Source organism: Bidens hawaiensis, unplaced genomic scaffold, assembly GCF_021521415.1.
Source record: "Bidens hawaiensis isolate Kalapana, Puna unplaced genomic scaffold, B.hawaiensis_p1.1 tig00002442_1, whole genome shotgun sequence".
Lineage (NCBI taxonomy): Eukaryota > Viridiplantae > Streptophyta > Magnoliopsida > Asterales > Asteraceae > Bidens > Bidens hawaiensis.
Window position 1 is genome coordinate 40,810 of NW_027491135.1, and position 72,089 is coordinate 112,898.

The 72,089-nt window shown below is 38.2% G+C and overlaps 2 pseudogenes across 2 annotated transcripts; both read left to right on the top strand.

The window, feature by feature from the left end:
- Positions 1-16,514: 16,514 nt before the first annotated feature.
- Positions 16,515-19,753, top strand: LOC143619467 (uncharacterized; annotated as a pseudogene). Its single transcript, XR_013151186.1, has 4 exons — positions 16,515-16,769; positions 18,608-18,816; positions 18,898-19,005; positions 19,074-19,753. The product of XR_013151186.1 is annotated as an uncharacterized LOC143619467 (transcript).
- A 97-nt stretch (positions 19,754-19,850) lies between these two features.
- On the top strand, positions 19,851-22,874 carry LOC143619468 (G-type lectin S-receptor-like serine/threonine-protein kinase At2g19130 pseudogene; annotated as a pseudogene). The gene is made up of 2 exons (XR_013151187.1): positions 19,851-20,035; positions 20,134-22,874. The product of XR_013151187.1 is annotated as a G-type lectin S-receptor-like serine/threonine-protein kinase At2g19130 pseudogene (transcript).
- Positions 22,875-72,089: the final 49,215 nt, after the last annotated feature.

The window sequence follows — 72,089 nt, forward strand, 5'->3', positions numbered from 1 at the left end:
AATTAATGAGAAAAAGCTTTTTGACTTTTGTGGACATTCAACTGTTTGAAGAAAATATCTCTAAAAGATATTTTTGAAATTTACAACTTTTTGAAATGTTTAAACGTTTGGATAACTATGATGACGTGGCGGAGAGAGGAACTCTTTGAAGACAACTGACAAGACGTGGAGAACGCCGGTGACAGCCTGTTTGCATTATCTTGAAATTCCCGCCTGACATGTCAGCCATCTGGCGGTCCGTGGTTTCTCTCTCCTCTGTCACTTTATGGATCGCATTAATTGCGATAGGTATAAATATAACCCTTGCGATTTCCATTTAATCTTTATCGCTTTCAGATTTCTCCCAAACACTCTAGACTTTTCAACCTTCTCTGAGATTTCTTCTACTTTTCCTAGATTTTTTCATCTTTCTGTTATTCAAATGGCTAAAGAAAAGAAGAGTACCCCTACTATCAACGAGGTTGAAGTCTGCCTTAAAGAAGAAGATTATAATGACGTTGTTAACGTATATGGATTGAAGACGGAGTGGGAACTGGAACGCCTTGCTAGTGGTTCTATTGCTACGAGTCAGCCTCCAAAGAAAATGGTTGTATACATAGACCACTTTACAACAGGGAACTTCCGGATTCCGGTGACCAAGTTTGTCTAATCGATCCTGATGACTTATGAGATCCATCTTTCCCAGATCCATCCTTTTGGGATGTTGAGGATTCGGCATTTCGAGTTCTGTTGCCAATCTCGCAACCCTGAACCGATTGTTGGCATGTTTTCCGTCTTTTATAAGATGACTTTTCGCGATGGATGGTACAATTTTGCATCCATCGAGAAGAGGACCATAGGTACGGAGTGGCTCCGTAGTCTCCATGGCTGGAAGCCAAAATTTTTCTGGATCCAAGAAGACGTCATTCCCTTCAAGATGACAAAACGCAAGGCGGACGCTCCCATGCATGTGGTTCCCACCAGCGCTCATGAGGGCCAGGCGTGGTATAAAACGCTAATATCCATGCCCACTCCCCTGCGCCCAATTCATGAAGGGGCAATGTTGAGCGCCAAGATGAGTCGTTTGTGGCCATTCCCCAAGTTAGAACCATATTACGAAATGACCAACAAGAGTAAGCTTCGTGTTATATTTGTCTTCTCTTTTTGTTGTTGTTTTTTTTTTATTATAAACGCCCAATTTCTGAATTGTTTTATTGTTTGTATAGGTGAAGGTTCCGCCTTCAGCACTTTGTTGGATCATGAGGGGGGAATGATGGTGCGCCGCCCCATCGATAAGAGGGATGCATCTTTCTTGAGCGCACTCGTTCTAACTTCGTATTTCCCACAGCTTTCCGCCTGGAACCCAAAGTTTCCGAGGCGATGTATGCCAAAGGTGAGGCATATGTTAAAGATTGAATCCAGAAAGGTGAGGGTATTTTGAAACCCCGACCTGTGACTGCTATTACTTCTAGCGGAGTGATTGTACTCTTTTCGTCTAGCGAGGAGTCATCACTTTGCAAATAAGGTTGTTCAACTTATGTTAATAGAGCTGTGGGTTCAACTGCAGGTCTTACCCGTCAACGAGCCGCTGCTAGCCAGGCGGCGGGTCAAGATGACGTTGATACTGCTGCGAACGTTAAGGGTCCAGAAATTTATGATGTTACTGCTAAGGGTACACGTCCGGTCGTTGATGCGGGCATTTCTAAAGTGGCGGGCAAGCGTAAGGTTGACCCGGTAAAGATTGTCTTAAAGAAGAAAAAATCCAAAAAGACAAATCCTGCCGCCTTGGAAGCGCGTTTGGAGCAACTTGATGCTGAAGACCCTTCGTTAGGTATGCAAAACCTTTCTTTACTATGTTATCTTATTTGAATTGGAGTATTCCTAACCCTCCATTAATGGTTTTCAGTGAACCTGGATAACCTTTCCGAAGGTATTTCTGGTTTGAAAGACTCACCTCTTCGTCCGCCACCACCGCCTCCTAACACTGCCGAGGACCCGGTCATTGTGGCAGATGATTCTCCCTTGAAGAACAAGGGGTCGACACAGCTGATCATGCCAAGGTGTCGCCCTCTTATAATGTTTACCAATTCAGGGATCAAGGGGGTGTAAGCACGTTCCCTTATGCTTCCCAAACTTCTCCTACTCCTGAAGAGGAAGACCCTACCCCGCATCAACCTAATTGGACCTTACGTCGGGATTCGACATTCCGTGACGTGGACGTATGTTATGAATTTCTGTGGGAGAGTCTTCCGCACGGTGAAAAGGAGAGACGTCGCCTCAGTATCCGCCAGGAATTGCTGAACTCCCACTCTTACTATGTGGCAAATTCTATTTCCACTACCCATGAAATAACCAAAGACTGGCTGGCGATGAATGAGGAATGGGACGAACTGGCGGCCTCTACTTCCGATGCCAAAGAAGAAGCCCTTAGGGCTATCAACGAAGCTAGGGAAGCCAACCAGGCCCTGGAGGCGGAGAGGGTTGCTCGATCCGTTACTGAGAAAGCGAGGGGTGTTCTCCAGAAACAATTGGACGAACAAGCCAAATTAATGAATGAACAAGCCAAGTTAATGGAGACTCTTCAAGCCGAATCATCTTCTAAGGACAAGCGTCTACTTGACCTTAATGCCAAGAACCATGACCAAGCTTTGGAGTGCGCTGGTCACAAGATGGAGCTTGTCCGGGCCAAAGCGGATCAAAAGTGTCTATTAGCATAAGCTATTCCCAAGGTATGTCTTTTGTTTTTCACCATAAATAATCTAAGTATTGAAGATCAATTAAACATAGTTGTTTTAATAGGTCATCGCCAATGTTCGGGCTAGCGATGAGCTTGGGAATTGTGTTGCTATCCTTCTGAAAGCTTCTAAACAAGCTCATCGCCAACTGGGCTTCCAAGAAGGTTACCAATTTGGCTCAACTTCGAAGCATCCTGAAGAGTACATCCTAGCTAGGCAAGACACTGTTGCCATCCTCAAGCAGAAATCGAAGGATTTTGATTCGTTGAAGATTTCTTTGACGAATCAGATATCCGATCTCGCTGATAAGGAAGACAACATCCAGCAGCTAAAAGCTCTTTTTGAACTTGATGAGGAAGAAGAAGATGCGGAAGATGCGGGAGGCAAGGATGCTGAGCATGATGATGCTGCCACATAATTTTTTTTTTGTTCTTGTAATTGATCCTCTTTTTATCTATGTTGTAATCCCTTTTGAGTAAATAAAGAAAGTTTTAATTCTGCATCCGGTACACTTTGTTTATTTTTCATAATATAAGTGTTCATAGGATCTTCGTTGTGTGTCAATAAAGGATTACAAGTCATAAGTGACTGAAAATAAAATTTCCATTAGAAAGGCATAAGCCGAATTACAAGAAGCAAAAATACATAAGTTGTAAACATTCAATTGAACACGCAGGCCAGAAGAACAAACTATATATAACATTTCTTTAGTTGGCCCCATTCCAAGTCCTATGGATCTCAGTCCCATCCAACTTTTCCAACTTGTAGGCCCCTTTAGATAAAACTTTCTGAATTTTATAAGTTCCTTCCCAAGTTGGGGCCAACTTTCCCAGTGGCTCTTGCCCGGAGGCCTCATTATTGCGGTAGACAAAGTCTCCCACATCGAATTCACATCTTTGAACCCGCGAGTTATAATATTTTTGCAACTGTCGTTTGTAATTATGCTCGCTGATTGATGCTAGTTCTCTCCTTTCCTCGAGGAGGTCAAGGTTCATCCGGAGTTCATGATCATTATCCTCAATCATAAGAACTCTGGCGGATGGGATACCAATCTCAGCGGGAATCATGGCTTATGTGCCATATGTTAAACTGAAGGGGGTTTCGGAATTACTGGAATTCCTTTGAGTGCGGAAGGCCCATAGTACGTGGGGCAATTCGTCCACCCATCCCGTTTGTTTCGTCCCTAATCTCGTCTTGATTCCCTCTTTGATCTTCCGATTGGTTCTTTCGACTTGACCATTCGCTTGCGGGTGGGCTATAGAGGTGAAGATTTGAGAAATGTGTAATTCTTTTAGCCATTCTTGTAACCTACTGTCCGCGAATTGTGTTCCGTTGTCACTAACGAGCTCTAGGGGGGAGGCTGAAACGACATATGATGAATTCCCACAAGAATTTTTTAACACTCCCTGCTGTTATAGAAGCAACTGGTTTGGCTTCCACCCATTTTGTAAAGTAGTCGATGGCTACTATTAAGAATTTGACCCGTACAGGGGCTTCAAGGAAAGGGCCCATGATATCAATAACCCATTTTTGGAACGGCCAAGCTGAAGTGACTGGAACTAACTCGTTCTTTGGTCGTAGCGTGTTAGGGGCATGCCTTTGGCAAGAATCGCACTTTCTGATTTCATTAACCGCATCCAAGTGCATCCCCGGCCAATAGTATCCGGCATTCATTAATTTCACCACGACCATGCGTGGGCCAGCGTGAAGACCACAAATGCCTTCGTGAACTTCTCTGATTAGGTAGTTCGCGTCCTCGGCATCCACACATCGTAGTAATGGTCCGAGGAAGGAACGTCGGTACAAAACACCGTTAAGTATCAGATAGTTCAAGGCTTTGTGCTTTATCTTCCGAGCCACTGCCCTTTCTTCCGGAAGTGCTCAGGATGACAAGTATGCTGTTATGGGTGTCATCCAGGATTCTACTCCCGTTTGGATCACTAAAACTTGATGCTGCGGAACAGACGGGCGATCTAATATTTCGATGCAGATGTTTTTAGCAAAATGTTCAAAGTTTGTTGAAGCCAATTTGCTGAGAGCATCCGCTGATTTGTTCTCGCTTCTCTTTATATGAATAACTTTGCAAGAAGAGAATTGGAGCATCAGATCTTTCGCCTGTGACACATATGAAGCCATGATATCATTTTTTGCTTCGTATGTGCATTTGATCTATCCCGCAATTAACATGGAATCCACTCGGGCTTCCAAATGCTTAACCCCAAGCTTTTTAGCTATCCGTAAGCCCGCCAAGAAAGCTTCATATTCTGCCTCGTTGTTGGTACTTTTGAAGTCCAACTTTATGGCATATGTAAACTCATGGCCTTCGGGATTGACTAGCCTGAGGCTTGCGCCACATCCCTCACTGCTTGAAGCTCCATTCGTAAATAAGGACCAAATATGTCCTGATTCCGGAGGTGCTTGGGGTTGTTGCTCGATCAAACATTCTTTTTCTTTGTGATGCTGCTGTCACAAAGTCCGCCAACACTTGCCCTTTGATTGCTGGCCTAGGTTTGTATTCTATTGCGTGTTCACCTAGCTCGATGGCCCATTTGGCCAATCGCCCAGACAATTCTGGCTTGCTGAGAACGTTTTTGAGCTTGTATCCAGTTAAGACATTGATGGGGTGCCCTTGAAAATACCTGCAGAGGCGTCGTGCAGCATAGACCAGTGCCAAAACCAGTTTTTCTAGCATGGAATATCTTGTTTCTGGATCCGATGTGTTCTGCTGACATAGTAGATCGGTGTTTGGACGTTCTTTCGATCTGTCAGAAGGACAACCCCGACGGAAATGTCTGAAGCCGATAGGTATAACGTTAAAGGTTCTCCCGCTTGGGGTGCTGTTAACGTGGGTAATTCCATCAAATATCTTTTAACCTCCACAAAAGCTTGTTCTGCTTCCGCAGTCCATTTAAAATGTGCTTTCTTGAGGCAATTCCTTAGAGTTGAGATGAAAGGATGAGACTTGGCTACATGATTTGCCAAAAAACGATTCAAAGCAACCAGTCGGCCATTGAGTGTCTGAACTTCCTTGTGGGAAGATGGAGAAGGCATGCGGGCTATAGCTTGAACTTTATCTGGGTTAGCTTTGAAGCCCGCACCAGTGACAATCACTCCCAGAAACTTTCCTTCTTCCATTCCAAATGAGCACTTGGCCGGATTCAGCTTCATGTTGATACCTTTCAAGGTTTCGAAGGTCTCTTCAATATCTCTCAACATCTGGTCTTCCTCAACACTTTTTATTACGAGATCATCCATATACACTTCTAAATTCCGACCAATTTGATCTTTGAACGCTATGTCCATTAATCGTTGATATGTGGCTCCCGCATTCTTTAGTCCAAAAGGCATCATTTTGTAGCAAAAGGTTCCATGATCGGTGTGAAATTTTGTTTTGTCCTCATCGACCGCTGCCATGCGGATCTGATGGTAGCCCTTGTAGGCATCCAGGAAGCATTTGAATTTGAATGGTGCCACAACATCAACTTTGAGATCTATTTCGGGTAAGGGATAACAATCTTTGGGACATGCTTTATTTAGATCTTTGAAATCGATACACATCCGCCATGACCCATTGCTTTTGGGGACAATAACTGGATTAGCAACCCAGGTCTGATAACGAATTGGGCGGATGATTCCAGCTTGTAAGAGGTCCTGGACTTGCTCATTCATTGCTTTTGTTTGTTCCGGACCCATCTTACGTTGTTTCTGAACAATTGGCGTAAACAACGGGTTTACCCTTAATTTGTGTTCCGCAATGTTCCTCGGGACACCGGTCATATCCGCGGGTTGTCATGCGAAAACATCAATATTCTTTGATAATAACTGTTTCAAGAAGGTCCGTACTATCTCGGAAATAGCAGGTCCTATTGTTACAGTTTGATCAGGAAATTTTTTGTTCAAAACCCATTTCTCTGGTTCAGTCTTCACAGTTTGTTTTGGAATCTTGCTCGGTTTTAAGCTCTCGGTTGCAAAGCAGTGCCGATTAACATGAATTATTGCTATGCCAGTGCAAGTTGGAACTCCTACTGCACCGTGTGCTGTGGATGGATGAGCATTAAAGTCACCAATCACTTCACGTTCGAGAATATTGTCATGCTTTGATGTTGCTGGCAGAACCAAAAATTCGACCTCTTCGGTCCTAGAATGAATTCCTTCACTTAAGGTGACTGGGAATGAGATTACACCTCGCGGATGCATTATTTTCCCTCCAAACCCCGATACTGGAGCGTGGATGGGTTTTAATCTTTCCTTATCTTCCTCGTCAAGTTGTTCAAAACATTCTTCATACATAATGTCCGAAGTACTACCGGTGTCGAAGAAGACGTATTGGGAACGGTAGTGTTCGAATTGGGCAGTGATGATCAAGGGGTTTTTGTTATTCGGGACCCCTTGATACGAGGAAAGATCACTGGCTCATTCTTCCATTCCTCATCATCAGACTCCTTCCTCTTTTTCCTTGTATCGTACCCGCCCTGTATCATATGGACGTTTAAATCTCTGACTTGCTTCTTACTCGGACCCTGGATATCCCGTGCGAGAGCTTTACCATTGTCAGGTTTCCCACCTTTTACCAAGTGTCCAAGTTTTCCAGACTTTACAACTTCTTCAATTTCATTTTTTAATGTTCTGCACTCATTCGTATTATGACCGATGTCATCATGATACGAACAACGCCTTTTCGGGTCAAGGAATGACCTTCTTGTTAATGGCTGAGGTTTTCTAAAATTCACATTCTCCGTGGTGAGAATTTCGGCTGGAGTCTTTGAAAGAGGAGTCCAATTATTGGGACCTCGGTTCGAGGGTCCCGCTTTGTTTTTGTTGTCTATGAGGGATCGTGCATCAAATGGTTTTGATGCTTCCGTACTTGGCTGAAGTCTCGACCAGATAGGACCTTTCGCCTGTCTATTTGGTCTCGAAGTTTGAAACTCGACTTTAAATTTTTGCTTTGAGTTACCACTTCTCAATGTTTTCTCATTGTTCGCATACACCTTTGCTGCAGTCATGATATCGTCCCACACTTTTGGCATTCCATCTCTGCCAGTAAGTGTGCGGACTAAATCATCACATCTGACATTTTTTGTGGAAGGCACCGCGAAGCATGTCTTTACTAATTCCACCGATGTTCAGGCTGTCATCATTGAACCTGGTGATAAAATCTTCTATAGACTCGTTATCGCGACGAACGACATCTAAATTTCTGATTGGTCTCGAGTATGTTTCTTCTGTTGACTGAACTGTTGAGAAAATTTCTTCACCAAATCGTCCTAGCTAGAAATTTCACCATCGGGTAACTTTTCGAACCACTCTCTTGCTGCCCCTGTTAGTGTCAACGCGAACATGTGACACCAATTGGGAAGCGTCCAACCACTAACACCGCCTACTGCCACAAATTTCTGGAGATGATCACTTGGATCAGTCATACCATTGTATTTACCTACCGATGTAGGTATTTTAGCATTAACAGGAAAGGGTGATGTGGCAATGCTCGCTATGAAATTTGATTTTTCGACGAAAGCTGCGGGGCGGTATGGTTTGGTAAAGTCTCGTTCAACATTGCTATGGTACTCGGTGTGGCGGACTATGTCATGCGTACGACTGCTTCTCGCCTGTGAGCTCATCTTACTATCCCCGGTATACATACTGTAATCTCCCTGGTGGTAAGATGAATCGTAACTATCAAACTCATCCAAATAAGATGGTATCCGCATGTCTATGCGAGGACGAGGGCGTAGCCTCGGTAATTCGCCAAACTCCAGCTCTGCCTGTTGGCTGTAACGAATCTGACTTCCTCTCACTATTGGTGGAGGGGAAGGAAATTCCTCATAATCCAAAGTGCAAGCGTGAAGTCGTTCGTTACGTTTTCTGCGCTCGTATTCAGCCACCAAACTCTGTTGTTGCACGTGAAGCCACTCCTCAGGAGTTAATGCTCCTCTGGGTCTAGAATTACGTTGATGAGATCTCGCGATATCAGAATCGCCTGAATCATTTTCCAGATCCAATTCTGGCCGTTTTCGGCGAGTCTCTTCCGTAATTCGTTTTTGACCCAAATTGGAACCTTCCGGTGCCAAGGCACGTCCCATGTTTGTGGGAGTGGGATCGGGTGGTTCTGTAACATTTTCTAGGGAAAAACCCCCAGGTGTTACCTCAGTGATTCGTGACCCCGGAGCAGTGACACGTTCAAGAGCACAGCCACCCGGAGTCGTGATACGTGCAAAAACACTAAGACCCGGAGGTGCTTCTGTGTTAGTTACACGTGAATCGGGTGCAGGAGTTCCCGTCGGCCCTTCATGAGTTTACTCATATCAAACGAACCAAAAAACCAACGAAGACAAAATTATGCAGTTCTAACACCAACACGGATGGCGCCAATGAAGAAACATGGATCCGATCCCCGGGTATGGGTCCTGGATCCAATGAGTCCACTGGGTAAAGTATGATAATTACAACTAGGATATGAGTATGACTTCCCAAAGTCCAATGACCGAAACCTGCAAAACAGACATCGTGAGTCTCGTTACAGGAAGGACAAGAGGGGGGTCTTCCTGTAACCACCCTCCGGCGTGAGAATCAGTAACGTTCGTAGATGGAGAAAGTACTGAAGTAAACAGACTAAGTGTAGTCAGAATGTAAGTGAGTGAATGAATACCTCATACCGTTTGACAAGGTATTTATAGCCAAAGGATGTAGGAAGGTGATTGGGCCAGCTGTCCTCTTCAAGAAGATCTTCAATAACCGCCTGGACGCGTGTCCTTTTATGATAGGTTGAGCTATACGTACCATGTGCATGGGTATAACAACCCGGACACGTGTTGCCCAATGATAAGACGGATCGCACCCTGGCCATGTGTACGGTTATAACAACCTGGCCAGGTGTCCTTTGTTCATTGGCTGGTAGGTCACGTATTCCTCACGTAACAATCGTGGATATTCTTCTAGAAGGTAATTGGTTGGTGACAGCTGTTCCGCTGGCACTTCCTCTCGATCGTTTGGGCGGACTAATGTCCTATCCTGCGGACGACTTTCGAGGGTGCAAGGATGCTTCCGCACGTGTCATGAGGACATTCTTCCTCTATCGTGATATGCGGGTGATCCGTATGCCCCGCGGGTGGCTTATTAGAGGTTCCTTTGTAACCCACGGGTGGTACTTAAGGGTATTTGGGTCTTTTTTGCACCCTACTTCTATAGATACATATAGCTATGAACAGAAAAGGGCCGGTATTTTATAGATTCTCCTTACAAAGCAATAAAAACAACTAACTGACCAAGTGTTATATAAAATTGGCATAGACAATTTCATCGAAATTCTGTGGTAGTATCACATAAATATTGTTTATTCAAGATTATAAATTCCTTTTAAGACCTTGAAAACAACAACATTATTCTCTATTCCTGGTAACAAACATAGTTGTAGTTGATTTCATAAAATGTTTACAATTATTTTTGCTGATTGTTGGAACCATTTAGATGAAACATCGGTATTTTTCCAAAGATACATACACTCTGGAAATAAATAAGAAAATATACATTTATATGTTATATAAATTAGTTATAATGTTTTATGCTTTTATTATATCGTCCTAACGACAAACGAGCTAAAAACCAAATATTAGTGTTACATGACCTTTGATGTTTATAGATTGAAAGTGTTGGTTTTAAAATATATCACATATGTCAACGGGCCCTTCGATGATTTAAACTCATTGATACAAGATTTCCTTGGCTGGCTAGACATGTGATTCGAAAACAAAAGAGATGTTGATGTTGATGTTGATGTTGACGGTAGAAGCTGCTATATAAGTTTTGGATGATGTAAAAGAACTAGCAATTTTGTGGCTGGTTAATCGTTGATCAAGATTCTCGATCGGGGAGTGGAGGTCTTGGTCCGAGTTCTTCTTAGATAATAGTAATTGTGTAGATTAATTCTGTTTTCTTGTTTGGGTGGTGTTGTTATTTGTTGTACTGTTTTCTGTTTTTTTTTAGTGGAATGAAAGTTGTGCTTGCTTTTTTTTTAAAAAAAAAAAAAAGAAAATAAGGAAAAAGGAAAAATTAATGTTGGGAACAACAAAAAGGAGGTAAACAAATCTCAAACAAAAGACAAGTAGAACTGGTCATCGGGAAAGGAGGGCATCTCCTATGTTTGGCATTACCTTTTACAACATGTTTTCTGTAGGTTGTATATGAGTTTTCACTATCCCCTCGTCACGACGCCATCAACTTTCATTTTCCCTTTTTTTTTTTAATTAACTGCATCAAATTATATTGATGGTGACACAAATAGTAAACAAAATGTTTCAACCAAAAAGTTTAATTATTGTGCTCAATTTTTAACAGGTCATCCAAACTTATATCCCCGAATCAATTCTATGTAACCAGCAACAATAGTTCCATACAACTACTTACGATTATTATGTAAAAAAAAATGATATCACACGATTTATCAGAAAAAGGAAATAAAATAGAAACCCCAAATTGTTGTTTTAGAGAAAAGAGAATCTACCTTTGCCTACATTCATTAGGCAAACCTCTTCGAGCAATTTCCATGATTACATGTGGGCTCTAGAACCCATCACATAATACAAGTTTGTCATACGTGTTCGATAATTTTATTAGATAACTCAAAGAGAAAGTATAAAAATAAATCAAGTTTTAAAAATTCGTTTAAAAAAAACCTATCAAAATTTGTGCAAAGACCTTATTTTGTTGGAGCAAACCACTACGATGATTCTTTATTGAAACGTTGCAACACTTCATAAGAGAGTCTAATTGTTGATGTTATGATTGTCAATGGTTATTCAATTACATATATGAAAAATCATACTAGAAAACAATATATGGTAACTTAGTTACCACTAAAAGTCCATTTGTTGTTGACACTTGGTTATAACTGGCAGACATTTGTCATTGATTAACCGAACTAGCAATAATCAATAGTAATTTATTATTAATGGTCACTACTGATATTCATTTATAGCTTTCGATTAATTTTCGAGCAAAATTGTCATAAATCATGCAATTACAAAGCAAAGTAGCACTTCAATTGGGTAACACAAAGATCCTCACTAGAGACTCTGTCACTTAGACCCTACCTCCTAGAGACTCTGCACGTTTACTATCTTTAGTTTTCTTGGGTATGCTACGTACTATTGATTGTTCCGTGGTTTGTCCCGAATGAGACACAATCTCTTCGGTTAGTGAGGTTCTTTCAACTTTATTAATAAAAAATAATGGCGTTCTAAACAGGTTAATGAAAGAACAACAAACTGAAAAAAATCAGTTAATTAGTATATGATTAATCAAACACTACACATGGATAATAATTAATATATACTCTTACACTATCACAATCACATAGAGTGCTTAAGAGATTTTTAACACAAATCGCATCACTTTTTTAGCCACGAGTGACCCTAACGTATAATAAAAATACAAGCATTTATGGTCCCATATGTTTTTTTTATTATGAATTGAAATATTTTGAGCATATAATAAGTCTTATCCACTTTTCGCCGGCATCTGCGAAAGAATGAAGAAAATAGAGGAAGCCGGGGAAAAATGGGAGAAAATGGATTTGGAAGACCCACCACTTATTTTGAGGGAAAATGGGATAAATTGGGGAACGGGTCAACTCCGTCCCATCTAATATGAAATTGATAACAGTTTGGAGGTAATGGGGTGTATCAAGTTCGGTATGCATATTTTTCTTGTATCTTGATTTGTTCAATTATGTGATATAAAAAAAATCCGCATGAAAATTAGGGTTCTATAAAATTGATGCCGGTAGATGATTAGCTAACAAAAGTAGTGATATCGGAATATGATTACAAGTTTAAACAATAAATCACATTAAAAATATCATAAGTTTAAACAATAAATCACATTACAAAAAAAAAAAGAAAGAAAAAGAAAAAAAAAAGGAAACGAAAAAGTCTCCAATTTGAATTTCGCTTTAGAGTCCAAATAAATCACAGACAAACGCTACAAATTAAGACATATTTCACTTTGACTGAGTAACTGCGATGACTGTAGTAATTTTTAATTCGTCCGAGGATAATTAATTAGACCATATAAACTCTTGTTTAGATCATTCCCCATGCTATTATAGTCTTGTTTATATCATTTCCGTATAAAATCTTAAATTCGTCCGATGATAATTAGAGCATTCCCGATAAAGACTTATCTTTCACACATGTTATGTTATTTTGCATATGCATAATCAATAAGAAAACCAAGGAAAATATTCATGCTATTCATATGAGATTTAGTAACCACCAATTACTTTTACAATAAACCATATGCAAATTATTGATCCTAGCGTGTTATAAATTTTGGCCAAATAATTGACAAAAGATAATATAAACTACACAATGAACTTGAAAAAGTGAAGTGCCTGATATAAAAATACCTACTCCTTCAACCACTTCAATCTATAGAAGTGGGCAACACTACACCTAGATGGAAAGAGAAAAAGAAAATACTACAGTTAATTGATTCAAAAGAATCAAATGGGCAGATTAAGGGATACATGCCATGATGCCAACATGGATAGGGGTGTGCAAATGATCTGAATCCGAAATCATATTCGAAATTTCGAATATAAAATATCCAAAAGTTTAGATATATGAACTTTTGGATTTGCATAGTCTTTAAAAAAATCGGTCAACTCATATATCCGAATTATCACATCGAATATTTTTAATTATTAAACAATAAATATTTTGAATAATTAAATAATAGATTATTAAACATACTTTTCGGTTCACGGGTCTCTCTGTTTCAATATCTGAATGAATCCGTATTTTAAATTTTGGAAAGGAATTTCAAATACCCGAAACTCAGTATCTCATAACTGAACACCCCTACAACTTATGGTTCAGAAACAGATTGTGGTAGTTGAAGAAATTAGTCAAAGTGGAAACGAATACAAATACAAGTTATCGGATTTTATTGTTGACATTTATTTTGTATTGAATACCATTTGTATGCGATTGCGGTATTAAAATTAGAGTTTGGGCCCAAGATTAGAGTTCGTTGTGAGATGGGCCATAGTACACGGTAGCAGAAAGCCAGAAACTTCTGCAAAATCAAATGGGCTGAATTTTGAAGCACTACCATGTTTAGGCTATAAGCCTATAACTCTGTTTAATAGTTTTTTCATATGTTATATAATTTGGACCAACAGATTTTATTTTTTTTTTGAGACTAATAGTTGCATTTATAACTTTTATTCATGTTTTTTAAACAAAGAACTCAATAAGCACTTAAAACTCAAAATACATTACTAGGATGAGCAATAATTGAACTATTAATCGAAACCAAATTAAAACTAACTAAATTTTGATTAACCAAAAATCAGTTGTCATAGATGACAATATGAATACTTTATCATGTTCCATCAACTCTAAATGAGTTATACGATCTACTTGTAAACATTTATAAACTCGGGGGTTACAGGTATCCACATTTCTTAGCGTTATTCAGTAAAGGATACAAATATATAAGCACCACATTTCTTAGTATCATCCAGTAAAGGATATAATAATAGTTTATAAAAAAAGAGAACGTAAAAAATAATACAAACTACAATACCAATCTACATAAGCAATGATTTATACTAACAAAGAAAAAACCTAAAAATTACAACAAAAGAATCAAAATCAAGAACAAAATAATAACAGCAAATACTTATAACAGCAAAAGAAAAAAAATCTAATAATAACAACAAAATATAAATCAACAAATACTTATAACGTCTCACAATAAAAAATTTACACATACGAACAAAAAATAACAGCAAACACCTATAAAAATAAATCTAATGATAACAGCAAAGTGGCTCTCACTGTTTTCATGTTAAAAATAAAAGGAAAATTGGTTTTAAATAATCCAAACTATGCTCTATTGGTAAATATCAGTCCCAACTTTACACTTGTCTGCTGGCAGTATCAACTATTTGTGTATTTGTTTTTAATGAGCCGCGACTAACGGATGTTAACTCCGTTAGTCTTTGTCTGACGTGGCCATCCTAGTTGGCAAAAACTTGATTACGTGGAATGTTACGTGGCGGCTGACTGTGTCTATCCCACTACTAAACCCATCATCTTCAACCTAATACTCTTTACAACTCACAACCACCACAACACCACCAGTCCACCACCCCTGCAACCATCGCCGGAACCCCGACCACCACCATGCCCATCCACAACAACCACCACTGGAACCCACCACCTGCAACTGGCATTCTTCCGGCCATCTTCTCCGACCCCCAACTTGTCGGAGTTCTGCCCTAATCTTGCCGGAGTTCACAAAACCCAGATGCGCTCTAAATCCAGATCCGATTGCTTATATTTAGGGTTTGAGACAATGGTCCTTTAGTGAGCAGGGTAGCGGCGGCGGTGGCCCGCGTGAGTAGAGTGGCGGTGGTCGGTGGGGTTCAAATCATGTTGAATGAAGTTGAAAGGAGGTATATGGTATAGTCGAATATGGGTTTTGTGAACTCCGGCAATATTAGGGCAGAACTCCGGCAAGTTGGGGGTCATAGAAGATGGCCAGAAGATGGCTAGGTGCAGGTGGTGGGTTCAGTGGGGGTTGCCGTGGATGGGCATGGTGGTGGTCGGGGTTCCGGCGATGGTTGCAGGGGTGGTGGACTTGTGGTGTTGTGGTTGTTGTGGGTTGTAAAGAGTATTAGGTTGAAGATGATGGGTTTAGTGGTGGGATGGGCACAGTCAGCCGCCACGTAACGTTCCACGTAATCAAGTTTTTGCCAACTGGGATGGCCACGTCAGACAAAGACTAACGGAATTAACATCCGCTAGTCGCGGCCCGTTAAAAACAAATAGACAAATAGTTGCAACTGCCAGCAAGCAAGTGTAATGTTGAGACTGATATTTACCAATAAGGTATAGTTTGGATTATTTAAAAGCAATTTTCCAAAATTAAATGCCTTTGATCATGTTTCATAAATAAATATATAAGCAATTCTAGTTAGCATTTGTATCAAATACGGATATGGTATTTAAGTATATGTAATTATGTATGCATAAATAAATTGTTTTCTTTTTTTTTACTTTTAGTTTAACAGAAACTAACTCAACCGAATTAAAAAATTCATATTTTCACATAATCATGTTTTATACTTTCATTTGATGTAAACATACCATCATTTCACGTGTTTATACCTCTATCTCATGTTTTTATGCTTTCATTTCATTTATTCATACCTCAATTTCATGTAATTTAAGCAAAAGCTCTAGCTCTAGCTCAAGCTTGGGCTTGGTTAGTAACCAACATTAAATGAACTAAACTGACAAACTAATCGAATATACCGAACTGATTAACCGAAAATCAATCGATTAATATAAACAAATTAACCGATAATTTCAATTTCGGTTTTAGTTTAGACTAGTAACCATACCAACCGAACAGTGCACACCGCGATACACGACCCCAAACATGGAGCACCGCCTTGAAAAACTTATATCTTTCTTGATAAATACATGTTGAACTTATTCATATTTTTTGTTGACTGTTAACCAAACCATAACCGAATCAAATTAACATCTACAACCGATTAATCATAACCGATGAACAATGTTTATGGTTTTCTGATTCACCAATAGTTAGGTTATGGTTACGGTTTTAGGGAAAAAGCGACCCAATTTAAAAGAAAAATTAAATATAAATATGTGAATCGAATTTTGAAGGTGAAAACCCGGGAAATAAAAGTTAATGATATAAACCCTAGGTTTGAGTTTGACATGAAACGAAATTGATGGTTTCAAAATGAAGCAAGAGGTGGGAAAGATGATATCGGTGGACCGTTGGGGTTCAGGGACCTGCTGACTCATCTTCACGCTGATCACACAGTGGGTCTGTCCCCTCGCTGGAACAGAGGCCCACTCTTGTGCTCTCACCTCACCGCCAGGCTCTTCCACCACAAGTTCCCCGGCTTCGACACCTCCTTGATTCGAACTCTCCGCATCGGCCAATGGCACCGCTTACCTCTTCTGTCGCAAACTAAGCTTCAAGTTATGCCCATTGAAGCCAACCACTGCCCTGGTATAATTGTTAATTCAAGTTTGTGTTCGTTCATTCAACTTTAAATGCACAATTTATTAAACTTGGTTATGCTGTTATGGATTAAAATAATTTCAATGAATATATTAACGAGCGTAAATTAATGAACACAAACGAGACATGTGTTTATGTTTGTTTGTTCGTTTAACTAAATGAACACAATTCTTTTGCTCATTTATAAAGGTATACTGGTTTTATTGGTCTCAACTTTCTCTTTTTGGTCGCTGTCGGTCCCAACTAACGGATTGGGTCCCAACTTTTAACGTATCTGTTCCCAGCGGTCCACGACTAACGGAATCCTAACAACGTTACTTGCAGGTCGCTGGAAAAACGTTTTTGTTCGGAAAAGTCACATTTATTTTTTTCCAGAAATCACCACTGGAACACCGCAACCACCACCAATTGACTCACCACCAACCAACCACCACCACTTGAGCCCCACCAACCGTTTTCGACGATGGTTCTAGGGTTTGCGGTGACCTCAATAATCAGGGTTTTTACCAGAAAAAGGTTCCTAAAGGCCCGATACAAAGTTACAAAATTGTTTGGTACAAAAATGTTGAGTTTTCCGGCCAAAAACATATTTCTGACGACCTGCAACTAGCGGCGTTAGGATTCTGTTAGTCGTGGACCGTTGGGAACAAATACGTTAAAAGGTGGGATTGTCAGCAGCCAATTCGTTAGTTGGGACTGACAACGACCAAAAGGTGATACTTGGTAGTAATAAAAACCAATATACCTTTATTAAATAATTGAACTTCCTGCTGAACAGTTCAGTTCAGAGACTGTTCACCGAACGTATGGTTCGTTTACACTTTACAATAGTCTTAATTTAAAGTTTCTGTGACGGATTACACAAGGTTCTGTTTACTGATACCACAATAGGGGTTAAGACTTAAAAATGCTGTTCATGGGTATGTTGTGATGCATTCAGTGTGATGGCTAGGGGTGCAAACGAGCCGAGTCGAGCCAAGCCCGAGCTCGGCTCATTTCATAGTTTTTCAAGCTCGGCTTGTTTAATATTTATTAATTATTTTTTTATATATTTATAATTATATTTTTATATTTATATTCATAATAACTTTATACTTGATGTCAGATGTTCAACATGAGGGACATCTAACTCCTCTAACACAGAGAACATAAAGACTAGGATTATATAAAATAATATGTTATTTAGTTAACTTTTTTCATAAAATTATATATATCAATTAATAATTATTAAATATATATGTATCTATTAATATATATAGTTATAAAAAAATATATAAATGACAGGCTCGTTTAGGCTCGTGAGCCGGCTCGAGCTCGATAGCTGAAGCTCGGGCCTGGGCTCGGGCTCGTTTATTAAACGAGCTTTCTTTTAGGCTCAAGGTCGGGCTCGTGCTCGTTTAAGCTTGGCTCGATCGAGCTTTTTCACCAGCCGATTTCGAGTAGCTCGCGAGCAGCTTGGCTCGTTTGCACCCCTTAGTGATGGCAAACACATTTTGCTTTCTTAAGCATGTACAAAATACTTTTACAGATTTCAAGATATATTTCTATGTTAATAACCATTCTCGCACCCTGCTTAAGTTTCTTGTAATCACTATTCGGTACTGATATATGTCTGCGCAGAACTTGTTCTAAGGCTTATTAGTTTATTCTTAAGTAACATGGTTAGAAATACAATCTGTTCTATTGTACGTATTAGTATTCAAGTAAACATCGCAGTGTGTGTTTCCCTTAGGTTCAACGGTTGTCTTTTTGGCAAAATCAAAAGTTTCTCTTTATTGAGCAAAGACTCATTAGTTAATTTCTATCATTCCTTTGTTATATGGCAGGGGCTGTTATGTATCTTTTCCGGGGTGCGTTTGGCATCACCCTTTACACAGGGGATTTTCGTTGGGAAGTAGAAAGTCAAATTACACAAATGGGCAAAAACATGCTTCTTAATGCTCTCAACAACGAGAAAGTCGACACCCTTTACATTGACAACACTTACTGCAACCCATCCTACTCATTTCCTTCAAGGGAAGTGGCTGCTCAACAGGTGGTTCATTTTATTCAGGCTTTATAATGCAACCAAGTAAAATAGGAATTCTTATGTTGTTCTTTAATAAATCACCTTCAGGTAGTTAATATCATCAATTCCTATCCTGAACATGACATCGTCATTGGCATAGACACGTTAGGAAAAGAGGATTTGTTACTCTACATCTCAAAGATGCTCAAAGTAAAGGTAATTCACTACCAACCAGTTTTTGTATAACTTCATCAATAATGTTCTGTTTATTACTTTTATTGCAGATTTGGGTATGGCCTGAGCGCTTACAAACCATGCATCTTCTTGGACTACATGACAATTTCACAACCAAAACCACTTTGACGAGAGTACGAGCTGTTCCTCGCTATAGTTTTTCTGTTGAAACACTAGAAGGATTAAATGCTATGCGCCCGACCATTGGGATCATGCCATCTGGACTTCCGTGGAAGCTAAAGAAAGTCGGAAGCAAGGATAAATCATGCGGTGTTTCTTCATTGAAGAAAGAGACGGATAACGATTTTGATATGAATATGCGAAATAGATACACAAATAACATAGAAAAGCATCATCAGTATATCTACACGGTTCCATATTCTGATCACTCCTGCTTTTCAGAGATAGTGGAGTTTGTTAAGTTTCTATGCCCGAACAACATCAAAGGTATTGTGTCTTCATCATTGTCTTATGTTGATCCGTGTTACCATCTTCGCAACATTTATGGAACATCGAGCTTATGCCAAAAACATGTGACCATGGAAGAAAGTGCACCGGTTGAAGGTGAATGTAAGTCTACTCTTGCTTGTAATAGTTCCACCAATGTGAAGTTAAGGAGAAAAAAGATTAAACAGTATAGATTCTGTGTTCATAAAACTAGGGTTAGTTTGTTAAGAAGGTTTAACCGTGGTGCGAAGCTAACAAGTGAAGATTGTTGTGATGATTAATTTTTTTGTGCCAACCGGGCCAATTTTGGACTTCCATCAGATTGTTGGAGTTGCATGTTTCTTTGACACAGTTTTGAAAATAAAAATAGTTCTGTTGTGACTTATCTTTCATTGTATGGCTGTTATTGTGGTTCCTCTAATTTATCAAGGACTAAAATAAAATCATTGACCAATTCAACTTTCAGTGATCAAAGTTGGCCAATAAATACCAATTTGGTTGGACCAGTGGAGTATATAGGGATGTGACATGTCTAACGTGTGGAAAATAACTTCAGTGTCAAATTGTTTTTTTTCCCAAGTTATTTTTGAGTTAAACAAGTCTTCTATGATATTCTTTTCAACTTTACAGTTCTTGGAGTAGGACTTTGTTATAGAAAAAAAGATTTTTAGTTTATATTGACTTGACTTTGTCCAAAAAGAATGTCAGTTCTATAAAACCAATGCTGGCAATACAATACTTGTAACAGCTTGATCACTAATGGAGTTTTTGGTTCTTTTGTGCTTCTTTCTCATCGTTTCTTTCACATCTGGAGCCGATACCATATCTGCAAACCAGTCTTTATCTGGAAGCCAAACAATCATATCAAAAGGTGGAAACTTTGAGCTGGGCTTCTTCAAGCAGGTAATTCTTCCAACTATTATATAGGAATATGGTATAAGAAGGTATCTTCCGATCCTCCTACTATAGTCTGGGTAGCAAACCGAGAAACACCCATCTCCGATAGATTCATATCAGAATTAAAAATTGTAAACAGTAACTTAGTGCTCATAAACGAGTCCAAGCTACTAATTTGGTCCACAAATGTCACCACTGCCCGTTTTAATTCTGTAACTGCTGTTCTTCTTGACGATGGTAACTTAGTTCTGAGTGACGGGTCCAAAACAGTTGAACCCATCTGGCAAAGTTTTGACCACCCAGTGGATACCTGGTTACCCGGTTCTAAACTTGCTTATGATAATAGAACAAAGCCAACTTCTTACATCATGGAGAAGCGATGATGATCCCGGGGTAGGCCTCTTCTTTTTGGAGCTTATCCCTTCTAGTAAAGAGTATGAAAGCAAGTGGAATGGGTCCCAACAATACTGGACAAGTGGGGCCATGGAATGGGCAGATATTTAGCTTAGTACCTGAAATGAGTTTAAATTACATTTATAATTTCAGCTTTATTTCAAATGAAAACGAGAGTTACTTCATTTATTCTGTGTATAATTCCTCCATTATATCTAGATTTATAATGTGTGTTTCTGGTCAAGTTCAGCAACAATCATGGTTGGAACAAACGAAAAAATGGAGTTTGTTTTGGATTCAGCCTAGAACATCACAGTGTGAGGTATATGCTTTCTGTGGTGCTTTTGGTACTTGCAGACGGACTCTATTGCCATATTGTAATTGCTTGACTGGTTTCAAACCTAAATCCGAAAATGATTGGAATCAGAGTGCTTTCTCTGGTGGGTGTGTGAGAAAAACAGATTTGGAATGTGGGGATACCAAGAAAATCTCCTTTACAACGGTTAAAGTAGCTGATATCCCTCTAAATTCCTTGTCTATGGTGGTTGGGAGTGGTGGAGAATGTCGTGCCACGTGTATAAACAGTTGTCGGTGTAATGCTTACTCGTTTTCAGATAATCAATGCTCGGTTTGGGAGGTAGAGCTTTTGAATCTTTCAGAAGACAATGTTAGTGGGAAAATGATCAATATCAAAATCGCTTCTAAAGATCTTCCACCTCAGTTACAGAAAAAAAGTAATCATGGTGCTGTTATCGGGTCCGTTGTGGCAGGCGTGGTTCTTGTTTTGGGTCTAATTTGTTTATAATCTATAGAAAAAAGAGGATATCGGTTGGGAAGACAACAATGGAGGGATCCCTGGTGTCGTTTGTTTTTAGGTATTTACAAATAGCCACCAAAAATTTCACAGAGAAATTAGGAGGTGGTGGGTTTGGTTCAGTTTTCAAGGGGGTACTGCGTGATGCATCGGTTGTGGCGGTGAAAAAGCTTGAAAGTATTAGTCAAGGAGATAAACAGTTCAGGAGTGAAGTCAGCACAATTGGGACCATCCAACATGTTAATCTTGTTCATCTTCGTGGGTTTTGTGCACAAGGTAACAGCAAGCTGTTGGTGTATGATTACATGCCAAACGGTTCTCTAGATTCTCATCTTTTCCATGAAAAACAAGATAGTGTTCTAGACTGGGAAACAAGGTGTGACATTGCACTTGGAATTGCAAGAGGGTTGGTTTATCTTCATGAGAAGTGTAGAGACTGTATAATTCACTGTGACATAAAGCCAGAAAACATTCTTTTAGACGCTGATTTCTGCCCAAAATTAGCAGAATTTGGTCTGGCAAAGCTTGTGGGTCGAGAGTTTAGTCGGGTTTTGACTACTTTTAGAGGGACAAAAGGATATCTAGCACCCGAATGGTTATCGGGGGTGCCCGTCACAACCAAAGCAGATGTTTTTAGCTACGGAATGATGCTTTTTGAGTTAGTTTATGGTAAAAGAAACGCTGAGCAATCTGATGACTCAAGAGGTAAATTCTTTCCTAGTTTGGTTGCTAATGTGCTAATGACGGGAGGTGATATCCTTAGCCTATTAGACAGTAGGTTAAACCGGGAAGCGAGTGTTGAGCAAGTCACCAGAATTTGCAAAGTTGCGTGTTGGTGTATTCAAGATGAGGAAGATAATAGGCCTTCAATGAGTTTGGTGGAACAAATTCTTGAGGGAGTATTGGATGTTAACATGCCTCCGGTCCCACGATCTGTCAAGTTATTTCTTGATAATACGGAGCCGATTGTTTTCTTCACCGAGCCATCATCAAACGGGAGTTCACAACCACTGAGCAACTCATCAAGTCATGATTCACAATCTAACAGCGCATCTTCTTCAAAGACCAAGATATCTGTCTAGAACACACGCCGCATTAATGATGTTTGCGATACATATGTGTGGTTAATTTGTGTTTTGAGCATTTATTGCTAAAGGCTATGCTCAAATATTGTAATTGATGGTACTGTTGGGGTCTCCAAGTATTAGGTTGCTATATAACATGAGTGATGATATATATGCTTAGAAATATGCCTAATCTGTAATTGACATATGATATGAATACCTTTATTTTCTTCTTATTTTGTCATGTGTTTTAATCTTTTTATTAGACATAATTTCAGGAGGTGTTTTAGATATATTATTTTGTGAGTTGTTTATATGATCTGAGAATGAAAAAATTGGAGCTTGTGATTGGATCATGCATTTTGGTTTTATGGTTTACATTTGTTTATATAATGTAAACAAAGTTGTTTATGGCCACATTCTATTTTCTTTTGTAAACAGAAAAATTAGAAGAATATGTTAAATAGTATATGTATACAAGAAATGATCAATAGGATCAATTTACTTGATAGAAGTATTAACACCAAATATCAGATAACCTATAAATGATAATTTAGGTGATCCAACCTGACCCAAAACTTCGCCGGGTAGTTTTAAATTTAAATACCGAAAAATACGTGTAACATAGAAAAAAAATTCCGGCTCTATCACACTTTCCAACTATAAAACAAAAGTCTGTTTTGTACATGCTTCTTGGTAGACAAATGTATTATGGCTGAGTGATAAAGAGTTCTCTAGTTACTTATTGTTCTTCGTATGGGTATATAACTGTTCCGTGGTTTCTTCTAAGGTCTGAAATAACTAGCTATTGGTTGATATTAAATGAAGTGGGTCACAATGTAGACACGTTCGATGTTCAATGGTGGCCTAGGGGGTGTTTGTTTTGCCACTTAATGAAAGCATTCAGACTTTCACATCTTATTCGGCCAGATATGGGGTGTTTGGTTTGTTTAAAAAATACATCTGAATGGAAACTTTTACCTCTTATTCGGTCAGATTGAATAAGAATCTGAACGAGAAAGAGGACCAATATAACCCTCAACCTAATACAGCCTCTACACTCAACTACGATCCGTCCCAACCCACAACCTAATCACCGCTGCTCTTCCAACCCACAACCTAGTCTTTTTGAACAATTCCACTGCCAAGTTGTGCTTTTTCCAAGTCATAAAAAAAGTTTCACAAGTCTTCCATCATAGTAAATTTACCGTTTATGAAGAGAGCTTATATTGACTTTACTTCTTTATTTATTGATGGGCAAATACTAAAAAAACATATTTTCTGTCTTTTCATGTTAAAGTCTCTCAACAACATTTTGCATGTAAAGACCCTGCTACATGTGAATTTTGAACAATAATGTGGACATAGGTTGTAAAAACATGGAATTTTTTTTTTTTTTTTGTTTGTTAATGTGCTTACCCCCATCCACCCATGTAGCATATAGAATTCATTAACTATTGTTCACCTTTTTTTTTCTTTCAGATCTACAGCACAAAAATGTATCACTAAAGTTTTCAATTGTTCAGTACATAACCAAAAATGGTAAAATATATTGCTGCCATTTTTGGGTTTATTCTTACGAATATATAATTCTAATGAAAAGGTTTGAAATGAACAAAAATGACAAAAGTTTGTCGCTGCTATTTGTGGCTTTATATAGGGAGGGATGGTGGATGTGGTGGCATCACTCACCACACACCCCACCCAATTATATTGTGCCACATCACCAACCCAAATTCCATCACATGTGATGGTTTTTTTACTAGGGGTGGTGGTGTGGTGTGATGGTGTGTGATGGACTTTTTTTTTATTTTTTTTGTAACTTTAAAAATTAAAACAATATTTAATAGAACTTAAAAATAAAAAAAATAGTTTAATAGAACATAATTCAACATAAAATTTAGAAATAAAAAATAAAAGTTACAACGAACGTCTACTCCTCGTCTGAATCCGGAAATTCCAAACCTAAAGAACCTATATGCGTAACAAGATCTCATCTCAACCGATGATGAATATCTTCATCCCGCAAGTCTAATTGGACATCATCGGGAACGGGAACTTGAGTAGAAGGATCCGGTACCCAATCTGGAGAAATTGCATTTCCATCTTCTTTTATTAACATATTGTGTAATATGATGCATGCATACACGTAGCTAGAGATCGTGGGTTTTTTCATTGCACGAACCGGTCGACTGAGTATGCACCATCTACCCTTTAAAACACCGAAAGCTCTCTCGACATCTTTTCTTGCCGATTCTTGCAACTTCTTGACCGCCTTTTCATTGGTCTTGACAGGAAACGAAAAGGCTTTCACAAAAACAGACAATTGGGGGTAGATACCGTCGACAAGATAGTAGCCACGTCTGTAATATCTCTCGTTGACAAAGTACGGACAGAAAAGTGCGGTGCCATCTGTTACGCTCTTGGAATACACCCATCATCACGCGTGACAACCATCAAGCAAACAACTCTTTTTAGCGTGACAAGGGGGGCGGCGACGGTGTGCTAAGGGCCACCACGCGTGATGGGGAGGCCACCACGCGGTGCGCCGTCTGCCCTTATGAAAAAAGGAAATAGTTTTGTTTATAAGATTTGTGTTTGGATCAAATACAAATTAAATAAACATGCCAACTGTGAGAATCACGTAGTGTAATTATATATATACAAAACTTATATATATACAAATAGTGTGATTGTGTAATTATTTAATTAAATCATTTTATAATTACACTACGCTGTAATTACACTACACTATAATTACAATATATTGTATATATAATTACACTACTTGATTCCCATAGTTAGCATGCTAATTTAATTTTTACGTTAACTTTCTCTTACTATTACTTGTTACCTGACTTTACATCGCCCTCAAAAGATTTTTCTCCTAAAAAATTCGGCTAAAGAAATTTTTTTTTTAATCAAAACTATCAAAACCAAGTTAGAAAAAGCTAGTTAGTTTACCCGCGTTTAATGGGGCGGGTGTGAAATTGACAATTTGGTTATGTTAGTTGCTATTGCTTCAACTTCGTGAGACTATATCACTTGTTGTTTATATGAGGTAAGCTATTATTAAAACCATATGATGATATAAAAACACTAATTTTAACTCCAATTTTTAGTCAACACATCTTTAGTGCATCACAAAATTAAGCAAAATTGACCACTGTAACAACACCTATTCAGAATCTGACCGCCGTGGAGTGAAAGCAAAAGGTTGAAAGCGTGAAACGGAGAACGATGAAAGCGCCACAACTTTCCACTTTCCGCCGACGCCATAGACAGCGGGATCCAAATGAAGAAATCGTTACCGGCGGAAGCAGAGATGAAATCGACGTAGTAGGCTTTATGTGAGAGGTTTATGTAGAACTAAGGCTCAAATCAATTTCAAAGAAGAAGCAAATACTTAAGAAGATGTGGGGGTGCGGCACTGACTTCTATAATCATGCGAGGCAATCATGGAGTCGCCGGAAATGTAACGGACAAAGAGAAAACCGGGCGCTGCACTTTCCACCGCAGCGCCCGTCTGTTTGTTTCTCTCTCTAGAACACACCCTTGTACCTCTTTCTCTGTCCCTGTTCTCTTTCTCTAGATAGAGAGTCCCGTGTCACCACCGAGTTTAATCATCGATGGCTACCATGGAGTCGCTGAAAAAGAAACGTTAAGAAGATAAGAGAGCTATTTATGAAACTTAGAGAGAGAAACCTTAGAGCATGGAAAAGGGGGTTGAAAGCAAGAGACATCATAATGAATGCAAAAGGAGTAGCTGGAGTTTACAGGTGGTGGAGGAGGTGACATAGAAACCACACGTATAACCTTAGGTGACGAGATGAAATGCTTTAAGTAGTTGTATCCTGAGCATAATAACCAGTAACGATAAGTAGAAAAAGTAGAGAGCAAGCCAGCTTCTCAATTAATATATATATATATATATATATATATATATATATATATATGGGCGGGATCAAGAGAGAACTCATCTTAAAAAGAGAACTAGAGAACTCCATTAAAACCATTGATTTTACATGATCAATGGTTGAATCAAAAGGGAAGGGGGAAATAGAAAAAAAAGGCTGGTTTTTAATGAGGCGGTAAAATTGGAATTGACCTAAATCTAATCCTGTCATTATCTCTTCTCTCACTCCATCATTCCCTGTATCTTTCACATGATCTAGATCTAATATATAGTATGTTGTATTATTTATATGCAGCGGTCATCTATTACGTATATGCAAAACTAATCTATTACCTACATATATAGTATGTTGTATTACATATACACAACACTTATATATTACATGCATATGAAGTCTGTTGTATTACATATATGCAACACTTGTCTGTTACATACATATGCAATATGTTGTATTACGTATATGCAGTAGTTATCTATTACATATATCTGCAGTCTCTTGTATTGCATCTATGCAACACTTATAATTGATTGGATTGAGGTGTGTTTGCTAAGAATCATACGGAATGTTTCAGGGTATTGTGTTACCTATATGCATTTATCTACAACTAAATGCATTTGGACCGGTGGTATTACGTATATGCACTTATGTGATAACATAATATTAGTATTGCAGGAACCTCATAAACACAATTGGTTCATAATCCTCCAAATTACCTCATCAAAACTACACATTGATTAACGAAACTAATATAAACATACTCAGAATCAATAATCGACTCTCAGTCAACCTTCAATTTCATCAATATAACTCTAATTTTGACGTTATCTATCCAATTTTGACCAATGACGAAGTCAAACTCTTAGATCTGATAATTTGCTGACTGAAACTGAATATTGAGCATTAAATTTGTTCTATAACATCTCGAAATCATTACTATATCATCAAACTCTCATCAATTCAAACAAATATTAGATCTGGATCATCAATTTGTGAAGACGTATGGTGAAGAAGGTAATTGGTGAAGTTGTGGGTTATTAATATTATTTGGAAAACATTTTTATAAAAGTAACCCTCTAATTATGAGTTCTCTAGTTCTCTCCCAATCAATGAGTTCTGTAAGGCCCCGTTACCGGTAGCCCTACATTAGTGTTGGATTTACTCATAAACGCAGTTCTAAACATCAGAGTTAATAAAAACTTTCGCGGAATAATAAAACTTCACCCATAACATTTTACATAACCATCAAATCATGTCTTATAAAACATTCGTAGTCAATTAAAACAAAACATAGTCTTTAAAACATCACAACATTTCTTCAAGATGCCAGTATCTTCGATTCCGTGCCATGTGTCTTCATTCATGCGAGCTGCCTCAACCTATTTGCCTGCGTGCATACTAAAAGTCAGCTACGCTGAGTGAGTTCTAGTTAATCACATAATTTACTTTTCATACACATATACGTGCCCGAAGGTACACATTACATACATATCATGTTCAGCATTCGTCCATACACATTCATATCTAACCATACATTATAAAAGGCGTTTCACCCTACTTACCTCGGATATTATAAGGGTCCAGTACCCTCCATCCTCGGATATTATTAGGGTCCGGTCACCCTTCATCCTCGGATATTATTAGGGTCCGGTACCCTTCATCCTCGGATATTATTAGGGTCCGGTACCCTTCATCCTCGGATATTATTAGGGTCCGGTACCCTTTCTTCCATAGCTTCATACCATACCTGTTCTTAAATACTGTTCCTGACAATACGTGCAATCTCCGAAGAGCGTTCACGTACCATTAACATATCATACGTACATTATGCATAGATCATATATATTCATACGTGCATCTTATCTTACATCATACATGGCAATCACATCTTTAGCTACCACCTGACGGTACGTGCAATATCCGAAGATCGTTCACGCACCGTCAAGCAATCATCATACATAAATCATACAAGGCATACACTTACCACTTAAGGTAAGTGTATTAACTATCACATCGAGTATGCACACAGCCCCGAAAACATAACAAGGAAGTGGGGCTAGAAACTCACCTCAACACGGTTGCGTTCACCGTTTACGGTTATTCCCTTCTTGAGCTGTGCACGACTAACTGTATAATAATTATACGTTTCAGTAAACTATCACTACACATATCGTCTTTCTAGTTTAATTATTACCCTCAACGAACGGGGGTGGTCCGGGGGCAGCGCCCCTGGCAGCGGGGTTCTAGGGGCGGCAGCCCCTAGCGGGGTCCAGGGGCAGAGCCCTTGGCTGGGGTTAAGCTGCCAGGTCAGCTTGGAAAATTTTTATTTTCATTAACAGTCTTAACACATTTTCCATTAAGATTTTGAATCATTAAATAATTTGCTACATAAAATCCAAGGGCTTCTTTGTAATTAAATCATTCTTTTCTAAGTCCAGGGACCATTCTGTCATTCTTTCAAAGTTCTGATTCGTCACTCAGTCCTTAACGAATGGGAATTCATAACGAATTACCCATTATAGCGAATCTGCCTTTGTAACGAATCAGGCATCTTAACGAGCTGGCCCCTTTAGCAAATTGAACCTTAACGAACTGATCTGGTCAACGAATGAACCCTATAACGAATGGGGTTCATTCGTCCCTCCCTTAACGAATGGCCTTAGCGAATGGCCTAGTTCGCCCTTATTTCCTTAACGAATTACATGCCAGTTCGCTAATCTTTCCTTACCGAATCGGCTGGCGAATCACATCTATTTCGCTAGTTACCCTTAGCGAATTAGGGTTAGGCCAGAGAATGTCGGAAACATTCTCTGACACGCTAACCTCGTACCCGCCGCCTTTCCGGCGCCGCCGCCGGAAAAACGCTGTTTCACCGGAAAAACGAGATCTATCTCGTTTTCCACAGTTTTTTTTACCGTTTTTCGTCTCGTTTGATCCAGATTTGAGCTAGGGTGACCCCTAAGCTCATGACTTAAACGGTTTAACGGTGTCTGCTCGTCGTTTCGTGACTATATCTAACGGTTTAATTTCATACAATATTAAACTATCATTACCTTGGGCCGGGATCCGTTTCTTCTTCTATATTTCGGCTAGAGAGAGAAAGGGAGCTTAAGTGTGTGTTTTGAGAGGTGTATGGAATATGTGTGAAATGAGAAATAAATGGGTAATTAAGGTTTATATAATTATGGATCATGGGCTTAAGCCCATGGTCCTTTCCTCTTTCTTTCATAACCCAAGTCCATAACCCATGTCCATTGACCCAACACTAGCCCAACTCCTAATAACCCATACTTTCATTTATTAACCGAAACCCAAAAAACGGGATGTTACAAGTCTTCCCTCCTTAAAGAGGTTTCGTCCCCGAAACCTAGCTATTACATAAACAAATTTGGATAAAATTTGCGCATGTCTTCCTCAGCTTCCCATGTAGCGTCCGATCCCTTGCGATGCTTCCATATCACTTTCACTAGGGGTATAACCTTGCGTCGTAGTTGCTTTTCCTTGCGATCAGCTATTTCGATGGGTTGCTCAATGTAGTTCAGCTGTTCATCAATCTCAATGTCCATTAATGGCACGTGCGACGTGTCACCAGCTAGACATTTTCTCAGATGAGAAACATGGAAGGTTGAGTGAATTCCTTCTAGCTCTTCAGGCAACTCCAGTTTGTAGGCCACTTCACCTACACGATCAATAATCTTAAACGGCCCAATGTACCTCGGACTCAACTTCCCTCTTTTCCTGAAACGAATAATTCCTTTCCAAGGCGAGACTTTGAGCATCACATTGTCACCAACTTTAAACTCAATCGGTCGTCGCCGCTTATCGGCATACGACTTCTGTCTATCTTGAGCAGCTTTCATCCTTGCTTTGATCTGATCGAACCTTGAGGAGGTTTCTTGCACAACTTCTAGGCTTCCCATCTCCGTCTGACCAATCTCTCCCCAACATACCGGAGTTCTACAGCGTCTTCCATATAACATCTCGAATGGTGGCATGCCAATACTTGAATGGTAGCTGTTGTTGTAGGAGAATTCTGCTAGATGTAGATGATCATCCCAGCTTCCACCGAAGTCTAAAACACAAGCACGTAGCATATCCTCAAGGGTTTGGATCGTCCTTTCAGACTGTCCATTTGTTTGAGGATGATACGCCGTACTAATGTTCAATCTCGTTCCCATAGCTTCATGGAACTTCTTCCAAAACCTCGAAGTAAAACGAGTATCTCTATCAGACACGATCGATAACGGCACTCCATGCTTAGATACAACCTCTTTAATGAACAAGCTTGCCAACGTTTCTGACGAGATAGCCTCTCGTATAGGCAGAAAGTGAGCACTCTTGGTCAAACGGTCCACAATCACCCAGATGGTATCATGATGCTTAGCTGTACGAGCTAGCTTAGTTATGAAATCCATGGTGATGTGTTCCCATTTCCACTCTGGTATCTCTAGCGGTTGCATCTTTCCATAAGGCTTTTGATGTTCGGCTTTGACTTGCAAACAAGTTAAGCACTTACTAACATAATCCTCTACAAATCTTGGCCACCAGTAGTCTCTCTTCAAATCCTGGTACATCTTTGTATCTCTTGGATGAATCGAATACCTTGACTTATGAGCTTCATCTAAGATTTGACCTAGGAGATCTCCATGGCGTGGAAGTACTTTAAACTCTTATGATCAGTGTAAATGGTACACTTAGTACCATACAGATAGTGTCTCCATATCTTGAGAGCATGCACTACTGCTGCTAGCTCCAAATCATGCGTCGGATAAGTACTCTCATGGACCTTCAACTGTCTAGACGCGTAAGCTATCACCTTTCCTCGTTGCATCAACACGCAACCTAACCCACGATGCGAAGCATCAGTACAAACAACCAAATCCTCGTCACCATCGGGTAAAGCAAGGATTGGAGCTTGTGTGAGTCTCTTCTTTAACTCCTGAAAAGCCTCTTCCTGATACTTACCCCAACTGAATACTATCGACTTTCGGGTCATACCAGTCAACGGTGCGGCTATCTTGGAGAAACCTTCAATGAATCTCCTATAGTAGCCAGCTAACCCTAAGAAGCTTCGTATATCAGTCGGATTTTGTGGAGTCTTCCAATTCGTTATTGCTTCAATCTTAGCTGGGTGCAAGGTAATCCCTTCAGGATTGATCACGTGACCTAGGAATTGCACTTCTCGCAACCAAAACGTGCATTTCGAAAACTTAGCATACAACTTCTCTTTCTTCAGAGTCTCCAATACTTCTCTCAGATGCTTAGCATGATCAGACTCGCTTCGGGAATAAATCAATATATCTTCGATGAAGACGATAACTGACTTATCCAACATTGGTCGACACACCCTATTCATCATGTCCAAAAATGCTGCGGGAGAATTCGTTAGACCGAATGACATTACGAGGAACTCGTAGTGTCCATACCGCGTCCGAAACGCCATTTTAGGGATGTTTGCCTCCTTCACTTTCAACTGATAATAGCCTGATCTGAGATCTATTCGTGAGAACCAACTTGAACCTTGCAGTTGGTCAAACAGATCGTCAATCCTTGGCAAAGGATATCTATTCTTTATCGTAAGCTTGTTCAACTTGCGATAGTCTATGCACATTCTCATACTTCCATCTTTCTTCTTCACGAACAACACTGGCGCGCCCCACGGGGAAACGCTTGGCCTTATGAGACCTTTATCGAGGAGTTCCTGCAGTTGGGACATCAATTCTTTCATCTCGGACGATGCTAGACGGTAAGGCGCTTTCGCGACGGGCTGGGCTCCTGGTACTAAATCTATCTGGAATTCTATCTCTCGCTCCGGTGGCAACCCCGGAGATCCTTAGGGAATACTTCTGGGTAATCGCGCACTATAGGAACATCTTTCATTTCTTTCATCTCGTCCGTAGCGTTGACAACTTACGCCAGGTAGGCACCGCACCCTCGCCTTAACAAACCTTCGGCTTTTATCATTGATATGACGTTAAATCCTGAACTTTCATTATCGCCATAAACCGTCACGACACTACCATCCAAGGACTTTAGCTTTATTATCCTATTCTTACATACTATCTGAGCTTCATATTCGGACAACCAATCCATTTCCAAAACTACATCGAATCCTCCTAAGGTCATAACATACAAAGTAACAGGGAATTCATGTCCCTCGAATTCTATCTTACAATTCTTAACAATTTTCATTACTTTCACCGAGGTGTCACTAGCGGTTTCTACTACGAAGGTTTCAGACACTCGACAACATTTCATTTTAGCTAGTTTACTAAATGTCGCAGCTACAAAACTTCTATTCGCACCCGAATCAAATAATACTGAAGCAGAAATACCGTTTACTAAGAACGTACCAGTCACAACATCAGGAATTTGTCTAGCTTGTTCCTGGGTCAGCATGTAGGCCCTAGTCCTCGGCCTTGCTTGGTCAACATCTTTCTTCCCACTACCTCCAGCCTCCCCTTCCGTGCATTCCCTTGCAAAATGACCCGTCTTACCACATTTATAGCATGCGGGTTTTGCATGGCATTCATTAGCATAATGCCCCATCTTCCCACACTTATAGCAGGCATTTGTCCCTATCCTGCACTCTCCACTATGAGCCTTTCCACATTTGAGTCACATGTCCGAACCAGTACCCCACTTGCACTCGCCACCATGTACCTTTCCACATGTGTTGCAGGTCCTTCTTTCCTACACCTTCTGTTTCTTGTCCTTAGGGTTCCATAACTGAGTACCAGGTTGTTTGACAAGCGCGACCCACTTCTTTTCCTTCTTCTCTTCCACAACCATCTCATCTGTCAAGTCCTCATAAACCGTTTCCGCGAGCCCTACAGCAGAATCAAAAGTACCTGGTCTACCAGCCTTGACCAAGACATGAACATTCTGTGGCAGTCCCCTAAGTGCATTTGATCCGCTTGGCCTCGGTGTTCACCATGTCTGGCACCAACCTTGACAGACGGTTGAATTCAGTGAGGTATTCTCGGTGCGTCATTTTACCCGCCTTCAGACTCAAGAACTTCATCTCAACCTTCTCTATCTCTGCATCAGCACAGAATCGTTTCATCACTAACTCTTTCAGATCGTCCCACCTCAAGGCCTTGATCTCTTCTCGACTCTTCCTCTGCTTAACTGTCTCCCACCAGTACATCGCCTCCTCACCGAATGATTGGGTAGCATACCCCACGGCTTGGTCGGGACGACATTCGCTAATTCAGATAATTTTGTTCATCGCGGTTATCCATTGGAGAGTAGCGATTGCGTCTCCCAAGCCGGTTAGCTCCGGTGGACCACAGCCTTTGAAAGACTTATAGTTGCACCCACCTCGGCCCCTTTTCTTGTCATCAACCTTCACTGACTTCACCACGCTTGATTCTTCCCCTTCCCCTTCACCATTTTTCTTACCATCTCCCTCCGCCCTTTCAGCGGTTCTTTCACGGCCTCCAGGAGACCCTTCTGTATTCCAGTTCTTCGCAGCAGCTGCTACCGCTTGAGCAAAGGCAGCTTGAACAACAGGGTCAAGTTGATACCCTTCGTTGTTACTCGGATTCCATCGGCTGCACTTCCTTCGCCTTCATTGTTAGTAGCGGCCTCTACTGACGGCTCTCGGGCAACACGTGGCCTACCACGATATCTTGTACGCCCTCCTTTTCCAGCAGCTTTCTTAGCTCCAGCCATTCGTATTCTATAAGGAAACACAAACATCATTACTTAAGGAACCAATTAGTACAAGGATAGTAAGGCTAACAGGTAATAACAGTGGCCAGCTGTGATTAGCTGATCACGTTACTTTCCGTGTCCTATACACTTCCCTTTATGAGTCTATTTGTGCTGGTTCTACTTCTAACAGTTAGACAATCAAGAATTTCATATCATCTTATACCCCTATCCCTAGCAATTAAGCTAGCATTCACACATTCTTTATTTAGCAATTACGCAAACATTCATTCATTATTCTACTTTACCTGTGAATTTAATCACGTACTTTACCTTTACTTAGCTTGCTTGAGTGACACATGACATTCTCGTACTGGCATCTTCTTTCTTTTCTTACTTTTATCCCATTCTCTGTTCGAGTTTAAGCATGTAGGACGCATAAATCTCTCGAACTTTGCTCTGATACCAACTTGTAAGGCCCCGTTACCGGTAGCCCTACTTTAGTGTTGGATTTACTCATAAACGCAGTTCTAAATATCAGAGTTAATAAAGGCTTTCGTGGAATAATAAAACTTCACCCATAACATTTTACATAACCATCAAATCATGTCTTATAAAACATTCGTAGTCAATTAAAACAAAACATAGTCTTTCAAACATCACAACATTTCTTCGAGATGCCAGTATCTTCGATTCCGTGCCATGTGTCTTCATTCACGCGAGCTGCCTCAACCTATTTGCCTGCGTGCATACTAAAAGTCAGCTACGTTGAGTGAGTTCTAGTTAATCATATAACTTACTTTTCATACACATATACGTGCCCGAAGGTACACATTACATACATATCATGTTCAGCATTCGTCCATACACATTCATATCTAACCATACATTATAAAGGGCATTTCACCCTACTTACCTCGGATATTATTAGGGTCCGGTACCCTCCATCCTCGGATATTATTAGGGTCCGGTCACCCTTCATCCTCCGATATTATTAGGGTCCGGTACCCTTCATCCTCGGATATTATTAGGTTCAGGTACCCTTCATCCTCGGATATTATTGGGGTCCGGTACCCTTCATCCTCGGATATTATTAGGGTCCGGTACCCTTTCTTCCATAGCTTCATACCATACCTGTTCTTAAATACTGTTCCTGACAATACGTGCAATCTCCGAAGAGCGTTCACGTACCATTAACATATCATACGTACATTATGCATATATCATATATATTCATACATGCATCTTATCTTACATCATACATGGCAATCACATCTTTAGCTACCACCTGACGGTACATGCAATATCCGAAGATCGTTCACGTACCGTCAAGCAATCATCATACATAAATCATACAAGGCATACACTTACCACTTAAGGTAAGTGTATTATCACATCGAGTATGCACACAGCCCCGAAAACATAACAAGGAAAACTCACCTCAACGCGGTTGCGTTCACCGTTTACGGTTATTCCTTTCTTGAGCTGTGCACGACTAACTGTATAATAATTATACGTTTCAATAAACTATCACTACACATATTGTCTTTCTAGTTTAATTATTACCCTCAACGAACGGGGGTGGTCCGGGGGCAGCGCCCTTGGCAGCTGGGTTCTAGAGGCGGCAACCCCTAGCGGGGTCCAAGGGGCAGAGCCCCTGTCTTAACACATTTTCCATTAGGATTTTGAATCATTAAATAATTTGCTACATAAAATCCAAGGGCTTCTTTGTAATTAAATCATTCTTTTCTAAGTCCAGGGACCATTCTGTCATTCTTTCAAAGTTCTGATTCGTCACTCAGTCCTTAACGAATGGGAATTCATAACGAATTAACCATTATAGCGAATCTGCCTTTGTAAAGAATCAGGAATCTTAACGAACTGGTCCCTTTAGAGAATTGAACCTTAACGAACTGATCTGGTCAACGAATGAACCCTATAACGAATGGGGTTCATTCGTCCCTCCCTTAATGAATGGCCTTAGCGAATGGCCTAGTTCGCCCTTATTTCCTTAACGAATTACATGCCAGTTCGCTAATCTTTCCTTAGCGAATCGGCTGGCGAATCACATCTATTTCGCTAGTTACCCTTAGCGAATTAGGGTTAGGCCAGAGAATGTCAGAAACATTCTCTGACACGCTAACCTCGTACCCGCCGCCTTTCCGGCGCCGCAGCTAGAAAAACGCTGTTTCACCGGAAAAACGAGATCTAGCTCGTTTTTCACCGATTTTTCACCGTTTTTTGTCTCGTTTGATCCAGATCTGAGGTAGGGTGACCCCTAAGCTCATCATCGGTTCGTTTTATACCCGATTCCACCTGGATCTCGTGACTTAAACGGTTTAACGGTGTCGGCTCGTCGTTTTGTGACTATATCTAACGGTTTAAGCTCATACAATATTAAACTATTATTACCTTGGGTCGGGATCCCTTTCTTCTTTTATATTTCGGCTAGAGAGAGAGAGAGGGAGCTTAAGTGTGTGTTTTGAGAGGTGTATGGAATATGTGTGAAATGAGAAATAAATGGGTAATTAAGGTTTATATAATTATGGATCATGGGCTTAAGCCCATGGTCATTTCCTCTTTTTTTCATAACCCAAGTCCATAACCCATGTCCATTGACCTAACACTAGCCCAACTCCTAATAACCCATACTTTCATTTATTAACCGAAACCCGAAAAACGGGATGTTACAAGTTCTCTCTTGATCCTTCCCATATATATATATATATATAGGTTAAACTCTCGTGTATACACGGGTTGGGAAAACCATATTAACAAAACATCAAAACGTGAAATACTTATACTAACTGGGTGTTAGATGAATGATTATGAATGAGTATTACAACATTGAATAAAATAAAATTTTCATAAAATAAAAAAAGAGAAAGAAAATTATATGACAAATTTTCATTAATCTCTGAAAATCTATTCATGTACAACATTTGTAGTTACCCTCTTTATTTATTCAATGAATAATCAAAAGATTAATTCCATCTCTAAATTTAATCTAGAAAGTGTGACATAAACCTCTAAAAACTTTTCTTATATTGTATATAATGTTTAAAATTTATTTAATTAACTTTTCTTACTAATAACACACGATTCTTACTAAAAACATATATTATTTAATTTGATATAGGGATTTATAATTTTAAGAAGAATAGCGTTTAAAAAGAAGATTGATACAACTCACACAAATACTTAAATAAACAATACGCAAAGTTTAAATAAATATAGTATATTATAAAACAATATAAATTAATATTTATGTTTAACATAAATATATATATATATATAAGCAAAATACTAGATGCTAAGAGTTTAAAACAATGCTAGTTCACTAAAACTGAAAAAGTACTTTCAAACATAAAAAACTTAAAACATAAAAAAACATTATCTTAGATATAAAAGTCAGCTTCAATTTTTCAAAGCATCAAAGCATCCCAAACAACATGAAACCATTATAGGTTTTGGATAGCAAAGACCGTTAGACATTTTGGTCATATTTACATGTATTTTTCCTGAAATATATTTATCTGGATTTGATGCACATGAGCATTTAACCACGCATGACCAACAATGAAAATTACCATTGTTGGATGGTTGTCCAAAACTTATTACATTTAAGCATTTGTTTTTTATGTGAAATAAACCAATTTAATAAAAAAACATAGGATAGTAAGATTGTATAAAAATTAGTTTCTAACCTTTTAAGCACGTTATTATTATTATTATTATTATTATTATTATTATTATTATTATTATTATTATTATTATTATTATTTTTTGGAATATAATAGAAGTTATAATAGTCTGAAAGTGAAATATCAAAAATCATGAATGGTTTTCAAAAATTAAAGTGTTAAATATAGTTTATAGTTTAAATTAAAAAATAAAACTAAGTACAAAATTTAAAGCATTCACTTTTTAATATGAAATTATTAAGACTATTATTTTGTATAAATCATTAAATTGTAAACAATAATGAAATGTTATATTAAAATTTTAAAACAAACATCGTAAAAGAATATTATTACTTGAGAAATTGTAAAAACAATGGAAACATTTCATTTTGTTAAAATTAAATATTATAGGGAAAAACTTGTTAGAATTATGATGCTTTAATGTGATATTTAGGGATAAAAAGATAAGTTATAGAAGGTTTTAAATGATTTATTTTAATAAAATAATTAAGAATTAAAGATGAAAAGACAGGAGTGTCATTTGATAAAATATTAGGTCAATTAGAAGATATATGGTTGAAACATCATTTTTGTTTATTATAATAGTAGATTCTTGTGCGTCATTAAGTATTATCAAAGGGACTATTTGATGTGCACTTGTATTACCACCCTTGGTTCTTCTAAAAAGATCATTTTCCTTAGCATGTCATTGCAAAAAAATTGCTCATTGCCATTAGCATCTGGATAAAAATCCATATTAATAGTTTTGGAACTCCTGATCCAACAACATGCAGCCAACACAATCCAGTTTGTCACATTAGAACGGATCCATATGTTAATAATAGTAGTCACTAGTATTTAATACCCGCGTGTTACGCTGGGTTTGTGTCTAGAAATTCAGACCCCATATCAAAAATCCATATTGCTTCCATGTTTGTACGACTACATTGTATGATAACATATATTGTGTTCGTTGCGCACGTGTTTATGTACACTTTACATACATGAAAAGCCACTTATTTGTCAGCCTTCGCAACCATGTAATAGCCCATGATCACACCTTTCACATTCCTAAATGACATCATCACCTGCACTGTGGTTCGTACACTTTGATTCAGCCCTGAAACCGAGCCTGAAATAGTCACTTGCTGCCCCATTTGTGTTACTGTGCTGGCGATCACTGTCTGAACGCATATGTTAGAACCAAATTATTGCATATTTATACCTGATTCTTGTTTCAGGCCTTGATTTATCCTTGAATTTATAAGGAAAATTTGACAATTTTGACAATAAGTGTTGGAAATTTTCAGCTAATAAAAATCCATTCTTACATACCCTTTAGTTTATATATTCCTTATCGTCAGCTGCAAGTGCTTCACCAATGACCTTAAGGATTAAGGAGCACCCTTTGCCACTTAACCGGAGCTACAAATGTGCCATTTTCAATCAAAGTAAACAAAAAAGAAATATTCATCTCTAATGAGTAAACCTGAACCATAGGAGGTAAAACGTTTATGATTTAAGCACTTCCAATCGAAGAAATAATGATTTTTCGTAACCGAAAAGTGATAACATATGTAGATAAAACTGAATAATAATAAGAAACAATGATTTTTGGTAACGGAATAGTGATAACATATGTAGATAAAATACTCGAGGCTCATCTCTCCTCTATGATTGCAACGCAGATTGCAATAGCGTAGCAACGTAAGACATAGCAACAAACCAAGAACAATATAAACTACTAGTCACGATAACCGCCATAACCATTAACTCCTGATAGTAATCAATGCGCGTAATTGTTATACAGTTAGCTGTGCACAGCTAAAGAAAGGAGTAACCATTAACGAAAGAAGTAACCGAGTTCAGGTGAGTTTCTAGCCTCATTCCTTGTTACGTTTTCGGGGCTGTGTGCATACTCGATGTGATAGTTAATACACTTACCTTAATTGGTAAGTGTATGCCATGTATGATTTATATGTTATTTATATATGTCTTGAATGAGAATGAAAGCTTGTCGGTACGTGAACGATCTTCGGATATTGCACGTACTGTCAGGTTAATAAAATAGATATGAATATGGTATGTAATGTAAATATGAGGACTTGTCGGTACGTGAACGATCTTAGGATATTGCACGTAATGTCAGGTTAATAAAATAGATATGAATATTTTATGTAATGTAAAGATGAGGACTTGTCGGTACGTGAACGATCTTCGGATATTGCATGTGTTGCCAAGAATAGTGATTGTCTCCTTATATGGATATTTAATAATAAATTATGTACAGAGTTCATTCTACGGATAATATATATAGAGTTTTCCTTCTATGGAAAGCATAGTGTTCCTTTAATGGAAGCATAGTGTTCCTTTAATGAAAAGCATAGTGTTCCTTTATTGGAAAGTACAGTTTAATGGAAAGCGTAGTGTTCCTTTTATGGAAAGCATATTGTTCCTTCTATGGAAATATATAGGATGATCCTTCTATGGAAGTATATAGAGTGTCATTCTATGGAGAATTAATACAGAGCGTCCTTCTATGGAATATATATAGCATGGGCAATAGCCATGGTTCTTTTAATAGATATTATGTGAAGTTCCTCTTATGGATATTAATACAAGGTTAAGATATGTGAGTATGTATGATATGTGTATATATTGGATGTCATCTGATTAACTAGAACTCTCTCAGCGTAGCTGACTTTTAGTATGCACGCAGGTGATCAGACTGAAGAGTTAAGCATGAGGATGACACATGGCATGGATTGAACGGCTGGCATCTAAAGATGAAAGAAATGGTGTTTTAAATATGATGTTTATTATCATGGTTTTAAAGAAAAGATTTATTTTTTTTTTGTAATGAATGATTTAAGTTAACGTTTCTGCGAAAGTTTTAATGAACTCTGATTTGTAGAACTATGTTCATGAGTAAATCCAACGTCCAAAGTAGGGCTACCGGGAACGGGGCGTTACAGATCTTCGGATATTGCATGTACCATCATGGGATAGTTTAAAGATATGATATATATATATATATATGATGTATAAATGATGTATGAACGTATGGAAGTTATGGTTATGAATGTATAGAAAGGTATGGAAGGTATAGTTAGAAAAGGGAACCGACCCTAATAATGTCGGCGAATGTAGGGAACCGACCCTAATAATATCGGCGAATGCAGGGGACAGACCCTAATAATATCGACGAATGTAGGGAACCGACCCTAATAATATCGGCGAAGGTTATAGGGTGGAATGCTCTTTAAAACGTATATGTATAAATGGAAGTATGTATGTAAGTGTGGAAGAAAGAATGAAAGTACGTATGTACGTAAGTATGTAAGTAATTATGAAGGTATGCACCTTCGGGTGCATATGTGAGTATGTGAATGTATTGTATGTCGTCTGATTAACAAGAACTCACTCAGCGTAGCTGACTTTTAGTATTCACACATGTTAACAGACTGAGACAGCTGGTTTGAGCAAGACACCTGGCAAGATTGAAGAGGTGGCATATGAAGATTTATCATTATGTTTCAATATTACCATTTATGTTATGTTTTAAAAGACAAGTTACGAATGTTTGTAATGAATGGTTGACTAATATTATTATTCCGCGAAAGTTTTAATTCACTCTAATATATTTAGAACTGTGTTTATGAGTATATCCAACGTCCAATGTAGGGAACCGAGATAGGGGCCTTACATACAGGATATCATTGTTATTAAGACATTAACAAACAGTTTACCCTTTAGTGACTTGGTGGGATTTCGTTATCATCACTCTTGACATGCGTGGCAAAATTGGTGTTTTTATGCTATTTTTGGTACTTCTTAGATATTACAAGTTATCAATGGTGAATTTGAATGTAAGAAGTAAAAGAAAGAAATAAAAAAAGATTAACAAATAAATTAAACCAATGAGATAGTGACAAGTATGAGTGTTGCTTGTACGGGATTTCATTGTCATTAAGACATCAATAAACACTTTATCTTTTAGTTATTACTTGGTGGGAATTCGTTATCATCACTATTTACATGCGTGGAAAATTTGGTGTTTGTTATGCTATTTTTGTTACTTGTTAGATATTACAAGTTATGAGTGGTGAAATTGAATGTAAGAAGTAAAAGAAATGAAGAAAGAAAAAAAGAATAACAGATAAATTAAACCAATGAGATAGTGACAAGTATGAGTGTTGCTTGTGCGGGATTTCAATGTCATTAAGACATCAACAAACACATTATCTTTTTAGTGACTTGGTGGGATTTCGTTATCATCACTATTTACATGCGTGGCAAACTTGGTGTTTGTTATTCTATTTTTGGTACTTGTTAGATATTAAAAGTTATCAATGGTGAAATTGAATGTAAGTAGTAAAAGAAAGAAAGAAAGAAAAATTAATAACAAATAAATTAAACCAATGAGATATTGACAAGTATGAGTTTTGCTTGTACGCGATTTCAATGTCATTAAGACATCAACTAACACTTTATCTTTTAGTGACTTGGTGAGATTTTGTTAAAATCACTATTTACTTGTGTGGCAAACATGGTATTTGTTATGCGATTTTTGGTACTTGTTATACATTACAAGTTATCAATGGTGATACTGATTGTAAGAAGTAAAATAAAGAAAGAAGAAAAAAGAATAACAAATAAATTGAACCAAAGAGATAGTGACAAGTATAAGTTTTTCAGCAAAACCATAGCAGCTCAAAAAGTGAAGATTCCAGCGACTGTTCAGCTGTTCCGGCGACACTTCGAGTTTGTAGTCAAATATTAATGGAGTTGCTAAATTGTGTCTCACTACAATCCCAACAATGTTCGCTGAAGCATCAAAGGCAGCCTAATCTGGGAAGTCTAAGTGGAAGCAACGTGAAAGAAACTGAGATAAGCCAACTAGAATGAAACAAGAAATGTAGTATGTCTGCAATGGTTAACTCCATAGAGGAACTTGCGGGGATCATGAGTAACAAAGCGAATGATGATAAAAGCATAGATGATCGAGAGGGACGGGTGATTGTTAAGGTATCCTGATGTGTGAAAATGTATAATATAAATAAAGAACGAATCACAATTAAGCTTTAAATTTATAAAAACGAAAATCCTATAGAAACCACACAAAACCGGCAAGTGTACCGATCATAAATAGTATAGCATCAAGGAAGTCCGGATGTCGAACTCAAAGACACGTGAAAACGTTTATGATTAAGAAAACTCTAACCAAGACTTACCAAAATAATATTTATTTAATTTTTAAGATTTTATTTAACTACTTAAATTAATTTAACTAAACGAAAACGTTTGACAAAACACTTTTAGAAAACTTTGATTTAAATTCAATATGTAAAAACGTCTACCTAGGAATGAATCATGTTGACAGAAATAACAAGACAATGGATTGAAAATATTCACGACACCGGTTATAAAAGATGACACAACCAAAACTTGTTTTAAGAAAGTCAAATTACCTCTCAGTCTCTCTAACAATCTCTAACTTATTTTAGTTGATTTTAAAGAATAAACCGGGAAAACAATTATTAACGTATTCAAATACCGACTCACCTCTCGGTCTCACCGACACACTATCCTAATGGAGAGAATACTACGCAACCAAGGATAGAGGAACAATTTAACTTAACCCAAATTAAACCAACTAATTGCACATAAACACTCAAACTTGACAAGACAAAAACCCGCTCTCGCGCGGTCTTAATTCTAACAAGTAAAAGCAATGAGACAATATTACTTCTTATCACCTCTCGGTCTCAAAGAAGGTGTATTTTAACTGATTTTAGATGATATATTACCCACTTATCCCTGCGGTTGTACTTCCCGCAAATAAACCCAAAACACCAAGTAAAGAGCTTAACAAGCAATCAATTAATCAAAACCGATTCAATTAACTAATGCAAGAGGATTATAAGTAATCAAACATAAAACACAGCCATCACACACAATCTAATTTATGGTTTAGTTAAACTTTACATCAATAATTTAAGTCTTGAACATTAACAATCCATTAAACAAGTTAAAAGTATGCAACAATCATCAATCCTAGGTAGAACAGACGAGTTTAGCTACTCATCACTTTTGGACAGCCACAAACAATCAAAGTAAACATCATAAACATCAATATAAACATGATAAAACTCATTCAAGATCCAAACTCAATCAATAACAAGTCAATCTATCAATCAATTGCAAAACAATGTAAAACAAAAGACCAAATCAATCAAAGTTAGGGTTCTTGACAATAACTAAAGTTTAAGGATGTATACTCAAGGTTTATGGCTGAGATTTGTGAGTGTTTGAAGCCCCTAGCTGCTGCCCAAAGGTTCCTTCTTCTTTCTCCAGCCGTCCAAGACCACCAGCCGCCTTGCTTCTTCCTTTTTTTTCTTCTTTTTTTCCGGCGGCAGAAACAGTTCCGATCGGAACTGTTGGTTATGGGGTTAGGGTTTTGATTTTCGGGATTAGGCTGAGATTATGGCTGGAAAACTCTTGATATATATTAAATATAATAATATAAAAGGCTTTTAAGAAGTGGGCTTGGGTCGGGCCTTGATTAAACTTTGAAACTTTGACATTTAAACCCTCCAAGTTCTCTTTTTCTTGCTTTTTTCCACATCTTTCCATAACCTACACAAAACATTTCAACTTTGTAAAACTTTGCACTTAACCCCCTAAACTTACATAAATTTGATATTAAATCATTAAAACATTATAAAATTGTAAGGAAATATAAGTGTGTTATTCAACACATCAAACATCCCCACACTTAAGACTTTTTCGTCCCTGAAAAAGTCTAATGCAGTTGGATCAGAATCGTAAAGTCAAAGTTAAATCAAACATATAGGTTATATTTTAAAGCTCAGAAAAAACGCAAAAACCGCGATCATCGATATTGTTGTCCACCTAAACCCATGCCTTAATCTTTACCGGGACAAATAAGATCCGACAATAATATTACTTAGTGGTTTACACAATTAAGACCCGCTTATTTTCTGCTTTTACCGGACCAGACCACCCCAACTTGACTTAAACCTCAAAGTTAGCAGAATTAAAACTTTGTTGCTCAATATTTATGAAAAGTTAAGACGATCAAGGGTATTGTTTATCCACCTAAGCTTAAGCATCAAAGTCTACCAAGCAGCCATTAGATACGATTAAGGTTCAATTATTTATAGCCAGTGCTCCCCACAACATGACATACCCCCGTTATCAAGCAATACCCCAAATCCATAACCATAGGTGAGTATGCAAAATTTTATCTGTAGGGCTCACATGTAGCGTGTCCCTTGTGGTCCGTTTCTTAATGGTAATGAGACGCGAGCAAGGGGACCCCACATGGCTAACAGTGTGGATGATCAAGTCTGTAGTGTATTTGTACTTTCGTACTGTTGTGATCATGTTTATAGACTTATAAGGGTTTTGCTCTTTGGCTTTATTTTAAATATCCACAACCCCACTTAGGAATTGTGAATACCCAGCTAAATAGATTTCATACAGACCCATGGTCTCCGGACCCGAAGCATCCCATCAATACAGGATTTAAGGTTATAAAACCATACGCCGATGAGGTGTAAAACACTAAACTATCATTTTAAGATTTATATCACAGGCTACACGGCATACTCTAACGTTAAACCTACCCAAGCATCATATGATAACGTATTCAGATTTTTAAAACTCATGATATTTCCAATTTTTCATACCAAAATTTGAGGCTTGAGTATGGCCCGACCTTTCATTGCTTATTTTCCACGGACAAAACGCTTTACCCACAAAAGATTTCCGTTTAACCGTTTTATCAAATTTGCCCTTTCATTTTCAAGGCTGAGCCTACCGACACATCCCAAGTTAAGTGCGTTTTCTTTTATTTATCTCATATTATTAGTAGTTTGAAAAACTGATTTCCAAATAAAATCATCATCTCCGACTTTAATGCAAAAGAAACTAAAAACAAGGGACATTTTTATTTTTATTTTTTTATTTTTTTTTCACAAACTTGAACAACGTACGAAAACGAAAAACAAATGAGAACTTTTTATTTTTTTTTTATTTTTTTTCTACAACTAAGTAAAATAAATTCCCATCCCCACACTTAGAACGAAATCGTCCTCGATAAGAACAAGGAAAAGAAATAAAATAAAAATAAAACGTAAAGCATAAAATTAAAACTTTAAAGAACAGAAATTAAATAGAGAACGGGTTACTCCCCTGGTTTAGATGCAAATTCTTCATCAGCTATGTATGACTCAAACGAACGACCGCATAGCATTTCATTCGCGGCCGCAACCACGGGTGAACCAGTTCTAAAACGCCATCAGAGCTACCATGCGCATAATAATACCTGTAAAAACTCAAACTCGCTCGCATGTAGCGGCGTACAAAACAGAAAACAAAAACATAAGAAATAAACATATTTTTGTGTTTTTGAATTTTTTAATTTTTATTAAATATTTATTTTTTTTGTATTTTTTTTTATAAATATAACTAAAAATAAAACAAATAAAAACAGATAATAAAGAGAATCATAATACAAACTTTACAACTTGGGCTGTCTCCAGAGAGCGCTTAGTTTAACGGGTCCTCAGCCTGACCCTAAATCTCAATTTCAATCAGGTGGCTTCTCCTTTATCCGTTTTCCACTAGACCCGTTTCGTTTTATTTGTCTACTAGTAGTCAGGAAAAACTTACCAGAAAAATTTAAAGAGATTTTGAAAAACTAAAGTGGGTCGGACCACCAAGACTTATACTTGCCCGGACCAAACTTTATACGAGTCGTGTAATGAAGGAGGATGTCATCTTTGCTGTGTGTCAATGTTTTATTTTGTTTCGTATGTTGTATCCTCACTTTCAAGTTCGTTTGATCCAAGTATACATGTTCTCTCTTCTGTGATGTCTCCCTGAAAATTAATCTTCCTATTTCTTCAATGTCACCTCCCGGATCAAATTGCGTATCATCTAATTCCATAGATGTATTCTCCACAATCTCTTCATGACAACCCTCGATATCAAAGATAACCACATTCGCCTTCTTGACCTCCGTCAAAGTAGATGCAATGATAGCCGGCAGCTTCCTCTCTTCATCTAAAAACGCATACTCATGGTGGGCAGGCGAATCCTTAATCTCTAAGGAAGAAGGAGGAATCTCGACCGAAGGTCGGTCAATCGGATCGTCTCGAACGATCTTAGCAGACACACCAGATTCAGGGTTATGCGACTCGGTGTCGTCATCAAAGGACTGATTAGTTACGGCAACCATCTTAATCTCTGGAATCTCCCTATCGATAATCTGGGTGTCGGAGGCAGATCCTCCACAGATTTCGCTGTGAAACTCCCCGACATGCTCCATGATGGTATCAATGAAGTATAAGGAGTCATTAGCAGACTTAGGGTGTTTAATTGACTGTCGAACGTCAAAACTAACGTTCTTATCCCCAACTCTTAAGATTAATTTACCCTCGCAGACATCGATCAATACCTGTGCAGTGGCAAGGAATGGTCGGCCCAAAATGAGTGGGACACTATCGTCATCGTTCATGTCCAGGATGACAAAGTCCACCGGGAAGATGAACTTGTCGACACGAACAAGCATGTTCTCGACCACCCCTCGGTGGTATTTCACAGAACGATTAGCAAGCTGGATACTCATACGGGTAGGCCTCGGTTCGCTAGACCCAACTTGCGATACACAGAATACGGCATGAGATTAATACTGGCACCGAGATCTGCCAGCGCATGGACGACCGTATTATCACTCAAGATGCAGGGAATTATGAAACTCCTAGGATCGGACATCTTTTCTGGTAACTTTCTCTGCAAGACTGCAGAGCAACCAGCACTCAGAGGAATGGAAGAGACTTCGGCTAACTTCTCTTTGTTCGAAAGAATATCCTTATTTAACTTTGCATATTTGGGCATTTGCGTGAGTGCCTAAAGGAATGGGACATTTATATGAAGTTGCTTCAGAAGATCAAGAAATTTGGAGTTCTGCTCCTTGTCTCTATCCCTACGGACTCTCCCGGGATACGGGAGTCTATGGGTGTAGACTCTCGGTGGTGTGCTGGGTAGTGGCTGGTTCTCGGCCTGTGCTGTACTTCCTGGGCTGTGCCTCTGATGCACCCTGGCTGGTGGAGACTCCAACTGAATCTCCTCGTCTACCTGCTCCTCTACATCTACCGCAGGTTCGTTAACGACTCCTCTCGTCGCTTCCTGAATCACGGGCTCGCTGCGTGCCCATGCACCGCTCCTTGTCGTCACAGCCTTCGCGAACGCCTTCGGATTTTGTTCAGTGTTACTTGGAAGTGTACCTGGCGACCTTTCATTTAGACGACTTGCTATCTCTCCCATATGACGCTCAAGATTTTGAATTGACGCTCCTTGATTTCTCATGAATGACTCGTGCTCCCGGAATTTCTCTTGAGTTTCTTTGTGACGGGAGTCCCCCCGAGTCATATACTGCGACAACATCTGTGTCTGCTGTGCCATCATCTCCTCTAATGTGGGCTTCTTCTCCCCACTACTCGTTCCCTCACCGGAATCCTGGAATAGGCTCTGACGTTGCTGGAAGCCGGACTGATTTCCGTTCCTCCAGTTTTTAGTTTTGGTTACCTCTCCACCCCGAATTATAAGAATTGAAAGAATATTGATTTCGGTTTGGATTATTAACGAAGTCGACTGCCTCCTCCTGGAAACCTACGGAGCATTGAACGGTATCGTGTCCCCCTCTGCAGATCTCGCATAACTTACTTTTCACCTGCAGGTCCTTCACGATCTTTGCTAACGCTTCAACTTGTGCCACAAGTGTGGTGCTCGTGTCGACCGAATGCATGCCGCGTGATAGGGAATCGACGGTTTTGGTGCTCTTAACCGGTGGTCGCTGGTATCCACTCATGGCTAAACCGTTAAAAAAGGCAATGCACTCATCCGTATCTTTCGTTGTCAGTAGGTTACCTCCTACAGCTGTGTCGAGCATACTCTGAGTTGCGTACGTCACTCCGTTGTAGAACTTCTCAACAACCGCCCAGTCTTGTAGGTCATGGTTCGGACATAACGCAAGAAGATTTTTGAACCTTTCCCACGCCTCGTAGAAGCTCTCGGTGTCCTCCATCTGGAAAGAATAAATTTGGTTACGCAAACGAGCGGCCTTAGCCGGAGGATCGTATTTTTCAAGAAATTGGGTCTGCATGGCAGCCCAAGTAGTAATGGATCCCTGTGGGAGGGACTCAAGCCACAGACTCGCATGATCAACGAGTGAGAACGGAAAGATTCGGAGTTTGATGGCGTCTTCGGATACGCCGGCAAGATGAAACGTGTCGCAGATACGTGCAATACGAGTGAGATGAGAATGCGGGTTCTCGTGGAGCAACCTGTGAAACTGAGCAGAATGAGAAATCGTGTTCAGAACGTTAGATGGAATCTGCCAAGTCGTTTGAACTCTTATAGCTGGTGGAGCAATGCTGGATCTCGCGCCAGCATCGACCGGACGGGCCCGTTCTGCAATTGTCCTCCTCGGTAGTGGATTCGCGTCGCCCATAATCCTATCCCTAATGACGGGTTCAGAAAAAGTAGGAGAAGAGAACGTATTACCGACGGATGTAAATGAACTGGAAGACGGTTTTGTACGACAAGTAGTAAATAAAAGAAATTATAATTAGCTAAACTATTTTAAACTAACAAACAAAACAAATAAAAAAGACAAGTAGTAAACAAGGCAAGTCTTAACTCGAGTCGTTCTTAATACGCCTCTAACCGTGTCCCCGGCAACGCCGCCAAAAACTTGATGTGTGAAAATGTATAATATAAATAAAGAACGAATCACAATTAAGCTTTAAATTTATAAAAACGAAAATCCTATAGAAACCACACAAAACCGGCAAGTGTACCGATCATAAATAGTATAGCATCAAGGAAGTCCGGATGTCGAACTCAAAGACACGTGAAAACGTTTATGATTAAGAAAACTCTAACCAAGACTTACCAAAATAATATTTATTTAATTTTTAAGATTTTATTTAACTACTTAAATTAATTTAACTAAACGAAAACGTTTGACAAAACACTTTTAGAAAACTTTGATTTAAATTCAATATGTAAAAACGTCTACCTAGGAATGAATCATGTTGACAGAAATAACAAGACAATGGATTGAAAATATTCACGACACCGGTTATAAAAGATGACACAACCAAAACTTGTTTTAAGAAAGTCAAATTACCTCTCAGTCTCTCTAACAATCTCTAACTTATTTTAGTTGATTTTAAAGAATAAACCGGGAAAACAATTATTAACGTATTCAAATACCGACTCACCTCTCGGTCTCACCGACACACTATCCTAATGGAGAGAATACTACGCAACCAAGGATAGAGGAACAATTTAACTTAACCCAAATTAAACCAACTAATTGCACATAAACACTCAAACTTGACAAGACAAAAACCCGCTCTCGCGCGGTCTTAATTCTAACAAGTAAAAGCAATGAGACAATATTACTTCTTATCACCTCTCGGTCTCAAAGAAGGTGTATTTTAACTGATTTTAGATGATATATTACCCACTTATCCCTGCGGTTGTACTTCCCGCAAATAAACCCAAAACACCAAGTAAAGAGCTTAACAAGCAATCAATTAATCAAAACCGATTCAATTAACTAATGCAAGAGGATTATAAGTAATCAAACATAAAACACAGCCATCACACACAATCTAATTTATGGTTTAGTTAAACTTTACATCAATAATTTAAGTCTTGAACATTAACAATCCATTAAACAAGTTAAAAGTATGCAACAATCATCAATCCTAGGTAGAACAGACGAGTTTAGCTACTCATCACTTTTGGACAGCCACAAACAATCAAAGTAAACATCATAAACATCAATATAAACATGATAAAACTCATTCAAGATCCAAACTCAATCAATAACAAGTCAATCTATCAATCAATTGCAAAACAATGTAAAACAAAAGACCAAATCAATCAAAGTTAGGGTTCTTGACAATAACTAAAGTTTAAGGATGTATACTCAAGGTTTATGGCTGAGATTTGTGAGTGTTTGAAGCCCCTAGCTGCTGCCCAAAGGTTCCTTCTTCATTCTCCAGCCGTCCAAGACCACCAGCCGCCTTGCTTCTTCCTTTTTTTTCTTCCTTTTTTCCGGCGGCAGAAACAGTTCCGATCGGAACTGTTGGTTATGGGGTTAGGGTTTTGATTTTCGGGATTAGGCTGAGATTATGGCTGGAAAACTCTTGATATATATTAAATATAATAATATAAAAGGCTTTTAAGAAGTGGGCTTGGGTCGGGCCTTGATTAAACTTTGAAACTTTGACACTTAAACCCTCCAAGTTCTCTTTTTCTTGCTTTTTTCCACATCTTTCCATAACCTACACAAAACATTTCAACTTTGTAAAACTTTGCACTTAACCCCCTAAACTTACATAAATTTGATATTAAATCATTAAAACATTATAAAATTGTAAGGAAATATAAGTGTGTTATTCAACACATCATATCCTAATTGAAAGGCATGAAAGGATGAGGCTACATAGTGTAGCAATTTTGAAAGGAGGACGCTAAGAAGAATATAGTTGTGTACCTGAATCTTTATGGAAGAGAGCACTAGTGATACTTTCGTTAAAGTATGAGAATGGTAAATAATTGTAAGGTAGAACTAGAGGGACTTGAGTTCCTTGCTACACTTCATGTCGACCTTAAGAGAGTTCGATGACGTTTGGGAATGGATTCGCTGGTTGAGTTAAGGCTCAAATAGCATGTAAGATCAAGTTGATTACAAACAATTTATCTTTTAGTAACTTGATGGAATTTCGTTATCATCACATTTTACATGCGTGACAAAATTGGTGTTTGTTATGCAATTTTTGGTACTTGTTAGATATTACAAGTTATCAATGGTGAAATTGAATGTTAGAAGTAAAAGAAAGAAAGAAAAAAGAATAAAAAATAAATTAAACCAATGAGATAGTGACAAGTATGAGTTTTGCTTGCACGAATTTCATCGTCTTTAAGACATTAACAAACACTTTATATTTTAGTAAATTGATGGAATTTCGTTATCATCACATTTTACATGTGTGACAAAGTTGGAATTTGTTACGCTATTTCTGGTACTTGTTAGATATTACAAGTTATCAATGGTGAAATTGAATGTAAGAAGTAAAAGAAAAAAGAAAAAAAAAAGATTAACAAATAAATTAAACTAATGAGATAGTGACAAGTATGAGTTTTTCTTGTACGGGATTTCAATGTCATTAAGACATCAACAAACACTTTATCTTTTTACTGACTGGGTGGGATTACGTTATCATCACTATTCACAAGCGTGGCAAACTTGGTGTTTGTTTTTCTATTTTTGGTACTTGTTAGATATTACAAGTTATCAATGGTGAAAATTGAATGTAAGTAGTAAAAGAACAAAAGAATGAAAAATTAATAACAAATAATTAAACCAATGAGATAGTGACAAGTATGAGTTATGATTGTATGCGATTTCAATGTCATTAAGACATCAACAAACACTTTATATTTTAGTGGCTTGGTGGGATTTCGTTAACATCACTATTTACCTGCGTGGGAAACTTGGTGTTTGTTGTGCTATTTTTTGTACTTGTTAGATATTACAAGTTATCAATGGTAAAATTGACTGTAAGAAGTAAAAGAAAGAAAGAAGAAAAAAGAATAACAAATAAATTGAACCAAAGAGATAGTGACAAGTATGAGTTTTGCTTGTACTGTATTTCACTGTCTTTAAGACATTAACAAACACTTTATATTTTAATGACTTGGTGGTGTAACATCCCGGAATTTCTAAGAATAATATTTGATATATTATTTAAGTATGGTGGAAAGGTTTACTTGAGAAATAATAAAATAATAAAGATGGAAGGATAAGTAGGCTAATTAGATGTAATTAATTATGGACCAAAAAGGAAAGATGGGCCTAAGGTTCATGGGCTTAAGGGAGTATAAATACCCGTTAAAACCCTAATCCTTTCCATTTTCATACATCTCTACACCATAGCCTACACCATCAACAACACACGCTTCTCCAATTCCCGTTTTTGAGAAAACCCCCCACAAAGACACAAAGATTCCCAGAGATCTGACCGTCGGATCAGTCTCAAATTTTAACTGAGTGTTCATCGTTTCTAAATGAAGATTTCCACCTATTAGATCTACGAACAAAGATCGGGAAATCCGATTTTATCAACAAAACCATAGCAGCTCAAAAGTGAAGATTCCAGCGACTGTTCAGCTATTCCGGCAACACATGGAATTTGTAGTCAAATATTAATGATGTTGCTAAATTGTTTCGCACTACAATGCCAACAATGTTCGCTGAAACATCAAAGGCAGCCTGATCTGGGAAGTCTAAGTGGAAACAACATGAAAGAAACTGAGATAAGCCAACTAGAATGAATCAAGAAATGTAGTATGTCTGCAATGGTTAACTCCATAGAGGAACTTGCGGGGATCATGAGTAACAAAGAGAATGATGATAAAAGCATAGATTATCGAGAGGGACGGGTGATTGTCAAGGTATCCTAATTGAAAGGAATGAAAGGATGAGGCTACATAGTGTAGCAATTATGAAAGGAAGACGCTAAGAAGAATATAGTTGTGTACGAGAGACTTTATGGAAGAGAGCACTAGCGATACTTTTGTTAAAGTATGAGAACGGTTAAGAATTGTAAGGTAGAACTAGAGGGACTTGAGTTCCTTGCTACACTTCATGTCGCAGTTAAGAGAGTTCGATGACGTTTGGGAATGGATTTGCTGGTTGAGTTAAGGCTCATATAGCATGTAAGAGCAAGTTGATTACAAACACTTTATCTTTTAATAACTTGATGGAATTTCGTTATCATCACATTTTACATGCGTGACAAAGTTGGAGTTTGTTATGGTATTTTTGGTACTTGTAAGATATTACAAGTTATCAATGGTGAAATTGAATCTAAGAAGTAAAAGAAACAAAGAAATAAAAAAGAATAAAAAATAAATTAAACCAAGAGATAGTGAAAAGTATGAGTGTTGCTTGTACGGGATATCAATGTCATTAAGACATTAACAAACACTTTATCTTTTAGTGACTTGGAGGGATTTCGTTATCATCACTCTTGACATGCATGGCAAAATTGGTGTTTTATATTCTATTTTTGGTACTTGTTAGATATTACAAGTTATCAATGGTGAAATTGAATGTAAGAAGTAAAAGAAATAAAGAAAGAATAATTAATAACAAATAAATTAAACCTATGAGATACTGATAAGTATGAGTGTTGTTTGTACGGGATTTCAATGTCATTATGACATCAACAAACACTTTAACGTTTACTAACTTGGTGGGAATTCGTTATCATCACTATTTACATGAGTGGCAAACTTGGTGTTTGTTATGCTATTTTTGGTACTTGTTAGATATTACAAGTTATCAATGGTGAAATTGAATGTAAGAAGTAAAAGAAAGAAAAAAAAGATTAACAAATAATTTAAACCAATGAGATAGTGACAAGTATGAGTTTGGCTTGTACGGTATTTCAGTGTCTTTAAGACATTAACAAACACTTTATCTTTTAGTAACTTGGTGGAATTTCGTTATCATCACATTTTACACGCGTGACAAACATGGTGTTTATTATGCTATTTTTGGTACTTGCTAGATATTACAGGTTATCAATGGTGAAATTGAATGTAAGACGTAAAAGAAAGAAACAAAAAAAAGAATAACAGATAAATTAAACCAATGAGATACTGACAAGTATGAGTTTTGCTTGTACAGGATTTCACTGTCTTTAAGACTATAACAAACACTTTATCTTTTAGTAACCTAGTGGAATTTCATTATCATCACATTTTACATGCGTGACAAAGTTGGAGTATGTTATGCTATTTTTGGTACTTGTTAGATATTACAATTTATCAATGGTCAAATTGAATGTAAGAAGTATAAGAAAGAAAGAAAAAAAGTGGAATAACAAATAAATTAAACAAATGAGATAGTGACAAGTATGAGTTTTGCTTGGACGTGATTTTACTGTCTTTAAGACATTAACAAACTCTTTATACTTTAGTAACTTGGTGGAATTTCGTTATCGTCACATATTACATGCGTGACAAAGTTGGAGTTTGTTATGCTATTTTTGGTCATTGTTAGATATTACAAGTTATAAATGGTGAAATTGAATGTAAGAAGTAAAAGAAATAAAGAAAGAATAATTAATAACAAATAAATTAAACCTATGAGATACTGATAAGTATGAGTGTTGCTTGTACGAGATTTCAATGTCATTATGACATCAACAAACACTTTATCTTTTAGTGATTTGGAGGGATTTCGTTATCATCACTCTTGACATGCATGGCAAAATTGGTGTTTTATTTCTTATATGCTATTTTTGGTACTTGTTAGATATTACAAGTTATCAATGGTGAAATTAAATGTAAGAAGTAAAAGAAAGAAAGAAAAATAAAAAATAACAAACAAATTAAACCAACAAGATAGTGACAAGTATGTGTGTTGCTTGTACGGGATATCAATGTCACTAAACATTAATAGACACTTTATCTTTTAGTGACTTCGTGGGATTACGCTATCATCACCCTTTACATGCGTGACAAACTTGGTGTTTGGTATGTTATTTTTTGCACTTGTCAGATATTACAAGTTATCAATGGTGAAATTGACTGTAAGAAGTAATAGAAACAAAGAAAGAAAAGGAATAACAAATAAATTAAACCAACGAGATAGTGAAAAGTATGAGTGTTGCGTGTATGGGATATCAACGTCATTGAGACATTAACAAACAATTTATATTTTAGTCACTTGGTGGGATTTCGTTATCATCACACTTGACATGCGTGGCAAAATTGACGTTTTTATGCTATTTGTTGTACTTCTTAGATATTAGAAGTTATCAATGGTGCAATTGAATGTAAGAAGTAAAAGAAAGAAAGAATAACAGATAAATTAAACCAATGAGACAAGTATGAGTGTTGCTTGTATGGGATTTTAGTGTCATTAAGACATCAACAAACACTTTATCTATTAGTGACTTGGTGAGATTTCGTTATCATCACTATTTACATGAATGGCTTTGTTACGCTATTTTTGGTACTTGTTAGATATTACAATTTATCATTGGTGAAATTGAATGTAAGAAGTAAAAGATAGAAAGAAAAATAAAGAATAACAAATTAATTAAACCAATGAGATAGTGACAAGTATGAGTTTTGCTTGTAAGGGATTTCACTGTCTTTAAGACATTAACAAACACTTTATCTTTTAGTAACTTGTTGGAATTTCGTTATCATCACAATTTACATGCGTGACAAAGTTGGAGTATGTTATGCTATTTTTGGTATTTGTTAGATATTACAAGTTATCTATGGTGAAATTGAATGCAAGAAGTAAAAGAAAGAAATAAAGAAAAATTAGTAACAAATAAATTAAACCAATGAGATAGTGAAAAGTATACGTTTTACTTGTACGGGATTTCATTGTCATTAAGACATCAACAAACTCTTTATCTTTTAGTGACTTGGTGGGATTTAGTTATCATCACTCTTGACATGCGTGGTAAAATTGATGTTCTTTATGCTATTTTTTGTACTTGTTAGATAATACAAGTTATCAATGGTGAAATTGAATGTAAGAAGCAAAATAAAGAAAGGAAAATAAAGAATAACAAACAAATTAAACCAACGAGATAGTGACAAGTATGAGTGTTTCTTGTACGGGATATCAATGTCACTAAACATTAACAAACACTTTATCTTTTCGTGACTTCGTGGGATTTCGTTATCATCACACTTTACATGCGTGACAAACTTGGCGTTTGGTATGTTATTTTTGGCACCTATTAGATATTACAAGTTATCAATGGTGAAATTCACTGTAAGAAGTAAAAGAAACAAAGAAAGAAAAAGAATAAAAAATAAATTTAAACAACGAGATAGTGAAAAGTATGAGTGTTGCGTGTACGGGATATCTATGTCATTGAGACATTAACAAACAATTTATATTTTAGTCACTTGGTGGGATTTCGTTATCATCACACTTGACTTGCGTGGCAAAATTGATGTTTTTTTTGCTATTTTTGGTACTTCTTAGATATTATAAGTTATCAACGGTGAAATTGAATGTAAGAAGTAAAAGAAAGAACGAAAGAATAACAGATAAATTAAACCAATGAGATAGAGACAAGTATGAGTGTTGCTTGTACGGGATTTTGTGTCATTAAGACATCAACAAACACTTTATCTTTTAGTGACTTGGTGAGATTTCCTTATCATCACTATTTACATGCACGGCAAACTTGGTGTTTGTTATGCTATTTTTGGTACTTGCTAGATATTACAAGTTATCAATGGTGAAATTGAATGTAAGAAGTAAAAGATAGAAACAAAAAAAAAGAATAACAGATAAACTAAACCAATGAGATAGTGACAAGTATGAGTTTTGCTTGTACGGGATTTCAATGTCCTTATGACGTCAACAAACACTTTATCTTTTAGTGACTTGGTGAGATTTCGTTATCATCACTATTTACATGCACGGCAAACTTGGTGTTTGTTATGCTATTTTTGGTATTTGGTAGATATTACAAGTTATATATGGTGAAATTGAATGCAAGAAGTAAAAGATAGAAAGAAAAAAAAAATAACAGCTAAATTAAACCAATGAGATAGTGACACGTATGAGTTTTGCTTGTATGGGATTTCGTTATCATCACATTTTAACAAACACTTTATCTTTTAGTAACTGGTGGAATTTCGTTATCATCACATTTTACATGCGTGACAAAGTTGGAGTATGTTATGCTATTTTTGGTACTTGTTAGATATTACAATTTATCAATGGTGAAATTGAATGTAAGAAGTAAAAGAAAGAATGAATAACAGATACATTAAACCAATGAGATAGCGGCGAGTATGAGTGTTGTTTGTACGGGATTTCAGTGTCATTAAGACATCCACAAACACTTTATCTTTTAGTGACTTGGTGAGATTTCGTTATCATCACTATTTGCATGCATGGCAAACGTGGTGTTTGTTATGCTATTTTTGGTACTTGCTATATATTACAAGTTATCCATGGTGAAATTGAATATAAGAAGTAAAAGAAAGAGACAAAAAGAAAAAGAATAACAGATAAATTAAACCAATAAAATAGTGACGAGTATGAGTTTTGCTTGTACGGGATTTCACTGTCTTTAAGACTATAACAAACACTTTATCTTTTAGTAACTTGGTGGAATTTCGTTATCATCACATTTTACATGCGTGACAAAGTGGAGTATGTTACGCTATTTTTGGTACTTGTTAGATATTACAATTTATCATTGGTGAAATTGAATGTAAGAAGTAAAAGATAGAAAGAAAAATAAAGAATAACAAATTAATTAAACCAATGAGATAGTGACAAGTATGAGTTTTGCTTGTAAGGGATTTCACTGTCTTTAAGACTTTAACAAACACTTTGTCTTTTAGTAACTTGTTGGAATTTCGTTATCATCACAATTTACATGCGTGACAAAGTTGGAGTATGTTATGCTATTTTTGGTATTTGTTAGATATTACAAGTTATCTATGGTGAAATTGAATGTAAATAGTAAAAGAAAGAAATAAAGAAAAATTAATAACAAATAAATTAAACCAATGAGATAGTGACAAGTATGAGTTTTACTTGTACGGGATTTCATTGTCATTAAGACATCAACAAACTCTTTATCTTTTAGTGACTTGGTGGGATTTCGTTATCGTCACTCTTGACATGCGTGGTAAAATTGATGTTTTTTATGCTATTTTTGGTACTTGTTAGATATTACAAGTTATCAATGGTGAAATTGAATGTAAGAAGCATTAGAAAGAAAGAAAAATAATGAATAACAAACAAATTAAACCAACGAGATAGTGACAAGTATGAGTGTTGCTTGTACGGGATATCAATGTCACTAAACATTAACAAACACTTTATCTTTTAGTGACTTCGTGGGATTTCGTTATCATCGCACTTTACATGCGTGACAAACCTGGTGTTTGGTATGTTATTTTTGGCACTTGTTAGATATTACAAGTTATCAATAGTGAATTGACTGTAAGAAGTAAAAGAAACAAAGAAAGAAAAAGAATAACAAATAAATTAAACCAACGAGATTGTGAAAAGTATGAGTGTTGCGTGTAAGGGATATCAATGTCATTGAGACATTAACAAACAATTTATATTTCAGTCACTTGGTGGGATTTCGTTATCATCACACTTGACATGCGTGCAAAATTGATGTTTTTTATGCTATTTTTTGTACTTCTTAGATATTAGAAGTTATCAATGGTGCAATTGAATGTAAGAAGTAAAACAAAGAAAGAAAAAAAAGAATAACAGAGAAATTGAACCAATGAGATAGTGACAAGTATGTGTGTTGCTTGTACGGGATTTCAGTGTCATTAAGACATCAACAAACACTTTATCTTTTAGTGACTTGGTGAGATTTCGTTTTCATCACTCTTTGCATGCATGGCAAACGTGGTGTTTGTTATGCTATTTTTAATACTTGCTAGATATTACATGTTATAAATGGTGAAATTGAATGTAAGAAGTAAAAGAAAGAAACAAAAAAAAAACGAATAACAGATAAATTAAACCAATTAGATAGTGACGAGTATGAGTTTTGCTTGTATGGATTTCACTGTCTTTAAGACTTTAACAAACACTTTATCTTTTAGTGACCTGGTGGAATTTCATTATCATCACATTTTACAAGCGTGACAAAGTTGGATTATGTTATGCTATTTTTGGTACTTGTTAGATATTACAAGTTATCAATGGTGAAATTGAATGTAAGAAGCAAAAGAAAGAAAGAAAAATAAAGAATAATAAACAAATTAAACCAACGAGATAGTGACAAGTATGAGTGTTGCTTGTACGGGATATCAATGTCACTAAACATTAACAAACACTTTATCATTTAGTGACTTCGTGGGATTTCGTTATCATCGCACTTTACATGCGTGACAAACTTGGTGTTTGGTATGTTATTTTTGGCACTTGTTAGAAATTACAAGTTATCAATGGTGAATTGACTGTAAGAAGTAAAAGAAACAAAGAAAGAAAAAGAATTACAAATAAATTAAACCAACGAGATAGTGAAAAGTAAGAGTGTTGCGTGTAAGGGATATCAATGTCTTTGAGACATTATCAAACAATTTATATTTCAGTCACTTGGCGGGATTTCGTTATCATCACACTTGACATGCGTGGCAAAATCGATGTTTTTTATGCTATTTTTTGTGCTTCTTGTTGGTGCATAATGTCAGTAGTTCATAGTCTAGTGTCTGTAATCGAGTCTGTAATGTTAATTATGTTTTATATATGTCTTAAGCGAAGTTGTTAACAAGTTCGCTTAGGCGAACTTGTTAGTCAAGCGAAGTTATGGACAACTTCGCCTGAACATGCCAGGCGAAGTTGTCGTGTATAAATAGTCCTAGGTTACGGCTGTTTGGTAGAATCAGTTGTTCGTCTTAGTTTGTTCGAGTTGTTACGAGAGCTGTAACGTGTGTCTGTAATAGTGATATCGTATCACGTGTTTGAGTTATTATATAACGTGTGTTCGTTTCGTGTGTTCGTGTGATTCGTGTTCTATACTCGTAACGATCTACGCAGGGATTCCGCACCTGAGTAGATCGAGATATCTCGTGCGATTCATCCAGGGAACCTACAATTGGTATCAGAGCTTTTGCTCGATTGTGTGGTTCGGGATATTCACGCGGGTGTAGAAATCGTCCCGTTTCGACTATTCGCGGGACGTGTTTTCTGTGTTTTTGAGTCAATCTTACCTCCTACCATCGTATTCAAGCCTTCGCACCGTCAAAAACCTCGTAAAATCCAGATTTCAGATCTGCAAAAACGTCCGTGTTCATCAGGCGAAGTTGCCGTCAGGATACGTAGGGTTTCGGCGAAGATATAAGGTTAAGCGAAGTTATCCACAACTTCGCCTACCTTCTCAAGTTCGCCTAACTCAGCGAAGTTCTCTACAACTCCGCCTACCTCCTAAGTTCGCTTACCTTAAGCGAAGTTAATCATCTGCGAAGTTCTTCAGCGAAGTTAATCTGCGGCGAAGTTAAGGCTTAAGCGAAGTTATCCGTAACTTCGCCTACATTACTTTTCAGAAAATTTTTTGATTTTTTGATTTTTTTCGGGTTTCTTTGTTTTCAAGAAAGATGTCATCAATTAACATCTCTGAGTTAGTAAAGATGGAAGTAGAAGCAGGGTCAGCTACTAAGGCCCCAAGGTTGCTGAAGGGAACCGATTTCGTTGCATGGAAGGATCGGTTCATACAATATGTCAAATACCAGGATGCGAAGATGTGGGTATGCATCCAGGATGGTTATATTCCACCAGTTATGGAGTATGAAGGTCGTGATCAAATCAAAAAGTATAGCAAAATGGAAGAAGAAGAGAAAAAGATGTATGAGGCCGAGAGCAAGGCTCATGCTGCTATTACTATGGCTCTTCCACAAGAGATCCTTCATACGTTTAGAAAGTACACGTCAGCAAGAGAGCTTTGGGAAGCTCTTGAGAACAGATTTGAAGGGAATGTAGGAATCCGTGCTTCAAAGATAAAATTGCTCAAAACCCAGTTCTCAGTCTTCAAGTATTTGAAGAATGAATCTTTAGATGATATTATCACTCGATATTACCATCTGATGACTGAATTGAGCAACTATTCAATTTCCTACCGAGAAGAAGAAATAGTTGAGAAGCTTCTAGATGCACTCCCACCAAAATGGGAGATGTACACTGTGCTGATGAGGGAAGACAAAGACTTTCCCACATATGATCTAGAAACGGCAGTCAACAAGCTCAGAACCTTTGAGCTTAACATGGTCAGAAAAGAGACACCTATGGATCAGGTTCAAGATCCAGGTATGTATGGAGCTAAAGTCAACACTAGCTCAGGATCGAAGACTGAATCTGCTGCCTACTACTCGAAGGGAGAGTCGGGCGCAAATTCATCACATGAGGGGCATGTGTCAGTCAACACAAATGGTGATGTTTGCTATGTAGCAGGTGGATCGAGTGGTTCTCAACCCCAGGTAAGAAAGAGTAGTTGCTCTCCAAGTATTCCCAGCAACAACTACTCCAAGATGCCTATGAGTGTCAAGTCTGCTGAAGAGCAGTTTGGTCTCTATGCTTCTTTTATTGCTTCCTATGAGAACTACATTCAAGGGAAGATTGTTGATCCAGCTATGTTGGATGAAGATTATGACCAGATTGATGCTGATGATCTGGAAGAAATGGATCTACAATGGCAGATGGCCATGATCGTGAGAAGAGTGAAGCGGTTTATGAGAAAGACCGGAAGGAAGTTTGTCGGTGGAAGGCCAGGGTTTGACAAGACGAAGGTAAGATGCTACAATTGTCAGCAAAACGGTCACTTTGCAAAGGAATGCAGGAATGAGCGTGTGGAACGAAGTCAGGGCAGGTCTACACAGCAAAGTGGGGGTTCTAAAGATTATAGTGCAATGATTTCCAGAGGAGATGGTGAATACAACTGGAACTTGCATTCTGAAGAAACTTTCGAACAGGCCAATTTGGCGAAGGTTGAAACTGAAGGAAATGAGAAGGTTACCGGAGAAGAAAAAGCTTTTATGGCAGATGTTAAAGACCAGCTCTCCGAGGTATGTTCTAAACTTACTTGTTCTAAATGCGAAAACTTGTCTGAGCAATTAGCTACTATAACTGATCAGTATGTTAGTTTGGATGCTGAGTTTAAAACTTTAAAAGAAGATCATCACTATACTAAAACAAGAGAAAATAGTTATAAAGTAAAGATAAAAGCTTGTGAAAAAGATATTAAAAGTCTAAAAGCAAAACTTGCTGAAAAAATTGAAGTGATTGATCTAAGCTATGAAGTTTTGGAAGAAAAAACCAAACTAATCGCTGATAGAGAAAAACAGATTGCTGATCACCAGGTGAAAGTGGTGGAATTGAATAGAAAACTTGAGCAGTTCAGAAATTCCTCTGCTATTCTTGATCACCTTGTTAGTGATCAAGGTTCCTCTGCTAAGAGAGGAGGAATCGGTTATCATGAGGTTCCACCACCTTATAATCACAATTACACTTTTAACCCTAGTGTTCAAAAATCTGTTGACTTTGAGGTTGCTCAGACAGTACCAGTTAAAGTAACTTGTAAAGAACCAAATGTTAGTGGAGGCGAAACAAGTTCGCCTGTTTCAAGTGTTCAAATTTCTGATCCAAGTCCAGTCTCATCGGATTCGGATAAGTCATCTGAGTCTGGTAAGGCAAAAGAGGAGGTGGTATTACCCAATGGTGGAGAGAAAGATAAGACGAATAAAAAGAGTACTCCACTAAACCCGTACGTCCCACCATATGTGAGACGAACGGGCGGTAATAAAGCCTCGACATCTAAAACACCGGTTGATAAAAAAGTTGAGCATAGGTGTTGTTTTAGGTGTAATCAATTAGGACATCTTGTTGCAGATTGCCCTCTGAAGAAGCGATTCAGAGGTGTGAGGCCTACTAAAACTGAGAATAAGCCTAATAGTAATTATCATACTGCTAAAAATGAAAACCATTCAAAATTCAAAAATGTGACTAATTCAGGTTTTCATATAAACAAATCTCAGTTTAGACTGCTAATAACCAAACCACAAGCTATAATTCTTTCAATTCACAAAGGTTTGGAAGGCCTCACAATCAATCTACAAGGAGGTATCCTAATAGGACTTACAGGAATTATCCAGATACTAACTTTGGAAAGCCAAAGTTTGGGATGTATAGATCCAAGACCAATTGGTCTTGGGTCCCTAGATTCTAATCTTTTGCTTTATCGTGCAGGAACAGTTGAACAGGGCTGCCAATAATCTTTGGGTTGTGGATAGCGGCTGTTCCCGGCACATGACGGGTAACAAAAACTTGTTACACGATTTGAAACCTATTCAAGGAGGGAGAGTGAGCTTTGCAGGTGAAAGTGGAGGAAAGATTACAGGAATGGGAACGGTGTCTAACGGGAAGATGACATTAGAAAAAGTAAACTTTGTCGAAGAATTGAAGCACAATCTGCTGAGTGTGTCGCAGATTTGTGATAAGGAGTACACCGTACACTTCACAAAGAATGAAGAAATTGTGTTACATCCTGATTTTCAGATACCAGAGGAGTGGATTGTGATGAAGGCTCCACGTGAGAGTAATACGTACATTATGGATATGAGGTCAACTGAAATGGCCACGGAAGAATCATGCCTTATGACAAAAGCGAGCGAATCGGAGTCCGAATTGTGGCATAGGAGAATGGGGCACATTCATCTTCGGAAGATGAACCACATTGTCAAGAATGGACTTGTGCTGGGCGTTCCCTTGAAAAGTTTCAATTTTGAAGACAAATGTCTACCGTGCAAGAAGGGAAAGCAGCACAAGAAATCCCATCTTACCAAGAAAGTCAATTCAATTGTCAGTACCCTAGTATTGCTTCACATGGATCTCTTCGGTCCCGTGAATGCAAAAAGTCTGGGAGGTACTTCTTATTGCTTGGTGATCACTGATGATTACTCACAATATTCGTGGGTATATTTCCTGAAATCAAAAGATGAAACGGCTCAAATGGTGAAGAATTTGATTACCAAAGTTGAGAACGTTATGGATAAAAGGGTTAAGTTCATCAGGAGTGACAATGGAACGGAGTTCAAGAATTTTGAGATGGAGATCTTCTGCCTTCAGAAAGGGATCGAACACCAATACAGCGCTCTGTATATACCGCAACAGAATGGAGTGGCTGAAAGGAAGAATAGAATATTAATTGAAGGAGTCAGAACTATACTGGCTGATTCAAAGCTTCCTGTGGTGTTCTGGGCTGAAGCTGTTGCTACAGCCTGCTATATCCTCAATAGAGTCTTGACGGTTAAACGACTTAATAAAACGTGTTATGAGCTTATGCATGGGAGGAAGCCCAACTTGAGTGGTCTTGAACCATTCGGGTCCCCTTGTTCGATTTTAAAGACAAATTCTAAATTTGGTGAAGTAGCCGATGAAGGAATCTTAGTCGGTTATGTTGTTGGGACACCCAACAGACGTGTCTTTAATACATCGACCAGCAAGGTTGAGGTGGTGTGTAACACCGATATCACAAGTTACCAACCGCCAAAACCAAGCAACGGACCTGCTGAGTTTTTCAACTATGTTAAACTTTTTAAGTCTTTTAACATACCGTATTTGGATATTGCTGAAGAAGAAGAGAGAGTTGCTACGAAGATGATCCTTGATGAGGAAGAAAATCTATTGCAAAGACAGCTGATCGATAAATGTCAACCTTCCTCATCAAATGCTATCGATACCCCTGCTGCCTCGACTGAAGAAGAATTTTTCAATCCGTTTCACTCTCAGCAAGAAACAATCATTGACGAGTTCTCTTCTAACTTGGAAGACAATCTGCATGTCGGTTCTGTTCCGACCACGAGAATTCATAAAGATCACCCTTTGGAGAATGTGATTGGTGATGTGTCCTCCGGTGTACAAACAAGACGTAGCTTGAATGAGAACACCTGTGTTTACACAAGCATTAAGGAGACAGGCATAATCAACGAATGCTTGTACACCTACTTTATCAGCCAGATTGAACCGAAGAATTATCAAATGGCTCTCAAGGACAGCTCGTGGGTCGAAGCCATGCAAGAAGAGTTGGCTCAGTTCAAGAAAATGAAAGTTTGGACTTTGGTTGAAAAACCAAAGAATGTGCATGCGATAGACACAAAATAGGTGTTTAAGTGCAAGAGAGATGAGAAAGGGATTATTATAAGAAACAAGGCGAGGCTAGTCGTTAAAGGTTTTAATCAACAAGAGGGGATTGATTATAATGAAGTGTTCGCTCCTGTGGCAAGATTGGAAGCCATTAGATTGTTTTTGGCATTTGCTGGTTATAAAAAGATGAAGGTTTTTCAGTTGGACGTAAAGAGTGCATTCCTAAATGGGAAAGTTGATGAGGTTGTGTATGTTGAGCAACCTCCGGGTTTTCCTGACCCAGACTTTCCAGACCATGTGTACAAATTAAGCAAGGCGTTGTATGGACTACATCAGGCACCTCGTGCCTGGTACTCAACTTTATGAGATTACTTGCTTGAAAATGGGTTTGAAAGAGGTCAGATTGATAGCACACTGTTTGTGAAGAGACAAGGAAGCGACTTCCAGCTAGTGCAAGTTTACGTGGATGACATTATTTTTGCTGCATCAAAAGTCTCCATGTGTCAAGATTTTGAGGCCGTCATGAAGAAAAGGTTTGAAATGAGTGCTATGGGTGAACTAACTTTCTTTTTAGGATTGCAGGTTGATCAGAAGAAGGAAGGGATGTTCATTCATCAGAACAAGTATGTCCATGATGTGCTCAAACGCTTCAAGATGGAGGACAGCACTCCATTCGATACTCCAATCTGCGTCAACCATAAATTGGGTGCTGATTCTGACAATGACGCAGATGTGGACCCAACTCAGTATCGGGCTATTATAGGTTCTTTAATGTACTTAACTGCTTCTAGGCCTGATATTATGTTTGCAGTTTGTCTTTGTGCTCGTTTTCAGGCAAACCCAAAGGAATCTCACATGAAGGGTGTGAAGAGGATCTTGCGGTATCTCAAAGGCAAACCGAAGCTGGGGTTGTGGTACGCAAAAGGAGGAGACTTGGAGTTGGTCGCTTACACAGATTCTGATTATGGAGGGTGCAATCAGAGTCGGAAGTCAACAACTGGTGGATGTCAGTTTCTTGGTGGCAGATTGGTGTCGTGGCAATGCAAGAAGCAGACTTCAGTCGCAATTTCAACCTGTGAAGCAGAATACATGGCAGCATCCAACTGCTGCTCCCAGGTTCTTTGGATTCAACAACAGTTGCGCGACTATGGTCTGAATTTCTTACTTACTCCTATTTGCATTGATAACACAGCTGCTATCTCAGTAACTAACAATCCCGTGAAGCACAGTAAAACTAAACATATTGACATACGTCATCATTTTATACGGGATTGTGCTGAGAAGAAACTGATTGTGCTTGAAAAGGTGGATACGCTTGATAATTTCGCTGATTTATATACTAAAGCGTTTGACAAAACAAGATTTCAAAACCTTATTGAGCTGAATGGGATGATCAATCCCGAGTAACCATGCTTTTTATGTTCGTTTAAAAAAAAAAAAAAAAAAAAAAAACGTCACTATCGCTTAGAATTATGTCGGTTGCCTCAGTTTGAAGGACATGTCTTAGGATATGTTTGGTCCTCATTTCTACTTGTAGAATATGCGGATAGCCATTAACCAGATGACTGAAAGTGACCGGGGCGGTTTATGATGTGTTTTCATTCTTTCACTTAAAATTAGTCGATCATACTTAGTTAGAAGGACACATACTAGTATGTGGTCGGTCCAGCTGATCCATTGGATCTTCGGGATAGCCGTTTACCTGAAGACTTTGTTTTGGTTGGGGCGATTGATTATAAAATTTTTCTTTTTGGGAAATGAAATTATTGTTCAAGTCTACTACTTCGTAAGAAGTTACTTTACTATGTTTAACAGAAAATTGATCCAACCTTGGAAAATGATAGATATACTTCTTTTGTGTGCTTAACTAGTGAAGTTATTAGGCTTAAAAGGCTTTAGAACAGTCATTGTTTGTCATGGTAGCTTTTTATGGTGCGTAAAAGTAGATGTGATACAAACTAAATCTACTCGATTTTACGTGGAAACTCCTTAAGAGTTTTGCATGTCTTCATATATATCTTTCCGAATGATAAGCAGAAAAGCGATTACCCAGTCATACACGAGCCCATAAATGTTCTGATTCCCGTAAAGATAGTGTGTGAAGAAACTGCAGTGATCCAGATTCGGGACTTGCAGTTGTTTACTACTCTGAAGTCTATGTATATGTCTATCGTAAAAAAAAAAAAAAAAAAAAAAACTTATGAGTTATTGAAACATTCTAAAGCTAACAATGTCAAGACTTCTCAATCATGGAGTAAGAAAGAGAACGTGAAGCAGATGAAGAGTACTTACAAACTTAATCAGACAATATGGGTCGAAGTCAATTCGGGGTGACTTGGGAAAAGCCAAATACGCTTTGAGAATAGATATGAGGCATCATAATCTCTGAGTTGTTGCCCACTTAAATTTTGAGGCATAATTGAACCTAACTCGTATCACATAAATGATGAAAACCATTTTAAGTTATTTACCTGCCTACAACCTGTTTCTTTATGTCATAATATAGCTAAACACGGATCTATGTGACAGTCACGTAATTAATATGATTCCTGTTCGGATCTTTTCTAAAACGTAGTAGTCCCTTGTAAAGACTGAAATTTGATCCCTTAAACTTTAATTGTTAAAAGTTTTCTTTTTATGTAGTTGTATGCTTTTATATCTGGTTACTTGGACTTGATCGTGTCATTTAATTCTCAAAGGGAAGTTTTAAAAGTTAATTGAAAAATGTTCAAATTATAAGGTTTGATTTTGTAAATATAGGCGAAGTTGTTAAACAGGCGAACTTGTGAATAACTTCGCCTAGGCGAAGTTAACCGTAACTTCGCCTGTATAACAGCGCCCCTATATAAGGATTTTCAAAGGTCATTCGTTCATTATTCTCAAATATCAGCGAACTTATACTCTCCGATTTACCAGCTAACTTAGCGATCTTACCTGTCGATTCATCTTTGTTATCTTTCTTCAATTTCAATCAGTATTCAAGGTGTGTTTGGGTTCTTATATCTGATAATCGATGTTCATGTTGTTAATCCTAGGTTGTTTCGACAACCGGTTAATGACCTCGGACGATCGATCCTTAAACCCGATTTCAAAACTTGTCTTCACGTGGTCATGTACAACCTGGTCGTCTAGTTATCCTTAAAATCTTGTGTTTAAGAGTCCTAAATCTTCACATTAACCAGAAACATCAAGTTTTCGAAAGTTTGAAACGACCTTACTGTCGCCGATTCAGGTTCAGGCGAACTTAGGGTTTGGGCGAAGTTATCCGTAACTTCGCCTGAGGCTTAACTTCGCCTGAGGCGATGTTGTGGTGAGGCGAAGTTATCATTAACTTCGCCTGGACCTTTTTACTTATTAGTTATTAGACGAACTTAAAGATGAAGCGAAGTTGTTCCCAACTTCGCCCCACCTTTAACTTTGCCTATACAGATTTTATCACAACTTTGCTCATGGTAACAAGCGAACTTGTGTTATGCCTTAACGTTTATCTAACATGGTTCGTTTGTTGCAGATATGGCTGCTGTTGCTGGTGCTGGAGGTGCTGGTGGCGATGACGGGGGAGATAACCAGAGACAATTCTTACCTGGGCACAACATGTACATTACCTTAGACCCAGATGCGAGTGGTGTGGAGGACTACCGCGAGATTATTACATTCCTCCTTCGCTCGCGGATATTCCACGCGATCACAACTACTCTGCCGATATCCTTACCCAATATTGAGGATTTTTGGCAGACGGTGGAATACGATTGCCGCGTTGAGCCCCCGGTTATGCGAGCAACCGTCAACAATCAAGAAGTTCAGTTCTCGTCTGAACAAATTCTGGTGGCTTTACGTTTTGGAGAGGAGACTAGGGATGACCCTACAAAGTTTGTTGCTCCGTTCCGCGATGGAGCATTTCTACGAATGGGCTATTCTGGTCCATTGGGCGATACACAACGGAGGAAGGGTTTCCTACTTGATCAGTGGCGCTTCCTCATGCACGTAATGATTGTCTGCATGTCTGGGAGGAAGGCGGGCACTAATGGTATGGGTGCGACCATGCAGTCAGCAATGACTGCTCTGACTTATAACAAACGTTATAGCTTTAGTCAGATGGTCTTTTATGAGATCGATAGACAGAGGAGAGCGATGGCTCGTGAAAGGTTCATCATGTATCCAAGATTCATTCAGATGATCTTGAATCATGTTGCTCCCACGTTGCCTCAACGACGTCCAATAAGATACGTGGAGAGTGTGAGCAAACGTATCTTCGCTCAATGCCGAACATCCAGCGCGAGGAGCAAGCCTGAACTGCGTCCAAGGCATCCTCCACTCTTTGGGTACTTAATAAACCCGGGGTATGTGCCAGCTCGTGGGGATAAGTTCAGAGACCCGGCACCACAACAGGCAGGAGCATCTCAAGCTATACGTGCTGCTCCTGTTATGTCACCGGAGGAGGAAGTGACCTTGATGCAGAATTCGGAGGTCAAGGATTCTTTGATATGGATCGGGTGGATCCAGAGGAGAACGTTCAGATCCCAGTTGACCGTGTCTCGACTGTGCGTGTTACTAGAGCAGCTACGACGGTGGCTGACTCAGATCTTGATGATGTTATGGATGAGGCGAGAAGGATGTTGGTGACTAAAGAGAGGACGTTTGGGAAGAGAAAGAGGACAGATGATGATAGTGAGTCAGAAGAAGAAGAGGATATTCACAAGTTGATTAGACGTTCAAGACGGGAAAGGACAGGTGCAGGTATGGGAGCTGGAGAGACTTCAAGAGTTGTACGTTTCGCTCCGCCCGCACTGTCAGGTATGTCGATTGTTCCTACATCACTACAGGTCACAAGTTTAAGCGCACCGATGTACCCGTGGTGGCTACAACATCATCTGTTGGCCTCCCGTCTATCACACTCCAGCTGACGACTCCAGATATCGTATCGTTGCCGCCTCCAACGCTTACTCCGTCGGAGGTTGTTGCACAATTTGTTGAGTCGACAGTCGTTGCAACTGCAGGGTTGTCGGTCACGATACCACCTGCGGTTACGTCCACAGCTGCTTCTGATGTCCCGGTTTCATCGGAAATCCCTCCTCAGTACACTCACGATTTATCGCATATGAGGTTCGATTTCGATGCAACCCTATCAGACTCGGAAAGAATAGCCGCACTGGAACGGGTCGTCGCAGAGCAGTCAAGGGTGAATCTTATCCAGACCCAGGCTATTTAGCGCCTAGTAGCAGAAAATCAACTACAGTCGCCCCTCCTGGTTGAACATGGGAAAATTATAGATGCTATGAAGGAGTTCTTGGCATCTCAGGGGGAGATGAGCTGTAAAGGCGACGAGCTCAGGACAAAGAAGAGGAATGACAGAGACGATGATCCCAATGCATCGAAAGGTGCAGGTGGTGAGTTGCCAAGAACTACTCAAGCTCTTGGGACTTCCACAGCTCAGGGGGAGTCTGCAAGCGCAGCTGGCGGTTCTGGTGGTGATGAGGTGGTGATGGTTGATGACGAGGAGATGGGAGATGATGTGATCGATGCCTTGAAGGAATTAGATGATGATATGTTGGATGATGAGTTTATGTGTGAAGTGATGTTCTACCAATTGAGGAGATTGAAAAGATTGGTGCTGAAATAGTGATTGAAGATGATGTTGAAGAGGGTGAAATAGTTGAGGAGAATGTTGAACACGAGATCCCTGAAGTTGAAAAGTCAGATGTATGTTAAGACACATCAGGTGATGATACAGAATGGGAGGAGCAGCCTAGATGGAAGGAAGGCTATGCTCATTGGTTTATCAAAACTAAGAAGCCTGCTGTTCCAACCATGTTCAAGAAAAGTTATAATATCAAAGGCTATGCTGAATCAAAGAAAGGAATTATCTGTTGGCTATATGATGAACAGTTAAAAGTGTTCGTGGTGAAAAGATATAATGGGATCCAATACTTTAAGAGGACGTTGAGATCTCTCAATACATTGCCTGAATGTGAGGTGAAGGATTTGGCTAGATTGGGGTTGATTAATAGAAGTGACGACAACATGGCTAGAGTTATTGGGAAGATCGTGTGGAAAGAAAGTATTAAAGAAAAGAAGTTTGAGTTATTAAAGCCACAGAAGGGAAAGCTAGTGGAAGATAAAGAAAGGGGAATGAGAGCAGATGGCAAGCCTTGGATGGTAATGAAGTACAAACCGATTCGGTGTCTTAAAGATGTGCCGATGAAGACAATGCCCAAGGATGTGTTGAAGAACCTTAAATGGTGGTATGTTGATTGCCAGACTGCTGAAGCCGTGATGGAAGACGAAGACGAACAAGAAGTTCTAAGAGTGTATGATCCGATGCATCTTGTTAATTTATCGAAAGCTGATCTGCAGGTGTTAAATGAAAAGAAGTTATTTTATATTCCTGCTTGGAAAGACGAAGCGAGGAAATATCAGCGA